This window comes from Schistocerca nitens, chromosome 6, assembly GCF_023898315.1.
Source record: "Schistocerca nitens isolate TAMUIC-IGC-003100 chromosome 6, iqSchNite1.1, whole genome shotgun sequence".
Taxonomy (NCBI): domain Eukaryota; kingdom Metazoa; phylum Arthropoda; class Insecta; order Orthoptera; family Acrididae; genus Schistocerca; species Schistocerca nitens.
The window spans coordinates 548,385,556-548,457,644 of NC_064619.1; positions in this window are offsets into that span (position 1 = coordinate 548,385,556).

A 72,089-nucleotide genomic window follows, 5' to 3' on the forward strand; every position below is an offset into this window, starting at 1 on the left:
TCTGGCCTCAACCTTCGTTAGTCATTGTCCCCACCCATCCAGCCTCCCTGTTCCTATTCCAGCGCAATACTGCCCTCATTCCACCATCGCACCCGGTCTTTTTACTTGTCTCCTTTTCTATTACTCCTCTCCCCACCTCTCCCCTGCCCTATCTAGCCTCCCGACTGCACATAGCTGCCCTACCCTCTCCACCCTTTACCTGTGCACTCCCTAGCAGCACTGTACTGCCTACCACTCCTACCCTACTATCCCTCCCCCTCTTCGCCCCAGCCTCCTCCTTACCCCCAAATAGTCGCCCCTTCCATCATGCATTGGAGCTGCTGCTCACAGTGTGGTTATAGTTGCCATAGATAGCAGTCATGTATGTGTTAGTTCCATTTGCGCATATGTGTGTGTGTGTGTGTGTGTGTGTGTGTGTGTGTGTGTGTGATTAATTATGAGGAAGGCTTTATGGACCAAAAGCTTTATTTGTAAGAGTCTTTTTGTTGTGCATATCTGTGACTCAGGATCTCTGCTATATGGTTAATGTTTTGCTTTACAATGCAAAGATTATCTTTAAGAGAACTTTGTGTATGCTGTCAGTGACAGTTATTAATAAAATAACTTAAAGCCATCTGATTGCACATTGTTAAGAACACATATGTGTACTCAGATTTACATATGCACATATTTGGGTATCACTACAGTTCATAAAATAAATAGAAAATCAAAAAGTTGGAGAATGGGATGAGAAGGACATATTTTTTCATTGTGGTAGTTTATACTTATGCAATTACTTCCTGGTATATCCAACTGCTGTGGATTCACTGTTAAGGCACCAATTTGTGTGATTTCTGCAAACAGAAAACGGAAATTGATTATTGGCAGCCTCCAGGTGTTCATTTATAATGTAGTGGGGTGGTCTGAAGGTGTGAATATATATTTCTAGACTCTGCAAGAGGTCCATTTTCTTGCCTTTGCTAGTGGCATGTAATGCCTGTAAGTTGCCATTAATGTTCAAAGCAATGGTTCATGTGACTGGCTTGTTTAGTGATCAAGAAAATTTGTACCTTCTTCTTTCTGATGCTTTACACTGAATTTGATGTGGGATGCATGTTACTTATGTAATTTGCAAATGATTCCATTTCATCCACTGTACCACAGTACAGATGATAGTGTCTTCAACATACCCTTAACAAAAATAAGTGTATCTTTTAAATAGGTGTTGGCCCTGAAGAAATTATTTTCAGATTGTTAATCTAAATGTGCAAGACTGCTTCCAATTGATACTCGATCTTGCTATACACAGATTTTCTTGTTGTTGAATGGGCAGGAGTTCTGTGCTACAATTACTTCTAACATCACTAATAGTTCATATATCTCTGCCTTCTAAAGCTGTTGATCTTTATTCGATTCTACTTAATTATTTCAGTATTTTCAAGTATATATGTGTACATGTTTACAATGTCCAGTGATTCAAGTTTTGGTACAATGTTAGGTCTGAGACCTTTGTTTAGTGAACCATATCCAGCTTTGTCAAGCCGATTGCTGGTGGAGTTTACTACGCTATCATTAAATTCCATTTCTGAGGTGTTAGGCGTTTCAGTAGGCTAATATGTTAATTTTGAAGTAAGTGACTGAATTTCTTTTATCAGTGTGTTCAGTTGCTTAAATTCCAATAGATGGTGGTTCGTTTTCTTGTGGTCGATATGGTTTTCTTGTTCGACACATATTTCCTTGCACGCAATACAACACACATACCATTAATGAACTACTGTGGCACAATTCACAACATTCTTAAAATGCATGTTGAGCACTGCACACGTGTTATAAACTTGATGTTCTCCTTTACAATGCAAGGATTATCACTAAGCAAAGATACAAAAATACCTTTAATTAATTAACGGACAACGATGAAAACAGAACAAAGATTATGTGTGATTTGGATGCATTCCCTTCCTAGGCACAATCTTTTACCAAACTGCCAACCTTTTCCAAAGGACAGGATGTCACATAAGCTCCACACCAATAATGCTGTCCAACAAAAAATACTTACAGCACCAAAACCAACAGCCTAGACCCAGAAGGTAAGGAGCTTACTAGATTACTTTTATCTTAGACAGACTTTTATCTTGGACAGCCTGGCAGAATCTTCAGTAATTAGAAGGAAGGTCAGCGTTTGCCATAATATTGATCCTTTATTGACAGCCAAATCGATTTTCATTCACATAGTGATCATATTAAGTGCTGTAGTGTACAAATTAAACTCATGTCAAGTTATTATCAGCAACCTAAGTTATGAAACGATCACAATAACTCAATGAGTAACAAAGCACTAGTGTTTAAGGCAGATAAAAGTAACACTACAGTAGGTGTGTATGAAGAAGAGCATATCAACAATACCTTACACTTCCATCTTCTAAATAATAAAAACAGCTAAAGACTAACCCCACACCCAAATGTCAAGATCCACTTAAGAAATTAATTAAAAATTCCGACTACCTTTGATCAGATGCTGATGTTCAACTTAGCATAGTCATGATTCCTGTATCTAATAAACAAAGATCTCAGCCAGAAATACATTAACCTCAGTTCCCATTATGTATGACTGTTGACCCAAGGGACAGTATAGTATATCGTATTTCTAAAAAATCAAAGATGTTTTTAGCAACGTCTACAGATTTGAAGACAAATTCTCTATGAGAGATCCTTAACGATTTATAAATGATGTGTACATATAAAGCAGTGCCGGATTTGCATTGTTGGATATTGTAAAAATGCACACAAATATACCTGTCCATGGAAATACTGAAATAATTAATTGCAATTGAACAAATTTCAACAGTTTTGGAAGGGAGAGGGATATGAACTCATTGAGATGTTAAAATTAATTTTACTGCATAGTAACTTCTCATTGAACCAAACAATGTATATGCAGACAGACCTAGCAATGGAAAACAGTCACATTTACATTAACGATCTAGAAAATAAAACATGTTCAGGGCCAACACCCATTTGAAAGATAATGTGATTTCTATAAAAGTATGTTGATGGCTCAATCATCTTGTTCAGTGGTACAGTAGACAAAACAGAAGCATTTGCAAATTACGTGAGTAACATGCACCCCAACATCAAATTCAGCGTTAAGCATCAGACAGAAGAAGATATTAGTTTTCTTTATGTAAGAATAAAAAAGCAGAACAAAACATGTACCTCTGAAGTTAATATAGAACCAACTTCCAACTACCAACTATTACAGATGTAATTATAAATAATTCTTCATGCCACCCTACGCAGCAAAAAATGGCCTATTTCAGATCCATATTTAACAGTATAAATAAAATTTCACTCTTTCCATTTGCCAAGGAGAACGATAATTATATTATCAGTACTGTAGCTGAAAATAATGGCTGTAAGTCACAACTAATGGACTGGCTGTACAATAAATTTGAAGATAGTAAAATACCTTCAGTAAATTCAAAACCAGCAACAGAAAAGAAAAGATTTGCATGCATTCCCTTCTTAGAGTCAAACCCATACCAAATAGCCAATCTTTTCTGAAGGTCACGATTTCAAATAAGTATCCTCACCAATAACACTGTGCAACATTGCATTATCGACAGCACCAAAACCACCAGCCTAGGCCTACAAAAATCAGAAGTTTACAAGATTATCTGTAACAACTGCATCGGTTTTTATACTGGACAGACCAGCAGAAGCTTCAGTATAAGAAACCGATAGGAGATCGATGTCTATAGACTAGAAGATTTAAATAAATTCGCAAAAGCCACTCACGCGAACCAACATTTTTAACATTAATGACAACTTACAGGTATTACACATCACTAACAAAGGTAAGAAAATGGACCTATTACAGAAGCTCGAAATATGTAATCAGACCTTCAGCCCAACCCACTCCGCTATATATGAACAGCTGGAGCTAGCTAATAGACATTTTCTAAATTATTTACTTGTGCTATTCACAGAAGTATAAAACAAATTGCACCCCTAACACTGCAGTTTCAGGTACCAGTGTGTAATTGTACAAACATAAACTACCATGATCAACAAAGTGTCCCTCGCATCCCACTCTCCAACTTTTTAATTTTGTATTTCCTGCAGCTAACTTATGAACTGCACTGATATCCAAATTGTAGATTTATCTCTTCTTTACAATAAACAGTCGTTTGGCTTTGAAGTATTTCTTTAATAATTGTTACTGACAGTACAAAACAAATCGTAGGGAATACAATTTACCCTACTGTCTTTTTATAATAAGTTAGTGCCTAAGGAACAAACACTTTTTTGTTATTAACAAGTTACATTTCACACATGCCACACATCATCTTTGCTCTGTTTACATCCTTGGTCGATATATATGAATGATAACTTTGTATCCTTGCTTAGTGACAATCTTTGCACTGTAAAGAAAACCATCAAATGTATGACACACGTACGATTCTCAACATGCATTTTAAGAATAAAGTGAAGTGTGCCGTAATAACTCAATTAAAATATGTGTGTTGTGGTAGTATTCAAGAACATATTTCATCGAGCTAGAAAACCTCATGGACCACAACGAAAAAGAACTAGCATCTACTGGAACATATGTAAGTGAACACGACTATTTTACATTATATATACATTGACGAACCAAAAAATTGGTGCATCTTCCCAGTATCGTGTAGGGCCCAGAGAGAACGCAGAAGAGCCACAATACGCTGTGGCATAGATTCGACTAATGTCTGAAGTAGTGCTAGCGGGAACTGACACCATGAATCCTGCAGAGCTGCCCATAAATCGGTAAGAGTATGAGGGGATGAAGTTCTCTTCTGAACAGCACGTTGCAAAGCATCCCAGATATGCTCAATAATGTTCAAGTCCAGGGAGTTTGGTGGTCAGTGGGAGTGTTTAAACTCAGAAGAGCGTTCCTGGAGCCACTCTGTAGCAATTATGGACGAATAGGGTGTCGCATTGTCCTGCAGGAAGTCCGTCGGAATGCTCAATGAATATGAATGGGTTCACGTGAACAGACAGGATGCTTACGTGTGTGTCACCTGTCACAGTCGTATCTACACGTATCATGGGTCACATATCTCTCCAACTCTAGACGCCCAACACAATTACAGAGCCTCCACCAGCTTAAGCTGTCCCCTTCTGACATGCAGTGTCCATGGATTCAAGAGGTTGTCTCCAGTCTCGTACACGTCCATCCGCTCGGTACAATTTGAAACGAGAATACTTAGCAATCATACACAACCGCTCGCTCGGCGATAGATCTGTACCTACAGATAGGAAAATTGCGCAGCTCGCACCAGTGTTTAAGAAGGGTAGTAGGAGTAATTCATCGAACTACAGACCTATATCATTGCCGTCGGTTTGCACTAGGGTTTTGGAGCATATACTGTATTCAAACATTATGAATCACCTCGAAGGGAACGATCTATTGATACGTAATCAGCATGGTTTCAGAAAACATCGTTCTTGTGCAACGCAGCTAGCTCTTTATCTGCACGAAGTAATGGTCGCTATCGACAGGGGATCTCTAGTTGATTCCGTATTTCTAGATTTCCGCAAGCTATTGACACCGTTACTCACAAGCGACTTCTAATCAAGCTGCGGGACTACGGGGTGTCGTCTAAGTTGTGCGACTGGATTCGTGATTTCCTGTCAGGAAGGTCGCAGTTCGTAGTAATAGACGGCAAATCATCGAGTAAAAGTGAAGTGATATCAGGTGTTCCCCAGGGAAGCGTCCTGGGACCTCTGCTGTTCCTAATCTATGTAAAAAACCTGGGCGACAATCTGAGCAGTTCTCTTAGGTTGTTCGCAGATGATGCTGTAATTTACCGTCTAGTAAGGTCATCCGAAGACCAGTATCAGTTGCAAAGCGATTTAGAAAAGATTGCAGTATGGTGTGGCAGGTGGCAGTTGACGATAAATAACGAAAAGTGTGAGGTGATTCACATGAGTTCCAAAAGAAATTCGTTGGAATTCGATTACTCGATAAACAGTACAATTCTCAAGGCTGTCAATTCAGCTAAGTACCTGGGTGTTAAAATTACGAACAACTTCAGTTGGAAAGACCACATAGAAAATATTGTGGGGAAGGCGAGCCAAAGGTTGCGTTTATTGGCAAGGCACTTAGAAGATGCAACAAGCCCACTAAAGGGACAGCTTACACTACACTCGTTCGTCCTCTGTTAGAATATTTCTGCGCGGTGTGGGATCCATACCAGGTGGGATTGACGGAGGACATCGAGAGGGTGCAAAAAAGGGCAGCTCGTTTTTATTATCATGTAATAGGGGAGAGAGTGTGGCAGATATGATACGCGAGTTGGGATGGAAGTCATTAAAGCAAAGACGTTTTTCGTCGCGGCGAGATCTATTTACGAAATTTCAGTCACCAACTTTCTCTTCCGAATGCGAAAATATTTTGTTGAGCCCAACCTACACAGGTAGGAATGATCATCAAAATAAGAGAAATCAGACCTCGAACAGAAAGGTTTAGGTGTTCGTTTTTCCCGCGCGCTTTTCGGGTGTAAATGGTAGAGAGATAGTATGAATGTGGTTCGATGAACCCTCTGCCAAGCACTTAAATGTGAATTGCAGAGTAATCATGTAGATGTAGATGTAGAGACTCTTCCGGCCAGGCAAACATGTTTCCAGTCAGCAACAGTCAAACGTCAGTATTGAGGGGCCCAGGAGAGGCGTAAAGCTTTTTGTTATGCAGTCACCGAGGGTAGACAAGTCGGCCTTCGACGCCTAAATCCCGTGTCGATTATGTTTCGTTGAATGGTTCGCACGTTGACACTTGTTGGTAGCCCAGCAATTTGCTGGTAAGTTGCACATCTGTCACGTTGAACGATTCTCTTCAGTCGCAATTGGTCCCGTTGTTGCAGGATATTTTCCCGGCTGCAGCGATGTCTGGGATGTGATGTTTTACCGGATTCCTGATAATCACGGTGTACTCGTGAAATGGTCGTACGTTAACATCCCCACTTCATCCCTACATCGAAGATGCTGTGTCCCATCGATCGGGCGCCGACTATAGAACCACGTTGAAACTGACTTAATTCTTGATAACCTGCCATTGTAGCAGTAGTAAGCGATCTAACAACAGCGCCAGACACTTGTTGTCTTATATATATGTTGCCGATCGCAGCACCGTATTCTGCCAGTTTGCATATCTCTGTATTTGAATACGCAGTTTCTTCGGCGCTTCAGTGTATATAAAATGCAAGCCCTTTAGCGGTTTTTAATTAATGAAACAACTGATAAAGTGGAAGTAAATACTCAAATATTCTTGTGGTGTGTGGAACAGACAACATATTGTTAACCAAACCATGAATGTAACGAGAAATATTAGCCACCTGTAGACGGGTATAGTAGCTCGAAACCGGTTATGGGGGTACAATAAAACATTCAAGAAGTATATGTGGTTGGTTGCTTCGTCCAGCAGCAATACATTTTTATATCTTAGTTAGGACGGTTGATGAGTGTATTTACTGTTAAAGCAAATATTAACATAGGTTATCTTAATTAAAAAACTATACTGCTTGTTTGCTCTTCATTAACACCTAGTGTAGATGTACGAGGTGCATTCAAGTTCTAAGGCCTCCGATTTTTTTTCTAATTAACTACTCACCCGAAATCGATGAAACTGGCGTTACTTCTCGACGTAATCGCCCTGCAGACGTACAAATTTTTCACAACGCTGACGCCATGATTCCATGGCAGCGGCGAAGGCTTCTTTAGGAGTCTGTTTTGGCCACTGGAAAATCGCTGAGGCAATAGCAGCACGGCTGGTGAATGTGCGGCCACGGAGATTCTCTTTCATTGTTGGAAAAAGCCAAAAGTCAGTAGGAGCCAGGTCAGGTGGGTAGGGAGCATGAGAAATCACTTCAAAGTTGTTATCAGGAAGAAACTGTTGCGTAACGTTAGCTCGATGTGCGGGTGTTGGCTTGGTGAAACAGCACACGCACAGCCCTTCCCGGACGTTTTTGTTGCAGTGCAGGAAGGAATTTGTTCTTCAAAACATTTTCGTAGGATGCACCTGTTACCGTAGTGCCCTTTGGAACGCAATGGGTAAGGATTACGCCCTCTCTGTCCCAGAACATGGACACCATAATTTTTTCAGCATTTGCGGTTACCCGAAATTTTTTTGGTGGCGGTGAATCTGTGTGCTTCCATTGAGCTGATTGGCGCTTTGTTTCTGGATTGAAAAATGGCATCCACGTCTCATCCATTGTCACAACCGACGAAAAGAAAGTCCCATTCATGCTGTCGTTGCGCATCAACATTGCTTGGCAACATGCCACACGGGCAGCCATGTGGTCGTCTGTCAGCATTCGTGGCATCCACCTGGATGACACTTTCCGCATTTTCAGGTCGTCATGCAGGATTGTGTGCACAGAACCCTCTGAAATGCCAACTCTGGAGGCGATCTGTTCAACAGTCATTCAGCGATCCCCCAAAACAATTCTCTCCACTTTCTCGATCATGTCGTCAGACCGGCTTGTGCGAGCCCGAGGTTGTTTCGGTTTGTTGTCACACGATGTTCTGCCTTCATTAAACTGTCCCACCCACGAACGCACTTTCGACACATCCATAACTCCATCACCACATGTCTCCTTCAACTGTCGATGAATTTCAGTTGGTTTCACACCACGCAAATTCAGAAAACGAATGATTGCACGCTGTTCAAGTAAGGAAAACGTCGCCATTTTAAGTGTTTAAAACAGTTCTCATTCTCGCCGCTGGCGGTAAAATTCCATCTGCCGTACGGTGCTGCCATATCTGGGACGTATTCACAATTAACGCGGCCTCATTTTAAAACAATGTGCATGTTTCTATCTCTTTCCAGTCCGGAGAAAAAAAGTCGGAGGCCTTAGAACTTGAATGCACCTCGTACAATTTGCTTGCTCATTGCAGAATATCGTTATATATTCGTGTAACACTGTATCATATTGATAATATCAAGCCATTTCCATATTACGTTTACAGAGGCCCATCCTGTACTCTACCATCAGGTGAACATATCTTACACTTTTCTCACTTCACCTTACCTCGTTCCTCTTCTCTAAAACTTATACCATATGTTGTTACTCCCTTTCTCAACTCTGAAAATGAAGAGAAATAAAAGCGATAGGTTTTAGTTTTGAATGAAAGAAGAGGAAAAACTGACAATATGAAAGGAAACTAGTATAATATTGCCAATTAACTCGGGCACTTGGTAAATGTCTGTTAGTTGGTATTACAAAGACTGTCTTCCGCTTCGGATTGTTACTCCCTTTCTGAATCCCAGTAGTAGAGAATACTGAAAAAATGGGTGTAGCTCTGATTGAAAGAAAAGGAAGAATTGACAGTATGAAACGAGACAGAAATAAATTCACAGAATGCGACTGACTTGGCGTCAGCAGTATTAGGAATAGATGTTCTTCCTATTGGTGACAAATTTTTGCTGGACTGGGATTCGAATCCGGATATCCGTTTACTGCGAGCGGCCGCCTTACCATTTTTTTTAATCTCATTTTGTTCGTGATTGTTCGTTGCATTTGTTCGGGGCGGACGTCCCCCGACACCCGTTGAAGTTCATTGTTGATCCATTCACTCAGTTTTTTTTTTATTGCAGAGGGCAGCTAACCCTCTGACAGAATACGCTGAGCTACCGTGCCGGCACCATTACGCTATCCGCTTACGCGTCCTGGACCGACCAAACCTTCATATATCACACTGTCTACATTCCTGTACCATACTTACTTTCATCACTGAATACTCGCATCTTAATTCTGTAATCCAGCGAGAACATGACTATGGGGAATCGAGACCTATCAAGCATCATTTAGTGGCCGCCTCAGCATGTAATATTTACAGTGATGGCGATTGAGAGCCGTTAGAAACTAGATCGAAATAAATTCGTTGAACACATTAACTTCGCGTCAGCTGCTTTAGGTACACATGTTCTACCTGTTGGTGACTTTGGAAGTTTGTGCCAGACTGGTACTCGACACCGGATTTCCGGCTTATCGCGAGCGGTTACGCTACCATTAGGCTACCAGTATGAAAGTGAGAGACTATGTTGTAGCGTTGTAGACAGTGCGACATATGAAGGTTCAGGTGGATTCCGGAGGCGTGCATGAATAACCTAATGCTATGGCTACTGTCGGCGATAAGCAGGAAATTCGGACCCGAATCCCGGTGCAGCACAATTTTCCGTAGGTGACCGACAAGTAGAACATCTGTACCTAATAAGGCTGACGCCAAGTTACTTCCATTCCGCGAATTTACTTCGCTCTAACTTCGAGTGGCAGTCGATCATCATCAGTGTGAATAACATGAGATGAGACTGAATTTATAGTTTGTGTAACTCGAGCATCTGGTAGTAATCAGTTACCTAATATTACATAGAGTGTACATGCAGCGAGTTGGTCCCTCGCTTTCTCTTCCCTGATATTGTAGAATAATAAAGGTGATAGACGGCGTTCTGGTAACAAGAGAAACAATTGACAATATGACACAAAGATGGAATAACGTTGTCTGTTAACTCTGCAAGAAGTTATTATTTGCTCTCTTACCCTGACAGTGAAGAATATTAATGGTGTTAGGTGTAGCTTTGAATGAGAGGAAAGGAAAAAATCACAATATGAAATGCCATTGAAATAAAATTGTGAATTAACCTGGGCACCTGGTAATTGTCAGTTAGCTGGAATAACAAAGAATGTATGCCTACTGAGGTTTTAGCTTTAATTTTCTTGTATACCACGATTTTTATCTCTTTAATCGGAGTGTTCCGAATTTTCACAATTCGTTCTCTGTTGCTTCCTTTATAACCTCCTTTATTTATACCCCCCCTGAAATGATTAGAAGAGCTTTGGCGGTGGTCTATTCTCTTGCCATGGGCCAGGTGAGGCATTTCTGCCACCGCTGCTACCTCTGCTTTTCTCATTCTCCTTGTCCTCCACCCGTCTTGCTCCTCTCGGCTCTTTGATAGTGTAACGGACTTCCTTGGTACAGGCACTACTTGGTTGATATAATGTTTGTAACCGTTAATGAATTTTTCCGGTGCTGACTTTGTAACTGCTACAACCACTACTATCAAATCTTCTACCTTCAAGTATGTTACTTCTGACATTTCTCTGCATTCTGGTAGACCATTACTGATTCAGAAATACGTGTGAAGCACCCACTAAGTGCTTTAAAGTGTTAATTACTCCCATTCCCTGCGATATATTGTCCTAGTCATAAATATAGCGGACCAGCATATTTTTATCTGTTCTCAGATATGTTAAGGAATAATAAATAGTATCAAACTGTTGAATGAATGCCACGGAGTGTATTTTACCTCTTACTGAGAAATGATGACATTTTCTTGCACTGAGATAACCAGCTGATCCACATATTCTGAAACTGCCATTCCTCTTCTATTCTTCGTATCACATTTCTTATCTTACTTAATTTCCCCCTCTATTTTAGTGACATGATTAGTTACTGCATCCATTTTGAGCAATTTTTCTGTCCTTTCTTCGATTTCTCTCATTTTACCTCATTGTTGTCAGTACATTTGATTTGTACATTTGAAATTCTACTGCTAGGTTTAGAGTGTTCATTGCTAACAGAGTTTAATTTTGAATATCGATTTCAGTGTTTTCCCTTACACGTGTTAAAAGCCTCAAAAAAAGTTCAAAAGTTTATGAATTCCTAAGGAACTAAACTGCTGAGGTCATCGGTCCTTAGACGTTAATAGCCTCAGTTTGTGAGTCAGCGGGTTTATTAATACACTTTATTAATAGAGGATTGGTGCAAACTGCACAAGCATTGGGCTGCTTACTATAGAGGGTTAATAGCCTCAGTTTGTGAGTCAGCGGTTTTATTAATACTCTCCTATCCTGGATTGGTGCAAACTACACAAGCATTAAGTTGCTTATTACAGTTTTTAATTTCTTTCCCAATCAATAAAATTTAGGTAAATGCAAGTTCTACTGTGTTCATATTATATTCATTTGGTAGCGCTCAAATGTTTCTCGACGTATGCTTTTTATGTTTCATTCATTGTTATTGGCTATGTGATTCTAAGTGGATGCTCTCCTATTTTCGTTAACATTCTTTGGAAACTAGCTTAATGCTGAAAAACGTAAGCTGTAAAGTAATATAATAAACAATTGTAATCAAGATGGATGTTTTATTATAAATTTCTGCAGTCTGTTCTGTAGGTCAAAAGTGAATGAGAGTTCTCTGAGGAGGTTCACTGTGACTGTATTTGATTTACATCGTAACAGTGATTGCAAAGCTACCGGCATAATGGCTGACATACAGAAATTAAATCTGTTTGTAGAACATCATATGTGTTGTTTTTTGGCAAAAGTGAAAATTAATAGTCTATGTTTGGGAATAACATTTTTTATCACTTGTTGGAACTCTGTGAGCATATGAATTTCAATACGGACTGAGTATGCAAGAATTATAAAATTTCAGGGAATGCATACACAATGTGAGGCGAAGCTTAAATTGAAAATTTGATTTATTGAAAATAGTTCACTTACTCCAATTGAGGATCACTAGGAAAATTGCTTAGTTGCCACGTTTAATCTACGTCAAATAAATTATACGCCTGAGGTTTTATTTTGTTTTTTCTGATGTTACACGAACTTTTTGTTGGATTAATTGACGTATCTCGTTGGATAGAGTCCGTTTCTTTTATTACATTGGCATGTTTTGATACACTAAACGAATTGGTTTCGTCTTAAATAAGTCGGTACATTACAGTGTTTACTTTTATGAAATAAAACTACAGCTAAGCACATCATTCTGCACATGATACATTGACAGAGAAATAAACGAGGTTTCAGTTCACCGTATACCGTTGGCCATGTGAATCGCAATATTGTTGACCTTTATCTCGCTGTATTGGCGTGAGAAGAAGCGTGCTGCGATACAGAAGGAATGAGAGAGGGAGAGAAATAGCATAGAGACAGAGAGGGAGGGGAGGGTGCAGGAAAGGGTGGGAGGGATACATGGACTGTTCGTATTTGCTGGGAGGTTATATAGGAAGATGAGAAAGCCGTATTGAATTAGGAATTATCCGCAGGCACAGAAATGGCTTTGTGTTGCTGTATCTGAGGAAAAAAAGCTATTAAAGGGAATCCAACGATGTAGGCTAATGAGCGATATCGCATCGCGTACGCTGTTTGCTTACATCACACAAGCTTCACTTAATGTTGCGCGTAACGAACGTCCACTCAGCGAATCGATAACTGTACGGAGAACTGTCGTAAACAACTTTCCAGAACGTTGCACGCAACAGTGCCTTCTCTGACAAACACGAGCCAAAACAGATTTCAAAATCAGAAGCAGAAACATTTATTTTTCTCGCGTAGATATAGCACTTTTGGCAGTATTTGCTTGTCCTGAAAAATACTGAAATAATTTTCCTTCTTTCTCTGAGAATAGTGAAGGTTTGAGATGTCCGATAACCGTCGTTGAAAGCCTTCGATTTCGTGTTATTCTTTCTTTGTTTTCCTTAATCCCTTTGGAAAGGTTATGGTAGGAATCATATAGACAAGTTGAGAACTCACTGAAAATTTATTTATTGTCCTTTGGAGTTAATCATTTGACCACTGATGTAAGTAATGACGAACTTGGTATGCAATGTCTCAGTATACAGATTAGGGACAGTAAATTACTTTAGTACCACACTTCCTGCAATCGTACATTCTCACGTGGGATACTTTGTGTCTGACTTATAACTGAATATCCGCTTCTTCCAGAAACAGAGTATACCGACAGGTCTGTTGTTGAGAGCTGCGGGAACAGGTCAGTCACATATGTGGGTTGGAGAATTCCTTGGTCTGATGGAAGTCTTATAGAAATTGCAGCCATGTCTGTCAGGGACGCGAACGCCTTGGTAGCACATGGTTGAGGACTGCAATCTGAGTTAGATGGACTTCGCAGTACGGCGATGGCTGAATATTCATTCTACAAAGATGTAAAGAACAACAACCGAGACCTAGCTGGATGCGCGTAACAGCATTGGTCTGACGTCTTGACAGCGTCACTTGGGAGCCAGAAAACTCGGTTGTATTGCGGCACAAGGTCTGCCTGTGATCTGTTGTGAGATTTTCGATGTCTATGGCCAATCTTGAAGAACATAAAAATAAACAATTTGAGGAATCTTGGTCAACGTTTAGCGATTCGTAACCAACAATCCCAGATGTTTCAGGACCGTACGATACTGGGAATAAAAAATCTCTACCAAATGGAATCATCAGGTGTTTACCGCCAATGACGGAAACCGAAATATCTATCTCGGGGAGAATTACAGATAACTAGTCGTCTTAGCTTTCCGGCAGGAGATAAGTATCGCCACCTACAAGTGTTGAAGTATTCCAATACTGAATGCTGCACAAATCAGATGCTCCTAAGCAAGAATAACATTTTTTTTTTTTCAGTTAAAAGGTCTGTCACTAACATCCTGCTTTCAAAAGGTCGTATTTACATCGAGTGCACTCAACTTACACCTGAAGTGTTCTCATACGGGCTATTCCCAAATTAGACTTCCTGTCCAGTTTCGAACATCTTCTTCCTCTGCCTTTCACATATTAGGCTTCTCGGTCTTTTCTGGTCTGTTTCATCTCTTAGCTGGCCTTCCTATGACTCTCTTTCTTTCGCATTTGAATTGAGAGAGCATCGTAGGAATACTCGAATCGTCCACATGTATCCACTAGTTCTATCAGTCATCTCTTATTTTATTATTTACCGCATAACTATTCATTTCTGGTCTAAGGTTTTCATTAGGAATACTGTCCAACGTAATGCAACAATTGACTTCTCTTAAAAATTTCAATTCAGCCTCCTATCTAATATTTTATAACACAATTACAATGCCTTACAATAGAGTAGGTAGAGCCATCCTGATCTAGTTTTATTTTTATGTCTCTTCGTGTATTTTTAATGTTATGCTTATAGTGACACATAATCAATAATATCTCTGTAATGTAATATTTACATCCTTATCTTCATTAAAAGCGATGTAGCTCCCTAGGTGACTGAAGTATTGAACTTGTTCCAAAGTCTGATCCTCAATTAAAAATTTGTTTCGTATTGGATATTTCCCATGGAATGCCATACTCTCAGCTTTATTTTCTGGTAGCTTAAAATAATAATCGTTTACAGTTGACTTTTGTTCTGCGTGTTTAGAATTTGTCATTAATACTTTTTTGTAACCATATAATAGTAGGCCTAGGTTAGTATAATTATTCCTGTTTATATGGATGCCTCCTGATGCTATCTATTCCGTTTTCGGAAGGCGTCGTCTGTATAAATACTGAAAAGAATATGCGATGAAGTACACAGCTTCAAACATACAGATGTAAAACTGTGCCTACTACCGTTTCGCCTCGTGTCGTTGAAACTGCGATACTAATTCTCAGGGTCATTGGTTGTTTCTACGTGTATGTTCCACTAAGTAATTGGGAACAATGTCCGTTGCAAACCACAGTAGAAGTTATGAAGTGGATTGTCAAACGTCAGCATCACAAGTGACACCCGATAAGTGAATTCTGTACATTTCGTGTGTGCCTTACTACTCACCATTACAATAACGTTACAAAGTAGTACAGATGTAGAGCCACAGCAAATTACTGTCGTCCTATCACCTCTTATGTCCAACGGAGCGGAACACAATTGTTTTGTCTCTTTCTACTGTTACCTTTAGAAACGCCCTATGTCAACACATGTTACATTTGTTCCTTCTTCAAACTCAAAATGCTTACTACTTTTTCGTGTCGATCTCCGTTTCTTCCTGTCGAGTACTGATGCTTTTCACTTCCGCGTAAGTATTTCATTTGACACCTTATTTAATCAAATTCTCGCAGTCTAGTCATAAATTTCCCCCTTTATTGGTTATTCGAAGTTCAGTATTCCAGGAGTGTGTATTTTTCTGTCCTCAAGTGTTGTCATGCAGATCTTTCCTGCTTACTCGAAGAATGATCACTTAATTATTAGCTTTCTTCAATAGAGCCATACTTCATTTGCTATTAGTTTCTTTACCTCTATATCTCCATATATTAAACGATACATGCTATCCTTACATGCCACACTACGATATTCTGGGATACCTTGGGACAACCTTTTAGGAATTTCTTCCCCTGTTCCTTATGAGCAATTGTCACCAGTAAGACTCCTTACTCGAGCGATATTTTTTCACTAGCAACCTTCAATATATAATACCTTCCTTGGTTCAGCAATGCCGAGTTGTTTTATTTCCAATATGTAATCATTAAATATTTCTGTTACTGTGAGATTCTTAAATAACATGGTAAAAATGTTTGTATATCCTTTCTACTTGTCACATGATCTTCGTCTTAATATTTTAACAAGTATTTTGCGTAAGGTAAAGTATCCATACTATATATCTTTAGTACAGATTATTGGCTATATTAGTTGCATTTTTTCGTAGAGTCTTCAGTTCATGAACTAGTTTCTTTATGTATGCTTAGGTCATCAGCACTTAGTATTTATGTCGCAAATCTTTCCCTACTGGCCTGATGTTCTATTTGCAAACTTTAATAAAATGGCGCAGATAAGTGAACTGCTTTGGAACTAAGTACATTAAGGAATGTATTCATTATTTATCACAAAGCAACTAAAGAAAACTACTTACGCGTATAATTTATGTACAAGTGAATAAAGATTAGCTTGAAAGAAAATGCTAAATACAGACGACATACAGTAATTAAGCATCACCGATCGCAGCTGTGCAGTAGACGATAACACATGTAGTAAATGTTTTGCTTGTTTCTGGCAAAGTTAACGTTACAGTTCTCTACTTTGTTCCAATTACAAACAAACTATGGAAACAACATCTTTGACTTCATAAATGACCACAGTATACTTGATTAATATAGCAGTGTGTACTGATATGCTCAACAGATCGTCCGGAAGTACACGTCGTCTACAGTATCTGGGTTATCGTTCGTCTGTGCGTTATTAGCATCCCGTTTTGGAAGCTCTAACAGCCGGCTGCAGTGACCGAGCTGTTCTAGGCGCTTCAGTCTGGAACCGCGCGACCGCTAGGGTCGCTGGTTCGAATCCTGCCTCGGGCATGGATGTGTGTGATGTCCTTAGGTTGGTTAGGTTTAAGTAGTTCTAAGTTCTAGGGGACTGATGACCTCAGATGGTAAGTACCATAGTGCTAAGAGCCATTTGAACCATTTTTGAAGCTCTAACAGTATCCTCGCTAGACAAACACAGTCACACTGCAACAACCACTGGAAACGTCCACCATATAGCGGAAGAAAGCAGATGGATGCCAATCGACATCGGATACGTGTACCCGAAGATAGGGCGCTGAGACATGTAAGACGCTATGAAAAATCATCAGGTTCCACTGTGGTTGGTGACTTTCCTCGTATAGATATTTACTTCTTTCTGGAAGTAGGTGACCGCTTGTTGTTGGCGTTTCAATGCCGGTTTTACCATTTGGTCTAACTCTTAAACATGCTTCGGTATTCTTCTCTTTTGAATTCTGTTTAGGTGAGGAGGCCATCTTTTGTTTCTTTTACCAATTCTCTCTGTAAACTGCCATTTTTAAACTCCATCCAGTATTATGCACCCTTTCACAGTTCTAAGGAGTATCTTATTAGTCTCTTAGCCATAAAACAAAACTGGCACAACGATCTGTCTACAAAATTCGACTAGAGAACTATAACATCCGAAACCAGTCTTCAACATTCGGAAGTATACGCAAAACCTTCAGAGCCATATGAGAAAGCTAGAACCTTTTCCCTTTAAAATTACGTGGATGGAAAAAAGGCAGAATATGTCTTGTTTATGAGGACGATGCGATCAGTTCATACACAGTGCATAATGGAGGAACAAACGGTAACAATAGATACCAAAACCACTGACTGCCGGTGGGTGGTTTTGTAACCACAACGGCTATGCAATGTGTCCCATTTACCTTTGCTATCCCAAATAACTTTTGTATAGAAATAAACAAAAACTCTTCCAAGAAGAGGTTGTTGGCTCCCAGGGGTGTATCAATCGGCATGATAGCCTTGCCTGTAACTTTGTTCTTTACGAAGATATGAAAGTCTTATTTAAATTGCCTCACATATATTTTTATTCGGTAATTCACTTGCTTTTCTCTAGAACAATTCAAATACGTGGCACGCTGACCATTCCCGTAAACATGACGCCATTAGAAACTCAACACTAAATAAACTTTGTCCTGTACTACCACACAACGGGGGTACGCTGGGTTGCGTCAACTTGTTGGAGGTGACAGTAAACAAATGCAAAAACAAGGAGAATGCACATCGGCCATTCAGCCAAGCGTCTTCTGTTGAAGATCTTAGTGAGTGCAACATACACCAACGAAAAGAACGTACTAATGCTATTCACGTATGCAGAATGAGATCAGAATATCAAATGCTTACTGTCTTCCGGTCTACGATACAGAGACATTTGTTGTAGTTTTAAACGATATGTGAGGTGTGGCTATAAAATAACGGCACTGAAGCTGTCCCAGGATAAATACGCATGCGCCAAAGATGGACGACCAATGGCTGATATGTGTGAAGTCTTCTCAGTCGAATGCGGCATCTCTGGTGTCTCTAGACAAATCACTGTGACCGTGGCCTTCGTTTGTATAACAGCTGTTATTTTGTTTTCCCAGGAAAATGATAAGTGGAATAACGGAGGCAACGAATTGTAGTGAACTTTCAAATGACACTTGGAAAAACTGCTACTGAAACCATGAAGGCTGGTTATCACTTACGGTAGTTTTCGACTGATTCAAGCACTTCCATGATCGACAAGAATACGATGAAGATGACTAACGACAGGACACCCTTCATCAAAAACTGTTGGAAATATTGAAGAAGTGGGTTATCTGATTCGATTTGACCGTCGGTTGAGTATTGGAACTGCAGGAATTTACAAAGACCGTGTAAGGCAAATTTTACATGACCAGTTTAACATGAGGAAAGTGTCTGCGAAAATGGTGCTGAAAATTCTAACAACGAAAAGGAGCTCGTTAAAATGTTTGTACTGACACTTTGAATACCACTGAAACTGATTCTAATTTTTGGAAAGAGAGATAACATGTGAAGATTTTTCACTTATGATCCTCAGATACTAAGCGTCAATCGATACATTCGAAGGGACCACTAAGAACTCAAAAGGCTTGAATGAGCAAATCAAGATTCAAAGAGAAGATGAATGTTTTTACGACATTCATGTCACTGTGTATCTACACCGGGATCCTGGAGGTGATAATATGCATCAACATCATCGCCTTGAGATTCTTACTCAACTGAATGAGAAAGTGAGAATGAAATGACCCGAATTATAGCAGAAAAAGTCATGGGTTCTGCATCAAGACAACGCACCGGCTCATATCAAATGGCTCTGAGCACTATGGGACTTAACATCTATGGTCATCAGTCCCATAGAACTCAGAACTACTTAAACCTAACTAACCTAAGGACATCACACAACACCCAGTCATCACGAGGCAGAGAAAATCCCTGACCCCGCCGGGAATCGAACCCGGGAACCCGGGCGCGGGAAGCGAGAAAGCTACCGCACGACCACGAGCTGCAGACGGCTCATATCGCATTGTCTGTTAAGTACGTCATCTTCGTATGAGACTACCTACCTTATTCTCCTGACCACCATGGACTTCTGTCATCTTCGTATGAGACTACCTACCTTATTCGCCTGACCACCATGGACTTCTGTCTGTTTCCGAAGCTCACATCTCTATTAAAAGGCAGAAGATTTCAGTTCGTTAAAACAGCTAAAGAAAAATGCGCTTCTCATTAAGGAGCTCACTGAGAAAGACTTCCAGCACTGTTTCCAGCAATCGAAAATTCACATGCAGCGTTGTAAGGGTAGAAGAGGGGAGTATATTAAGGGTGAGAATAAATATGTGCGTTTTTGAAGTAAAGTGTTTTACAGTAACAGTCCCGTTGTTTTATAGCCACACCTCGTATTGTGTGCTGTAAACGCAGTCGTTGATTAAAAACTGAATCATTATTAAATTCTGCTATTGTATTTATTGGTGTGCTCACGCAGAGCAGCTCTGCAGCAGGCAGAATCTTGATAACAACCCACTTTCCCGAGCGATGTTTTCTCATCGAATGTAACGTGCAGGGAAACTATGTGTTTCAACGCAAGACAACGTACATCCGAAGTCACCAAAGTTACTGTTCGCGTTCCTGTTTCAATTTGTATGTTTCATTTTTTTTTATTATTATTTTTTTTTCATCAGTCTTCTGACTGGTTTGACGTGGCTCGCCACGAATTCCTCTCCTATGCCAACATCTACATCTCAGAGTAGCACTTTCAACCTACGTCCTCAACTACTTGCTGGATGTATTCCAATTTCTGTCTTCCTCTACGGTTTTTGCCCTTTACAGCTCCCTCCAGTACCACGGAAGTCATCCCCTAATCTCTTAACAGATGCCCTATCATCCTGTCCCTTCTCATTAGCAGTGTTTTCCACATATTCCTTACCTCTTCTATTCTGCGCAGAAACTCCTCATTCCTTACCTTATCAGTCCACCTAATTCTCATCATTTGTCTGTAGCACTCCTGCTCAAATGCTTCGATTCTCTTCTGTTCCGGTTTTCCCACAGTCCATGTTTCACTACCATATAATGCTGTACTCCCGACGTACATTCTCAGAAATTTCTTCCTCAAATTAAGGCAGATATTTCGTAGTGGTAGACTTCTTTGGCCAGGAATGCCTTTTTTGCCATTGCTAGTCTGCTTTTGATATCTTCCTTGCTCCGTATGTCATTGGTTATTTTACTGCAACGCAGCAGAATTCCTTAACTTCATCTACTTCGTGACCATCAATCCTAATGTTAAGTCTCTCGCTGTTCTCATTTCTACTACCTCTCATTACCTTAGTCTTTCTTCGATTTACTCTAAATCCATATTCTGTACTCATTAGACCGTTCATTCCGTTCAACAGATCACGCAATTAGTCTTCGCTTTTACTCAGGATAGCAATGCCATCAGTGAATCGTTTCATTGATATCTTTTCACCTTGAATTTTAATTCCACTCCTGAAACTTTCCTTTATTTCCATCATTGCTTCCTCGATTTACTGATTGAACAGTTGGGGCCAAATACTAAGTCATTGACTTACACCCTTTTCATTCTTGGTCAACAACTCTTATTATTCCCTCTTGGCTGTTGTACATATGGTATATGACCCGTCTCGCCGTCTATGTGACCGTAGAACAGTTTTAACAGGAGAAACTTACACAGACAGCACTGTAACGCATCACCAGCTATTCTTTTCATGTACACGTAACACCAAGGACTGGACAGGAATGATTTCCAGACTCGTGTACAGTTCTGTCAGTGATCATAGTATCAAATCCTCTCAAACATTCTTCTCCATTGTTCATTTTACTGACAAATTTATCAAACGACGAATCGGTGAATGCATAGAGCTAGAACACACGACAACCTAGAGAGATGGGACATCAGGCTCGATTGGGCGTTAATATCTGACGTGGGATGCTTGATAATTGAATTATTCTAATTTTATTCCCGAACAACTATATGCTGTAAAACAGCATGACCACATTGAAAATTTGTGCTGGAATGGCACTCGAACCAGGATTTCCCGATTTACGTAAGCGCCTCGTCTTCGGGATGCAACAGACAACGGCATCGTCAGCGAACAGTATCATAGTCTTCTAAGAACCAGAATGTTTATATGGTATCAACACTATGTCCAGAATATTATGCCTAGCATGTATCTCGTGTTCTGAATAGAGTACCTATCCAAATAGATTGGTCCTGGAGGAAGAGTTGTCTGGGCTGCCTGATCTCCCGATTTAACTCCTCTGGACATTTTCCATAGAGTATGCATAAAATAAACCTTTCATGATTTTCCTACAACTCCAGAGAATATGCAGAAACCTATCATTCTTGTTTTTAATTCTCTTCAGCTGACAAGACTGGAAGCAGCGACGAATTCATTCATCCAACGCGTAGACAAATGTACTGGTGTCATAGTGAACACTTTAAGCACCGTACAAGCTGTATCCCTTTTTGTTCCGACAATGGGTTACAGTAACAGAAAATGGTGGTGAAGATAACCATTTTTTTTTTCGTATGAAGCTGACTGTTAAATTTACATAAATACCCGATACGGTTTCGAACACCGCCTGAGGAGAAACAGTGCATTACCAAATATCCATATAGGGTGCCATTTTAAAAAGAGTGCGTTTGTTCGTATCATTATGAGGCACAAATAGACAAGAAAGGCAATTGTGATCTTTGATCCCCCTCTGGTAGCTAAACAACGTTTCATTTATTGGTTAGTACATTGTCATTCCAGACCTAAGCTCCAAATTACTAATTTAAAATAGAGATTAAATAGTAATCACATGAAATAATAAACAGTCTTAGTTGCTAAACTGACTTAATTATTTATTCCCCAGACGTGTTTCGGCTTGTACAAAGCATATTCAGTTTGGCGAGAGTGAAGAAAAGAAAGTCTTTCACGTAAATGGCATGACCTCGATTTAGCAAAATTGGACTAGCAAGAAGAGAAACAACTTGCTGGAAAAGCAAGAAATACATTCAAACAAAATTTAAAAATTAATGAAAAACAACTTACTGGTATAGAAGACGTTATATACACTGGAAGTCACGCTTAGAACGCACTAAGGAGCCAGCAGGTAGTTTCCCCAGGCAATTTTTTTTTTTTATGAACCCGCCTGTGACGTCCTGTAAAACGTATCACCTCTATGCAGCTTCGTCCACATCCGCTACAATGGGATCAAAGTCTACATAGGTGCGCCACCAGTAAATACATAGGAGGTGAGTTTGGTCTTTTTCCCACCTGTGCATATAGTATTGGACTTCGAAAGGTGTATGGCTAGTATACACAGCTCACAACAGCTGGCTCATGTAGGCGATGCGTTGGTATAGGTGTTAGGTTTGCGGATATAATCACAAAGAGAAACACGAAAAACAAGAAGGCCATATAAATATATCTTGCTTTAAATTGCAGGTAAATTTACGAGACGAAATAAATTAAAATAAAAAACAGAAAATATAAAATTATATGTGCTGTGGCGAAAATGAATGAAAACTTTATGAGGCAACATAGATAACTAATTTCTCAGGCTGAAAATCACTTCGCACGCTTTCATCACCTTCTATGAAAATTAAGTTACAGACGCGCTAAATAGTCACATTGTAATCAGCAACCTCAAAGAGTAAGCCTGAATGAGTAATATGCTAGTAACTGAGACAAAGTGTAATCCATTAGAACAATGACTTATAAAAATCTAAAGCAGAAAAAACATAAAATTACTGGAAAGTAAGGGATCAAATGTAACGTTGCATGAAACAGTAGCTCACACATAAAATGCAAATTAGTAACCGCCTCACAGTTCTACTATGTGGGATAAGATCGTCGGATGATTGCACCCAATTCTTGCACTGGTTTTGCTACACTAATACCTTAGAGTCCGAGAAAGATAAAGACCACCCATGCTTATCTCGCTTTACACAGAGATTAAATGCTCAAGGGCAGGCTGTCCCCTGCGAATGAAATAGTAATGCAGGAAACCTGTCACGTTCCACTGTGGGAATGACAATGCCAGTTTTCAGCTCGAAGTCCCAGCGGGAATGTCAGCGACCGGGTTTCAATTATTCAGCCCGCCCTGACACCCCCTCCCAGTCCCCAGGGGCGCATTCCTCAGGCCACCCCTAGGCCTGGCGCAGCGGCCGGATAAAACGGGCCGCCACCCTGAGCCCTGGCGGGCGGTTGCCCTGGGGAGTAATTAGCGGCCACCACAAAGGGACGGCCGGTCCACTCTAATTCCGCATATCGGTCGTAATCGCCGCTTGCCGTACCGCCTCTCGTTTCTCCAAGGCAGTCCCTGCTGTAACGAGCGCCAATGCAAAGAACTTTGCTGTCTCAGGATCCCTGTATAAGCTTAACATATAACGATCGATTCACACTTGACGGAACGGACCGTAACGTCGAACCATTCCACAGTGCATCTCAAATGGCGGCATTCTCACCGGACATCAATGGAACGGAGGGAGCGTCAAAGTTTCCGCGAAGAAAATTTCGGCGGTAGGAGGAGAGTGGCGCCGTCTACTAAGACTCATGTTCTGGTAGTGAATTTTCAGCTTTTCAAACTTCTTAGTAGTCCTTTCGTTGCTTGCTTTTTTTCGTGACACAATGGCAATTTGGGTTGTGTACGACTTCGTACACAAGAGAAAGAAGAGGCGCGGCATAGAATGTTGTAGCAACTGTCGTCGTAGGAAAGCTGGACAGGAGTAGAAATGGTTAGCGAAAAAGTTAACACAGTACATCTGCATCTACATCTACAGCCATACTCCGCAATCCACCATACGGTGCGTGGCGGAGGGTACTTCGTACCACAACTAGCATCTTCTCTCCCTGTTCCACTCCCAAACAGAATGAGGGAAAAATGACTGCCTATATGTCTCTGTAATAGCCCTAATCTCTCTTGTCTTATCTTTGTGGTCTTTCCGCGAAATGTAAGTTGGCGGCAGTAAAATTGTACTGCAGTCAGCCTCAAATGCTGGTTCTATAAATTTCATCAGTAGCGATTCACGAAAAGAACGCCTTCTTTCCTCTAGAGACTCCCACCCTAGTATCTGAAACATTTCCGTAACACTCGCGTGATGATCAAACCTACCAGTAACAAATCTAGCTGCCCGCCTCTGTATTGCTTCTATGTCCTCCCTCAATCCGACCTGGTAGGGATCCCAAACGCTCGATCAGTACTCAAGAATAGGTCGTATTAGTGTTTTATAAGCAGTCTCCTTTAGAGATGAACCCCATCTTCCGAAAATTCTACCAATGAACCCAAGACGACTATCCGCCTTCCCCACAACTACCATTACATGCTTGTCCCACTTCATATCGCTCTACAATGTTGTGCCCAAATATTTAATCGACGTGACTGTCAAGCGCTACAGTAAACCGAAAATTTACTTAACTTTTATTTCTCCCAGTGTATGCAGACTATTACAAATAATGCTCCGAGAAATAGAGTCCAGCTATCAGTGTCAACAAAGATGAAGCTCTTTGAACTAAGCACCAAAGATGACGTCAGGATCCACGACTAGGCGGCATCAGTGTAGCGAAGTGGCTCCAAACACAAGCGGATGTCTGGCTGCCGCCGGCGGTCCTACAAGGTTTGTTCAAAAAGTAATGAGACTGATTTTTTGTTGACAGGACTGTTCTTCACAACGCGCTCTCGCCCGGGGGGCTCTTGCCTCGGCAGCATCGTGTGTTGAGTGGACTTGTCGCAAAGTCGTCGATCGTGGCGCAACATGCTGCAAACGATCGAGCAACTTTACGCCATCAAGTTTTCTTCGAAACTAGGAAAATCTGGGACAGAAACGTTGGACATGTGTCGGCAATCCCACGACGATGATTGCCTGTCAAAAGCCCAGGTTTTCAGGTGGTTGAAGAGCTTTGAAGAGGGCTGGGACAGCGCTCAGGACGATCGCCACTCCGGACGCTCTTCAACCAGGAAGCCGTGTGCGTGTTGTATTGAACACCGACCGTCGGATGATTGTCAGGATGAATGCAGAAAAACTCGGCCTTGATAAAATTACAGTGCCTAACATCATCACCAACGAATTGTCGGTGGTGAAGATCTGTGCCATGTTGGTCCCAAATATTTTGTCAGAAGTTCTAATGCAAACACGTGTGGACGCCTGTCAAGACAATCTCAAGAGCCTTGAAGCTGATGTGGAATTTTTGGATAACTTCGTCACCAGAGACGAGACCTGGGTGTTTCAGTACGACCTGGAGACAAAGCGCATGAATGCCGAATAGCACACCGCAGCATCCCCACGTCCAAAAACGGCTCGCATGAGCAAATCGATGGTAAATGCAATGTTGATTGTGTTTTTCCACGTCAGGGGCGTGGTTAATCATGAGTTTGCGCTCAAGGCCAATTTATTCCGAAGTTCTCAAGAGAAAGGCAGGGTCCAATGCGTGAGGCCAGCCATCGCCGATGAATGGAAGCTGCATCATGACGACGCGCCAAGTAACACCTGCTACATTGAGGCCAGCTACCTGGCCAAGAAAAGACCCCAACAATTCCTCAGCCCCCCTACTGTCCTGATGTGGCCCCACCAGACTTTTTTTTGTTCCCCAAAATAAAAACTTCTATGAAAGGACACTGTCGTGGGTCCGTGGGTGGTCCAAGCTGCCACGACGAGGGCTTTGAAGGCCATCCCACACAGAATGTTTGCGGCAGCGTTTGAAGCGCGGACATTTCGCATGCAGCGGGTTGTTGACTCTCAAGGGTCATACAATGAAAAGTAGTAAGTGGTTGCAGCGACATCTACAATAAATTTTGATTCACAAGCTCAGTCTCATTACTTTTTATACAAACCCTGTATATTGTGGCAACAGGGAGCGTTCGTGGTAGCTGGCTGCTGGAGGCATGGGTCAGCGGGCGTGCTCCATTGGGTCCGCTTGACTCCGTCTGACCGCTATCAGCGTCTATCGGAAACTTGCAGTTTTATTGACAACTTTGACGCCTGTGGGGATGTATCGATACGTGATATCACAAGTTTCAAGACGTCTTGGATATATTTTCCACGAGTATACTTTTACAAAAATTATCAGATGTCGGACAGCTAAAAATTGTATTTTGTTACAAAGTCTGGACAAGGGAGAGCTGTACACTGTGCGTAACTAGTTGCTTAATTCAGATACTATATTCCGACTTGTTGTCTGATGGGTGGTATCTGATGAACACGCATTCACTGTTTCGTGCTGGACTAAGCGAAGTAGCGTATTGTCGTTAATGTGAGTAGACCACTATGTGATGGTGACATCAACTTTCATTCCTTTAACGACCAATGTGAATAGAACAAAATTGGCAGCGTTCACGTAGACCTTCAACAGGAGGGAATGGGACGCCAACATGAAGGATTCTCAGTGTAAATACATCTACGTCTTATCTCACATTCTACTGGTTAGGTTTTGAAATATCATTAGGTTAAATATGCAATGTTTAGATTACGTGGGCTGGTTTATGGCTACAAACTGTGAAGATAAATAAGATTCAGTTTGAGGTAAGAGATTGAATTTTGGATGCAATAATTGAGTTTGTCAAAATGTATGACATACAACAGGAAGTGGGGCATGACATGACTCATTATAATGTTTCTAATGGTTGGTGCAAAGATTCCTCGCTCAGGTACTGTACAAGTGTCATTCCCATGCCCGTGTGGTTTGCATTTATCTTACTGTGGTACTGCTGGGAGAAGATGACACTGTACAGTGTCAGGTTTGACACTCTCCGAAAATAGATGTCTCATTGTTTTTGGCATTTAGTGTCAGCCAAGAATTCTAAATTCACCTCTAAAATAACCGAGGATTAAGAATAAATGTTTTTTCGAGAAAAGAAATACCTCAGCAAACGCTGACGAAGGTGAGTTTGCCTATAGTCTGATTACTGAGGTTGGATGAAAGAAAATTTCACCTCCAGAATTGCCTAAGGGGAAGAGTAATAGAGGCGTAAGGTTCCTAACCACCTTACTTTTGTGCCAATGTACCGTGTTAGCTCAGATTTATCAAAATATCTTGAGCAGCGAATATCCCTGATGACCGAAGGCGCAGATTTACGGACCATAACATCAGTCCGTTGCAGAATCACAGACCATACACTAACTATAAATTCAATTATTTTGGGCGTTCCTCGAGAGAAATAAGCTTATGTCCGATAACTGGTACCTGTGAAACACAGTTTGCTTTATTCATACTCATCTTGCAAACAGTAGTTACAAGTGAAAAGACAAGTTCCACGCACTCATGATTTTCCAAAGGCATTAGACGGTGGAACACGTCATCAGATACGAAACATGGGGAGGGGGTCTATATTACATCTCGACAAATATTTCGTTATGGAACGTGGGCGCTACAACGGACGCCAAGTGTTCTACTGAAGTGAAAGGAGCATAGATTTTGCTCCAAGAAGGCGTCGTAAGGCGTCTCGTGTTTCGAATATACACTGATGATTAGTCATATGGGACTAGCAGGACTATAACACTGTTCACAGATGAAGCTGTTGTCTACAGGAATCTTAAGGAAATGAAGGAAAACTTGAAGCAATTTCAATTTGCTGCAATATATGTTAGCTTTCCGTAAATGTTGAGAAATTTGAGATAATACAACAAAGAGAAAGCACCTGGGAAGATCAGGTTACAACCTTACAGGTGACATTCTTGAGCACGCCACACTAAAAACCGATATGAAATGGAACTATCATGCTGGTACGATTATAAAAATTCTTTGCAGCCCTTCCGAACGCGTAACGGACATACTCGGGGAACTTGAATCGGAATTCTTGGAAAAATGGCGACGCAGTTCTTGAGACAGCCAGAGGAAGTTTAGAGCTTTGGCGTTCCAAAGCGGCAGGGATCATTATGCAACCACCTTTGTGTACCTCGTGTAGGGATTTCGAAAATAAGGCAACAAAGAATAGGGTTCGCACAGACAAATATTTTGGCCTAGTTCTATTGGCGTATGGGATAAGACGAAAGTCATATAGGTACAACACACAATCCGCCAAGTACTGTACAGTGGTTCAAGGAGAATATACACTACCTGACAAAAAAAAGGGAAGCACCCAGAAGGGGGGAAAGAAGCGATATGAAACTTCATGTGATGGTATGTTATTTCAGTGGTTACAATATCGACTCATATTTACAAAAAATTTGGCAGTGCTACACCACTTACCTGTACGACGTTACACTCTATCTGGCCTGGATGCTTGCACTGATTCAGTTAGAGAGTTTGTAATAAGGTCGTTGTATCTTCTCCAGGAGCAAGGTAAACCACGACCGTTGTAACTGGTCTCTGATGTCCTGGATGCTGGCACTGGGACAGAACTGACGTCCGAGCTGGTCTCAAACATGTTCCCACGGGGATAGATTTGGGGATATCGCTGGCCACCACAAACCCGTAGACATACATGCCTCAGGCGAATGGATATGGTTCTCTTGAAAAATAGCGATACAACACTGTCACAGCCGGCCGGTATGGCCGTGCGGTTCTAGGCGCTTCAGTCTGGAACCGCGTGACCGCTACGATCGCAGGTTCGAATCTTGCCTCTGGCATGGATGTGTGTGGTGTCCTTAGATTAGTTAGGTTTAATTAGTCCTAAGTTATAGGTGACTGATGACCTCAGAAGTTAAGTCGCATAGTGCTCAGAGCCATTTGAACCAACACTGTCACATGAGATGTAACGCGTGAGGAGGCATGATGTCCGTGACGTACCGCTGTGCCGTCAGAGGAGCCTCCTTCATTACAAACCGTGACGTGAAGTCATACCTGACAGCCCCTAGACTGTGACAACTGAAGCAACGTCGCTGAGTCCCTCCAAAACGCTGGAAGAATTGGACTTCTCCCACGGTTCCCGCAATATTCATCAGCAGTCCACCCTTCCCAGTCACGGCACCACTCCAAACTGAGCCGTCTGCGTTGTGGTGTTATCTACAGTTTATACACGGGCTACTGATAGTCTCCGACCAATGGTGCGGAATAACACAGATCGTTGTAGGGAGTCCATTACTTGTTCTCGGACGGCGGGCGCAGATGTGAAGGGTTTCCGATGTCCTTGGTGCACAGTACGATGATCCTCCCTTGTGATTATCAGACGTGGTCGACCGAACCTTCACGGCTGTCACATCCGAATGCCCAGCAAATCAGGATATTTCATGATTCGACAAGCCGGTCAGAAGGTGACCCACTATAAGACCTGTTTCAAAATATCAGCGGTGCTGAAAACGCTGTTCATACGAGAACGCGGCATCTACGTGTTTATCACAAAGATAATTCAACTTCTGAAGCCGTTCAAACCCGTCAAATATTGTACCAGGCCTAGTAACAACATTAAACTTCAACAGCAAAAGTCTACTGTGGTGGCAGTTCTACTTGTCACAGAGAATTGCAACTCTATTAATTTACGTACCAGTTTACATTGACATCCGACTATGTACCCCTGGGAACTTTACTTTTTTTGTCAATCAGAGTATGTAGATGTGCATCCGAGAGTAGAAAGCCATGTGATAGCCTCGGATTTAACTCTCTCCTCTGTGTTATCGTACCACTCTAACGTGACTTCATACTACAGACGCAGCCTTTGCAGTCACTTACACTTAACAGATTCGATTAAGAACCAACGTCTACAAATCACCCTGACAGAGGAGATTTTACGCGTATAAAGGAAACCCATTCAGGTTAGGTAGCTAAACAAAGACTTTGGCAGTTTGGTTTATGCAGGTCAGCAATTTGTTTAATGCCTCTTTCTTCATTATTTTACCAGTAACCCATTATAAATGATTGACAATGATATTTGTTTCGTAAAGTGTACATTCGAGAGTGCTTTGAGCTGTTGATTTCAGGTAACGTACTTAAAACGTCCAGTCACTCACAGTTTAGACACAAAATTACAGCTTCAGTAAGGTGAGCCAAATGTTGCTCTTTCGTCGTGATAATAGCACAAGGATTGTTTTGTGTTGTTTTGTGAGGCGTTGTAACGGAACCTGCTAGAAAAATAGGTTTAATTTTATAGTCTGTTTACACGTTTCGATGATGGTGTGATGTTGGGTCATATACGTTTGGTTTACATATCACTTTTCATGAAAACTCTATAAACTAGTGACAAATCGATTGGTGCCTGCTTTTGCGAATTCGATGGCTTCAAAGGATTACATTAACTTTACTGACCACTTCTGAGAGAGCTGTGATGAATTTGTAGCGAAAGAGCAGCAGCGGACAATCGCAGACATTGTCAGACAAGTATATTTTGTGGTCTTCGGCCGAAAGGTTGGGGCTCGCTACAAGTTATGGACCACACGTGGCGTGTGAGGGAGAACTGCTGGCCCCTATGCGAATGGGCCAGTCGTGTAAAAGACAAGCGCGTCTCAAAATATGTGGCCAATTAGACCCTCAAATGTTGTAGGGGAAAACGTACTATTGGATTAAAAGCTGTACGAAAAAAAAGGAAAAGGAACTCTGGCATCCACTTCGTATGAAACTTGGCATTATGAAATAATTTGTTGAAGTCCTACCAAAAGATGATGACACTTTCAAATATGTTGTTAGTAAGCCTCAAAAGGAATTTCGTTTTCGGCAGATGGCGTGGTATCTCGTGCTTGAAAATATAATTATATTATAAAAAATCGTTATTGTTTCTAATCCAGAGTCAACGCCACGCAATCTGTCTTACATATCAGTTTTTCCTCAAGGTACTCTTCAGGAAACTAGGAAATCCTGACTCCATGAGAAGAGTACAAAACGAACGTACAGTTAACATATAACGGAAACCTACTGAGATGTTTGCTGTTAAAATGTTTTGCTAGCACTCGAGATTCACCACGGAGTTTGTGGAAAATTAATATAAATTCATGCTGCAGCGATGACATTGCTGTATTTGTGTAATTCATCACACTCATATCACTTTTACATCAATTTGACATTTTGTTTGCGTATGATATGCAACCAGTCCTTTTTTTGAATTTCTGATGCTGTTTATTTTCTGCACCATTAGTACTGAAGCTGCAGTAGACTGTTCATCAGATGGCGTTAGAGGAACATTAACTTCACCATGTGCATTTAGACTCTATGGTCTTGGTGTTGTCAGCAGTAACGGATATTTATTTAACTGTACCGAACATTTGTGAGACGAAATGTTTCTTATATTTTAGGAGACTTTCATTGCACTGCGTCGTGGTATCCATGGCATATTCGTATATGCACATTTTACAGGTTTCAGATACGCATATACATAGTATTTCTCTCTACTTTTTTCACACTCATTCACGGTAAGTAAACAAAGACGTGCAAAGGAAGGAAATGTTTTACATATCACACTTTGTCACATCGTGATTTTTGACTTGAGATCAATTTCGTTAAAGAATAAATAATTACAAGCATTGATATGCTTGTGTATGTCTGTGTGTGTGTGTGTGTGTGTGTGTGTGTGTGTGTGTGTGTGTGTGTGTGTGTGTGTGTGTGTGTGTTTGTGCCAGAGATTACGGTGTTGGTCGATCTACTTGAACTAGCACTATCCCACAACTACTTCTCTTTTAAAGATAATAGCTACCAACACAAAGAAGCCTTGGTTGTGGGTAACAACATGTCAAAATTATTGACTGACATATTCATCAACCACCTACGAAATAATTTTTTGAATGGAAAGCTAAACTTGCTGAAAAAATTGTCTATTAGAGAAGATATGTGGATGACACTCCGCTGCTTTTTGATGGCACAGAAGATAAATTTAGTGAGCTTCTCACATTATTTAGATCACACTAGGATTAATTAAAATGAAACAAGTTTATTTCTTAGACCTTGCAACTGTTAATGAACAACCAGAACCTAACTTCTACATTTACAGGAAACAAACCTCCACTGATGTCATAATACATGAATCTTCACACCATCTGAACACACACTCATGTATGCTGAATGTAGATCCATGATGATGATGGTACGCACACTACCTTCGAAACCCAAAGCATTAGCACCAGAAATTGATGTGATCAAAGCAATGGAAATAAATAACTGATATTCAGAATAGCCAACTGACAAAGTATCCAACAAAATACAGGCCAACAAAAGCAACAGAAGTCCTACAGGAATAACAACAGACACAACAAATTTATTCACAAACGTTCCCAATTTAGGTACAGCATAATACAAAAATTGTTAACTTATTTAGAAGCACCAATATTAAAATATCATTATCCACAAACTACAAACTGTGATACCACTTGCCTCACACAGTAAACATCGATACCACACTAACAGAACTTACTAAAATTACATCCTGCAGTGGAAATGCATAAAACAATCGTGCCTAAGGCGTCGTCAGTAGTTAAAATTAAAATATCACCTCAATCTGTACAGTATGATTACGAAGAGATGGTCGATGCGAACATGGCATATTGTCAGTGCTTAGCCTGTGAACTAGCGTGAATAGGGTGTGTATTTCCACTGCAGAATGTGATTTTAGTAAGTGACGAAAAGTTTATGTGCTTGTAATACTTTAGTAATTATCATGGTTACTTAAAGATATAAGTGATTGTTTTCTTCTTTTATCTTAAGTATGGTGCTAAGGTTTTTGCTAATGAAGGTGTTTTCGTGTTTAGGTGTATTTTTGATTGTGATGAAGGTATATTTAGATATACAGAAAATGTGGTCAAGGATTTCAATAAATCTTTATCCTTTAACTGTTTCACTGTTATGATTTACCGTAAAGATTTTGAAAAATTGCTGCTTCAGCCATGGTTAAAATTTTGAAACAGCTAGAAATAGTGTTACTCAATGAAAAATCTTCTGAACATATGTTGAGTGAACAAAGAGAGTTTAGGAGCCAACGGGCTTTCATTAATTTTAAAAGGTTACTTTTTCCTAAAGAAAGAAATATTTAGTAGTGGAACCATTTGATAATTATAATCTACGTTTGACATAGTCACAAATAGTGGTTTTGTAAATGATGTCCTGTATAATTAATAATGCAATAACTTTTTATCTTCTCTGAAATAATAACACTTGCGAGTTTGTAGAAATGCTGCATCTTTACTTCTTAAATTATTTTACTTGTATTCACACCATGTACTGTAAAATGAAAAGTGAATATATGTGCATGAACATGTTTATTCATATTGTGCTTGAAAACCATGTATTTACCATCGGGAACAATAAGTTACCTTTCAGTTTATGTTAGTTTGGTAAACTTATATTTATAATGTAACACGTTGTAATGTACCATTGTAACCTTGCCAGGACAAGAATTCACCTAAATCTGAAAACAAAGCAGCGAGATTGACTGTTAAATAAGTTGAAGACGAGTCCTCAGGGCTCGAAATACATCAAGTATTGAAATAATATCACGATTGTTACGGGAGACGGTTGTTCCTTATTTTACATTTGCTAATGCGACTGCAGTGAGTTGAAAAGTAGTTAACAGTACAGCAAAGAAGTCTTATAAAAAATTTAAGAAAAGCGACTGGTTGCATATTATATCAACATTATTTGCTAAATTATATCAAAGTTGCTCTGCGTCATTCACAAGAGATATTGTGAACTTATACATAATTTTAAGATTGTGTTCAGCGCCTAGAGAGATAACAGTATGTATCAGAGCCTAGGCTGCTATTAGTCTAAGGTTATAATCCCTCATTTAAATCATATCCCATGGTGCTGGAAATGTGGTATCAAATTAGAATCCTGATATTACTTGTCGCTATATTAACTACCTCACGAGCATTAAAATCTTAGCCACTTATTCTGTTTTGAGTTAGTTTTGTCACACAGCTGTGTCTGCTTGCGGGAGATACGATGTTTGGAATGAGTTGAATGGGATAAGGGTGGATTGTGGACGGTTAGGACCTGTCAAGTACACGTGGCATACAAAACACGGTTCCTGCGACGGGAAGTAGGGGAGTGGCCAGCGCCTGTGAAGTTTCCAGGTGTAATATTTCGCCGAGAACTGGCCGCTGCGAGTAAAGCTCTCACGGACAAAAGCTGCAGGCACATAAATCAGAGGATTAAATTTCTCGACCGCGGCTTACCTAATGAACTTGCGGTGCTTAATCAGGTGAATCAACTTTACCTGGCCGAGTCCAACTGCCCATGTTTTGGCTAGGTCATGCTCCACTGGAATACAGAGCCACAGCGTATCTTCTGAGGCTATGCAGCGTTAGTTGGTCGCGCATAATGTCCACTAACGAAGCGTTGTTCGTTGCAAAATATGCATACGTTGCTGGTAAGATAAGAATCTACAATAATGGGCTATATAATAAAACTTTAAACATAGGAAAATCTAACATTTCTAAGGTAAAAAGAAGTGATGGAAATACAGGGAATAAACCGTTAGACGCAGCTTTTCAGGCCATTTTCCAATTTAAATTGTGGGACAACTGGTTTCCTCACTCGTGCTGACAGTTTCTTGTCGCAGTATGTGTCAGATCTATGTTATCTCCTTACCTTGATTTGCAGACGATTCTTTCTACTGTTTCTTTCGGATGCGACAAGAACATTTTTCAAAATATGTGTCTGGAATGCATTCCCTTATGAAAGTGAATAGTCGAAGATAAACAATATGCGCAAGAGTAGAATAGAGTCTTGCGAAATGTGATATCATAAGATAATATTGAAGACTAGATTAGTGGATCGTGAAACGCAGAGATGATTGTACCGAATGGAGGCGAAGAAAGCTTTATGACCTACCTTGACTAGAAGAAGGAATATGTTGATAAGGCACATCCTGAAGCATCGAAGAACACACAATGTGTGATTCAGGGATGTGTTTGGGTGAGAGCAGCAGGGGGAATCAAGGCTTATTTACAGTGAACACATTAAAAGGAGTATTGGCTATAGCTGAGCTGAAGAAACTTCTCCAGGATGTACTTGCGTAGATAGATACATCGAACCAGTCTAAGGACTGAAAACTACATTAGCAAAAACATACTAGCACGAAACAAGCTCGATCTTACCGTACACCTAACAGTAAGTTGGTAGCAGCAGTACTGTCGTCATCGCTCAATTACAACAGTGCGTTAGATTGTCAAACGAGGGAAGGCATAGCTTTGTGTTTCCTTGTTAGAGAAAATAAAATTTGCCCCCTCAAGATATTTTGTTCTATGCTCCAAGACAATTCTCTCGGTATATAAGCAAGTACAACGATTAAAATCAATAAGTTAAGTAATATTTTGACATTGTATACTGCAATACATGTTTCAACCGTTTTCGTAAAAGAAACTAAGATAATTCCAATAGTATGATGGGGCACAATGTCCCAATTAAACAAGAACGTTTCGGTCCATATGGCCAAGTTGTCCCGCTTTCTTTATGTAAGTACTCTTATGTAATGGTTCTACACGTAATCGAACCAGTCACATCTATTCGACGTTTAAATTTTTTCTGTTTGATTTTATGTTTTTCACCGACTCCTCCGTACATAACAGACTTCATCCTAATGCTGTTGGTCGTGCTTCAACTGCTGAAGCGGGCCCTTCAACTGCTTCAGAACAAAAAGCGAGACCTCTACTGTCGAAACAACGCCTGTGAGTGAAACGTTCCTCGCCCGACCAACTGTGCTTCCCAATCCCTGAAGAAGTCAGATCACTTGAAAAATGACAACCAAGAAAAAAGACATCCAACTAACGATAAAGAACTTCATTAATACAGTCACTGCAGTGAAAGATGCGTCGCAATGTGAACAACAAGCTTCCACGCACATAAAAGAAGACACTTCAAAAGGACATATAGATGTTATGCGTACAAGACCTAATTTCTTAAAAATGATGGCCTTGGTGATGCTAAATCAAATGATAAAACTCCTGAAATAAAACACAAAAATATAGCTGGTTAAGGATGCTCTGAGTCTTAAGTGTCTCAGTATATTTTCTCACAGTAATGTTGAAAGGTACATATACAGGGCAAAATTTTGTAAGAAAATATTATATTGAACCAGAAAAGGTCAAATTTAGATCGACTGTGTAGTAACAGCGATCGCCGGTTCAACGTGTTATGGGTAATGTTTTAAAGTAACTTTAGATAAGGAGACGTATGGAGGACTCAAGTGTAAAGACGTGTTGTATCTGATGTGTGCTAGATATATACTTACTCACTACGGGCAGTAATAATTTCTGTATTTTCGAGGTACCATACTGGAAATAATTCAGGTACTGAAAGTTGTTTTATTAACAACGTATGCCGGCCGCGGTGGTCTCGCGGTTAAGGCGCTCAGTCCGGAACCGCGCGACTGCTACGGTCGCAGGTTCGAATCCTGCCTCGGGCATGGACGTGTGTGATATCCTTAGGTTAGTTAAGTTTAAGTAGTTCTAAGTTCTAGGGGACTGATGTCCACAGAAGTTAAGTCCCACAGTGCTCAGAGCCATTTCTTTTAACAATGTATTGTGCTTATTCATAAGTGACGATTGAGACTATTTATAGCACTCACATCCAATGATTGCGTAAAGCTAATTGTTAATGCATAATCAGTTTATTGTGTGTGTTAATTTTGAGCGTTATTAATTTCCAAAGAGTCAAAATACAAGTTTTAAACTTAGTGCCAGATTGTTACTTACAACAAGTAAACACGAGCTCACAGATCCATGTCGTTTTTAATTAACTGTTTTGCTCAAGAAGTTATTGCATCAGTCATATTCGATTTGATTAAAATTTAAAGTAAGCAACAGCTTGCACAATAGCTGTATTTGAACTCTACAATTTAAAATACTAACAGAGAGCAGTGCAAAGAGCGTTACCATTGCGCAGATTGAAACCTCTCCTTAGAAAAATTATTGAATTACTGTGCTGGTAAACCCCTTACGTTATTTGATTTTCATACAGCTGAGCAAAACTCAACGTACTCAGACATTTCTTTCTTCACTTATTCTGATCACTAAACTGACACACAATATTTTTAGCGCAACGCAATCTGACTTTCAATAATCCCTGCAAAAGGATGGCCCTGACTAACAATAACCTATACCTTTCATGAATCACTTACCACACAAAAATCTTCGTTACTCGAACTACTGCAACACAGCGAGCGCCAATACTTCCAGCTAAATAAATGATTCTAAGTACTGAAGGCACTAACTACTGATAGGTATAGTTAGCAAATGAAAGATTTTGATAGAGAACAAACAATGTATTTACCTTAATAGTGTTAAAAAGTCATAATATAAATATCAATTTATGGCATCCAGTATTACAAATTTCGTTTTTCTGACAGACACGTCCAGATCGTCCGCTCTGAAAACTCTGCCATCTCTCTTCCCACATCTACCACTGCTGGTGGCTCACCTCCAACTGCGCAACGCTACACGCTGTTCACATCCAACTGCCCAACACTACAATAGCGAATATTCCAACAATGTCAACCAGCCACAGACTGCACAGAGCACAGCCAGTAATTTTCATACAGAGCGCTACGTGACGTTACCAACATAAAAACCTAAACAGCCTACTTACAAGATGAAGGTAAGAAATTTTACTGTCTCAGTGATATTATTCATTAAGCACAGGGACCATTATTTTCAAATTGATCAAGTTTTATTACCAGGGCCAATTTTAAATCGATACTGTTACATCAGATTCAGTTTTTGTGTTATGTAAATTTATGCAGTTTTGGTTTGGTTTAAAGTTATTGACAGTTCACATTCTCACAGTCAGAAAAGTTTAGTACAGTGCAAAGCGCATATAATACTGGTTGGCATGCATTTCCTTTTTCAAACTTACATGTTTCAGTGTAAGTGATAAATTGATTCAATGGAAACGTTGTGAGAGGTGGGCACATCTGTCATGTGTTAAAAGTGACGGGAAAGGACTTTTTTATGTATGATTGAACTGTGAAGATCCAGTCGAGCACTGAGGCGAAAACTGATAAATATTTTGGACATACCTTTCCGTCAAATTTATTCTAATAAGAATGAAACAATAAAATTTTTTGTCATAAATCTTTAGGAATTCGTATTGAAATAATATGTATCATATTCGCCATATTTTCAAATAAATAACCAATTACGAAACTAAACTGAAAGTTAAAGTCCCATTCAAAATGTTTTTATAAATAAAAAACAGTGGAACGCCTTAATTATTCAGATATAAGGGTGCTGAGTTAATGTACAAATGTTTCCGCATCAAAAAATCAAAGGAAGCATTTAAAATACAAACTGAAAGATATCAAAGAAAAAACTTTGCTAGATTGCCTCGGGGGCCCCTATCTCTCTCTGTCTTTTTCTCTCTGTATATTTCTGCCTCTCTCTTACACACTCACATTCTCTGACTCTCCCTCTCTTTGTCACATTCTGGCTCTTTTGTTACATCGTATGCAATTTAGAGGCCACTATAGCTTACGTACAATTCGTGAGTCTAGAGGAAATGAACATCGACATTTACTGTAAAAGTTGAAGACTGACAAACGATACTAATTCATTGCACACTTTCTTTCGTGGTAGTAACAGTTATAACAACAGTCATTCAGTGCAATTGAAAAGAATTCTCTGCACCCCCTCTGTTTCTTCAAAAATGATGCACCTCGCATGTATTTACTGTCATCGTCATGTAAACGTAGTAAGTAATATTACAACGTTTTTCAATGTATTTTGGAAGATATCCAGATTTTCTCGTCTGAGATTCTGCATTCAAACGTGATCGATTCTTACGACAGAGATAACAAAGGCGAGCCACCGGTACCGAAAACGGACATGCTCAACGTCTTTGTAGCAAGGAAACACATAATATTTTTTCTAAATTTTATGCTTAAATAAGACAGGCAGTTCTTTAAGGAACTCAGATACACCGTGCAGTGTAGACAACTGAATGAAGAAAACAATATGATATTGGCAAGAGCGTGAGTTTTTGTAAAGTAATGAATATCTAAAAGGTTTTTAAATGTCACTTTTACAAATATTTACCTAAAAGCATCGGCCACGCGAAATAAGATTTTAGTGTAAAATTTCAGTATAAAATTTAATTTACAAATGGAAATAAAAAAGGTTGTATTCCAGCTGATTTTTCTATCAGAAAATCTGTGCAAATTAATTTAGAATTTTTTAAACAGTTATAATGATGTAATGTGATATATCAGATGCGTGTCCGAACGTCTCTTATGCGGATCAGATTCATTATATTTCGCTCCTGCCTTTAGTGCCACTCTATTGTCATTTATTTGTCCGTTTTTGTCCCTTGTATCATGTTTTTGTTCACTTGACTGGCCTTATTCCTGCGACTCTTTCTTTCCTCCTGCCTTTTCCCTCTATATTTGTCCCGAAGGCGAACTGAAACACACTCGCGGGCTCACACACACACTTGGAACGAAACGAAAGCGAAGCGCGAGTGATAAGAGGAAAGCTAGGGAGCCAGCTTTCATTCGGCCTGTCGCAACAACGAATACACACACCGTGAGAATAGTGATTGACTCCTTCCTGCCCTGGCAGTGATCCTTGCCCTCCGGCTAGCATTGCGTAAGCAGATCCCTTATGGTTCGGCAGCAGCAGTGGAACCCCAAGCCGAGCTTCTTCCATTTAAGCAGTGGAGATAGAGCTGTTATCTGGCATCTCCTTCAGCTGAGACCTTGTTTCCTTTCGGGTCCCTCTTTACTATTGAACGACATTCTTATCGTTCACTTCCACTGTTCTGGTTGACGGATATTACATACTACTGAATCACTACCTTTACGCATTTATTTTCCAAGATCCAATGCTTATGTGTCTCTGCACACAAGCAAACACTCACTTGTATACGGGTGTTTGTAATCTGTCGGATTGCGTTCGTAAATGCGTCTGTTAAGGAATGAAGTGGCACCAATCATAACTTGTTTGGAATCCTTCACATGCGTGAATCTGGAGGAGTCACTGCACCTATTGCTAAAATAACAAGTATTTACGAATTCCATTCATTCACTTTTACTGACCCTCCATACGCTTAACACGAGCATTCCGTGTGTCATCCGACAAAGGTTAGAAGCTTGTCCTTATTTTGCCATATTCCTCATTCACTCAGTTTCAAATATTCAGATATTTGATTTCCTCCTAATTACTATGGAATTTCCTTTAGTTTTTAACTTGTACCCAGTTGCTTGCCACATAACATTCAAACGTGTGTCAGATTAATTTCTGTCAGTTTGCTGTCGTTCATGCAGAACACAAGGGCGACAACGAAATCATTTTCTCGGTGCTGTCTTTATTCTCTCTCACATCTTTATACTACTCATCACTCTTCCAACTCTTCCCCACTCCTCTTATTTTTACAGCTATAATATATTTTTTACCGAATTTTTGTTCCCATTCTCAAGTAATCTTCGAAATCTTTTGCAACAAGTTCAAAATTTCAGCTATACGCAGATTTGCTTGTCTTATAATGATTAAACGAATTATCATGGCATTCCATTGTGTTAGTGTTTTCCAGGTGAATGATTTCAGATTAATTACTTCCTCAGTGACTAATTTTGCACTAGCTTTAATTCTTTTCCAGACAAACAGCCGGCAAAGGGCGGCCTAGCGGTTCTAGGCGCTACAGTCTGGAACCGCGAGACCGCTACGGTCGCAGGTTCGAATCCTGCCTCGGGCATGGATGTGTGTGATGTCCTTAGGTTAGTTAGGTTTAAGTAGTTCTAAGTTCTAGGGGACTGATGACCTCAGAAGTTAAGTCCCATAGTGCTCAGAGCCATTTGAACCAGACAAACAGACTTCTTGTGTTTTCGACGGTTTGAATGTCAAATTACATAGTTTTTATTTTCTTCAGTAAACCCTTGAAGTTAGTTGTAAGTTTTGTTTTCTTTCCGAATAAATCTGTAAGTCTTAATTTTACTAGTTGTTCGTAGAGCTGTTCTAGCTTTAGTGATGTTTCTTGTGTAGAATAAATCAATTAATTCTTTCAATGATCGTGTTCCGTAGATCCTACTAAGCAGCAGAAACTTCAGGCAGTGAGTTAAGGCATATATTAACAGAAGAGAAATAGAAACACCACAAGCTCTTTAGGCGTTAGCCTATCCGCTTGGCTTAACCGGCTTTTTAAAATCAAAGGGTTCACGTAAAAATTTCATCTTTGCATCACTGTTAGAGTATCTTTGATAGTGTTTCTTGTGTCAATTTTTACCTCAAAATGTCTCAGATATTTATGAAACCTTGCCATCAAACTAGAAACTTTCTTGAGGCCAGAGAGAAGAAGCTGTCTTGCTTCAGCTGTTAAATTCGGTTCATATATCCAGATTTAAGACCTATTCCGTGCATTGTAAAACATTTCTGAAACTACTGTGATATTGCATGTCGGCTGACAAGTGCTTTCTCTCTAACCAGGTGTGACCTGAAAAGACTTTTACAATTTACGTACAGAACTAACATCCTTTGTGGTTATCAAGTGCTTTCCCTCTGACCAGGTGTGGCCTGAAAAGACTTTTACGTTTTACGTACAGAACTAACATCCTTTGTATTTATCAAGTTAATTTTTAAAACTTTACTTCATTAACTGCAAGACAGGTTGTTTCCTGATTGTTGAATCTCGTCCTACAGTGACTTAGATTTGTGTCATCAGAAACAGCACCCAACGCGACTACTCCCTTCTTCTGTCAGTTCCATGTTCCACAGATCATTTGAGCGATTCTGTTATCTACATGATATGGAACGGACCCGTTTACACGATATGACAGACATTTAGTTTTAACATTAATGATCATATCACTTTCTAATACTACTCAACTGACTACACTTAGAATAAGTTTTGTTTACAAGATACCATTTTTAAGTACAAATTCGTCGATGGAATATAAGAAGTTCTCCAGGAAAATTAATATGATGTTAGATTCAAAGCCGGCCAGTGTGGCCGAGTGGTTCTAGGCGCTTCAGTCGCCTGCGGTCGCAGGTTCGAATCCTGCGTCGGGCATGGATGTGTATGATGTCCTTAGGTAAGTTAGGTTTAAGTAGTTCTAAGTTCTAGCGGACTGATGACCTCAGAAGTTAGGTCCCATAGTGCTCAGAGACATTCGAACCATTTTCAGATTTAAAACTTGTTTGCTACCGGTTTGAAATTTTATGTTATAGGGCGAAAGATCAAAATTTTTCGTTGCTGCATATTGAACTCCTTCCTGAGTGACTGATACCGTTAATCATTTGCAATAAAGGTCATTTTTCCTCTAATATTGCAGGCGTGGACATCACTATTCTTCTCAAAGTGTGGTAAATTCTTTAGGACAGATATCCTTATCAAAGGCATCTAAAGACTAGGCTACTCGTTGTCTACGGGTGGCGGCTTTGATTAGCAGTCCAAATATCCCGGGTTCGGAAACCGACACCGCTTAAATTTTGATTAATAATCATCATTGCCGGCCGAAGACCTCCGGCATAAGAAGTCATCCTCAATCTGTCAATGGCAGTGTCAAAGGGGGTGGAGGAGCGGGCAGAGGATCAGTGCACTCTGTAGTCCTTGGGGTGGGAAGCTGCGCCTGAGGGCGGTAGAATCAGCAAAGATCAAAGGCATGAGGATTCGGAAGACAATGGAAACAACTGCTTTAAAGACATATTAAAGCGTATCCACAGGATATGTGTCCTGTAATCGACAACGTGTTATGATGGTCTCCCCATTGGCAAAAGATTCCAGGATAGTTCCTCGTTCGTATCTCCGGCAGGGGACAGCCAAGAGGGAGATTAGCATAGGAAAAAGATTGAATAAACTGCGAAAGGATGACGTTGTACGAGTTGGGGCATGGAATGTCAGACGCTTGAACGTGGTAGGTAAACTAGAAAATCTGAAAAGAAAAATACAGAATCTCAGTCTAGATATGGTAGGGGTCAGTGAAGTGAAATGAATAGAAGACAAGGATCTCTGGTCAGATGAGTATACCGTAATATCGACAGAATCAGAAAATGGTATAAAGGGAGTAGGATTCCTTATGAATACAAGGATGACGCAGAGAGTCTGTTACTGTGAACATTTCAGTGTTAAGGTTGTTCTTATCAGAATCGACAGCAAACCAACGCCGACAACAATGTGGTTCGGGTACACCTGCTGACACTGCAGGCTGAAGATGACGAAACAGAGATAATATATCAGGATGTTGAAAGTTTAATACAGTATGTAAAGGGATATGAAAATCACATAGTCATGAGGGACTGGAATGCAGTTGTAGGAAAAGGAATAGAAGAAACAGTTACAGGAGAATAGGGACTTGGGACAAATGGTTCAGAGAGTAGAAACACTAATTGAACCTGTAGTAAATTTCAGCTAGTAATAGCGAATACTCTGTTCAAGAATCGCTAGAGGAGGAGGTATACTTGGAAAAGGCCAGGCGATATGGGAAGATTTCCGTAGGTTGCATCATGTTCAGTCAGAGATACCGAAAACAGATATTGGATCGTAAAGCGTACCCGGGAATAGATATAGACTCAGATCACAATTTAGCAGTGATGAAAAGGAGGCTGTAATTTAAAAGATTAGTCCACAAGAATCAATATGCAAAGAAGTGCGATACGGAAGTACTAAGGTATGACAAGGTAGCTTATTAGGCAGTACAGTTGAAGAGGAATGGACGTCTCAAATGAGGGTAATCACAGAAGTTGGAAAGAAAAACATAGGTACAAAGAAGGGAATTGAGAAGAAACAATAGGTAACGGAAGGAATACTTCAGATGTTTGATGAAAGACGGAATTACAAAAATAGGAAAATTCAGGAATACGTACATACAGTACAAGTCGCTAAGGAATGAAATAAATAGCAAGTGTAGGGAAGCTAAGTCGAAATGGCTACATGAATTAAGAGTTCAACGGGAATTCCACAGCCCAATACAGAGGAAAGAGAGAACAGGTGGAAAGAATACATTGAAGGTCACTATGAGGGGAAAGTTTTTGCTGATGTGACAGAAGAAAGACGGAAGTGGATTTACAGGAGATAGTATTAGAATCAGAATTTTAATGAACTTTGGAGGACTTAAAACCGAATTAGATAGAAGGGATAGATTACAAACCATCATAATTTCTAAATTAATTTGTGGTGCTGACAACAACACGACTATTCGCTTTGGTATGTAGAATATCTAAGTCCGGCAACATACCATCTGACTTTCAGAAAAACATCTTGTCCATAATTTCAAAGATTGCAAGAGCTGAAAAGTGCGAGAATTAACGCACAATCTGCTTAACAGCTTATGCATCCAAGTTGCTGACAAGAATAATATACAGAATCATGGAAAAGAAAATTGGGGATATGTTAGACGACGATCAATTTTCATTTAGGAAACGTGAAGGCACCAAAGAGGCAATTCTGACGTTGCGGCTGATCATGGAAGTAAGACTAAAAAAAGAATCACGACACGTTCACAGGATTTATCGACCTGGAAAAAGTATTCGGTTATGTAAAATGATATAAGATGTTCGTGATTCTGAGAAGAATAGGATAAGCTATAGGGAGAAACGTGTGACATACAATATGTACAACAGTGGACGACCAAGAACGAAATGCTCGGATTGAAAAGCGTGTAAGACAGATATGTAGCCTTTCGCCATTGCTGTTCAAACTGTACATCGAAGAAACAATATTGGAAACAAAACGAACATTCAGGAGTGGGATTTAAATTTTCGGTGAAAAGATATCAATGATGTGATTCGCTGATGAGTGAAGAGAATATGGATCGAGAGTAAATCGAAGAAACACGAAAGTAACGAGAAGTAGCAGAAATCAGAACTGCGAGAAACTTAACATCAGGATTGATGGTGACGAAGTACACTCCTGGAAATTGAAATAAGAACACCGTGAATTCATTGTCCCAGGAAGGGGAAACTTTATTGACACATTCCTGGGGTCAGATACATCACATGATCACACTGACAGAACCACAGGCACATAGACACAGGCAACAGAGCATGCACAATGTCGGCACTAGTACAGTGTATATCCACCTTTCGCAGCAATGCAGGCTGCTATTCTCCCATGGAGACGATCGTAGAGATGCTGGATGTAGTCCTGTGAAACGGCTTGCCATGCCATTTCCACCTGGCGCCTCAGTTGGACCAGCGTTCGTGCTGGACGTGCAGACCGCGTGAGACGACGCTTCATCCAGTCCCAAACATGCTCGATGGGGGACATATCCGGAGATCTTGCTGGCCAGGGTAGTTGACTTACACCTTCTAGAGCACGTTGGGTGGTACGGGATACATGCGGACGTGCATTGTCCTGTTGGAACAGCAAGTTCCCTTGCCGGTCTAGGAATGGTAGAACGATGGGTTCGATGACGGTTTGGATGTACCGTGCACTATTCAGTGTCCCCTCGACGATCACCAGTGGTGTACGGCCAGTGTAGGAGATCGCTCCCCACACCATGATGCCGGGTGTTGGCCCTGTGTGCCTCGGTCGTATGCAGTCCTGATTGTGGCGCTCACCTGCACGGCGCTAAACACGCATACGACCATCATTGGCACCAAGGCAGAAGCAACTCTCATCGCTGAAGACGACACGTCTCCATTCGTCCCTCCATTCACGCCTGTCGCGACACCACTGGAGGCGGGCTGCACGATGTTGGGGCGTGAGCGGAAGACGACCTAACGGTGTGTGGGACCGTAGCCCAGCTTCATGGAGACGGTTGCGAATGGTCCTCGCCGATACCCCAGGAGCAACAGTGTCCCTAATTTGCTGGGAAGTGGCGGTGCGGTCCCCTACGGCACTGCGTAGGATCCTACGGTCTTGGCGTGCATCCGTGCGTCGCTGCGGTCCGGTCCCAGGTCGACGGGCACGTGCACCTTCCGCCGACCACTGGCGACAACATCGATGTACTGTGGAGACCTCACGCCCCACGTGTTGAGCAATTCGGCGGTACGTCCACCCGGCCTCCCGCATGCCCACTATACGCCCTCGCTCAAAGTCCGTCAACTGCACATACGGTTCACGTCCACGCTGTCGCGGCATGCTACCAGTGTTAAAGACTGCGATGGAGCTCCGTATGCCACGGCAAACTGGCTGACACTGACGGCGGCGGTGCACAAATGCTGCGCAGCTAGCGCCATTCGACGGCCAACACCGCGGTTCCTGGTGTGTCCGCTGTGCCGTGCGTGTGATCATTGCTTGTACAGCCCTCTCGCAGTGTCCGGAGCAAGTATGGTGGGTCTGACACACCGGTGTCAATGTGTTCTTTTTTCCATTTCCAGGAGTGTATATGAAGGGATTCTACTACATAGGCAACAAAAGAACCACTGACGGACGGAGCAAGGAGGACATCAAAAGCAGAGTAGCACTGGCAAAAAGGGCATTCCTGGCATTTAAGACGCTAGTTACATGTTGACTGCAGGTGAACACGAGCATTATTCTTTCAGCTCGCTCAGTATTCTCTTTCTAAGTAATGAGTAACTCCAGAAATTTATCCCGTGAGGCAAAATTGATTTGAAATATGTATGGGAGGAGGGCAATTTGTCTGTCTCAGAGGCTAGCGATTATACGAAGAGTAGAACTACCTTAAGTCAGTTGTCTTAGAAGATCAGTAATGTGCTTCTTCCAGTTCAGGTTGTCATCAATACATACACCCAAAAAATTAGTTGAGTCCTGCACATATGCCACTTCAGTTTTTTGCATGACTTTTCTATGAAACTGAGTACACTGAGTTTTCTCAAAATCATGGGAGAGTCAATTGTTCAAAGAACCACTTCATCATTCGTTCATTATAAAACTTGTGTCGTGTGTACAAAGTACCATTTCTGCTGAGACTGCATTTTAGTACATTACTTTTTAGAATATTTCTGGGAACGATTTGAATAAGGAAAATGGATGATACACTACTGGCCATTAAAATTGCTACACCAAGAAGAATTGCAGATTATAAACGGGTATTCATTGAACAAATATATTACTCTAAAACTAACATGTGATTACATTTTCACGCAATTTGGGTGCATAGATCCTGAGAAATCAGTACCCACAACAACCACCCTGTGGCCGTAATAACGGCCTTGATACGCCTGGGCATTGAGTCAAACAGAGCTTGGATGGCGTGTACAGATACAGCTGCCCATGCAGCTTCAGCACGATACCACAGTTCATCAAGAGTAGTGACTGCCGTAATGTGATAAGCCAGTTGCTCGGCCACCATTGACCAGACGTTTTCAATTGGTGAGAGATCTGGAGAATGTCTTGGCCAAGGCAGCAGTCGAACATTTTCTGTATCCAGAAAGGCCCGTACAGGACCTGCAACATGCGGTCGTGCATTATCCTGCTGAAATGTAGGGTTTCGCAGGGATTGAATGAAGGGTAGAGCTACAAGTCGTAACATATCTGAAATGTAATGTCCACTGTTCAAAGTGCCGTCAATGCCAACAAGAGGTGACCGAGACGTGTAACCAATGACACCCCATACCATCACGCCGGGTGATACGCCAGTATGGCGATGACGAATACACGCTACCAATGTGCGTTCACCGCGACGTCGCCAAACACGGATACGAACATCATGATGCTGTAAACAGAACCTGGATTCATAAAAAAAAATGACGTTTTGCCATTTGTGCACCCAGGTTTGTCGTTGAGTACACCATCGCAGGCGCTCCTGTCTGTGATGCAGCGTCAAAGGTAACCGCAGCCATGGTCTCCGAGCTGATAGTCCAAGGTGCTGCAAACGTCGTCGAACTGTTCGTGCAGATGGTTGTTGTCTTGCAAACGTCCCCATCTGTTGACTCAGGGATCGAGACCTGGGTGCATGATCCGTTACAGCGATGCGGATAAGATGCCTGTCATCTCGACTGCTAGTGACATGAGGCCGTTGGGATCCAGCACGGCGTTCCGTATTATCCACCTGAACCCACCAATTCCATATTCTGCTAACAGTCATTGGATTTCGACCAACGCGAGCAGCAATGGCGCGATACCACAAACCGCAATCGCGATAGGCTACAATCCGACCCTTATCAAAGTCGGAAACGTGATGGTACGCATTTCTCTTCCTTACACGAGGCATCACAACAACGTTTCACCAGGCAACGCCGGTCAACTGCTGTTTGTGTATGAGAAATCGGTCGGAAACTTTCGGCATGTCAGCAAGTTGTAGGTGTCGCGACCGGTGACAACCTTGTGTGAATGCTCTGAAAAGCTAATCATTTGTATATCACAGCATCTTCTTCCTGACGGTTAAATTTCGCGTCTGTAGCACGTCATCTTCGTGGTGTATCAATTTTAATGGCCAGTAGTGTATTTATTTCAGTCACTCTTGCCAATTTTCTTACAAAGGGACTTAACAATTATATATTTTAATCAGTCTGGGAAAGTTCCCAGTGGCAGTGACGCAATATAGATATACATCACCAAATACATTACTTATTAAGTCCCCTATGATCTTACGTTTTTTAGAATTTTTATAACTGTATCAATTTCAGTGAACGATTTAGACGCTACATTTAGCTGCTTAATTTTTTATTGATACTGATTGTTGTTTTTATTGATATCCAGTATACATTCCAGGATAGGCACCGTACTTAACCAGAGAATATCTTTTATTTATCTTAGCAAATGAACATTTAAAATTAATCCTACCCTCTGTTTCTCTGTCAAACGTGCGTTACGAAACAGTAACTGAGTGTAGTTCCTAATACTTCCGGGTCTTCTAACTTAGATAAATAGTTGAAAAAACTTTGAACTCATAAAAAAATGCAAATTGAGACACGCAACAAAGGGATGGTAAAGTTTTAACTGCTAATCTTCAGCATAGTTATCAGTAGACGGTTTGGAGCGTTCACCGCGTGAGTCTTGACGATCTTCCCTGTAACTGCTCTCATTTTCTTATGCAGTGTCAAAAGAGTCAGAACTGTAGAACATGAAACTCGGTTATACTGCGATATTCCTGGTTTACTCTAACTACTTAAGCACTTCACAGCCGCAAGGGAGAGAAGTTAACCCAAACGAGACATTTATCACGTAGGCAACTGGATAGGCAGGAGTACCAAAACAAACGTTACTTCATGCGCAGCAGCGAAACACACTAGCACCAGAAGCACGCTACGGCAGTACATCTACCCCTTAACGCGCTATAACTTCGAGAATTTGGCAGACAGAGGTGTAGCGATGATACCTGGCTGGAAATGAGGCCGGCCAGTAACAGGGACGTAAAGTCCTTACTCGAACGTGAGGAGCCACGAGTAATGGATACACGTAACGTACCATGCCTCATTTGTACTGAATTTCGTTTCCATGCAAACAAGAGGACCGTTGTGAAGGTACCATGCCTCATTTGTACTGAATTTAGTTTCCATGCAAACAAGAGGACCGTTGTGAAGGTACCATGCCTCAGTTGTGCTGAATTTCGTTTCCATGCAAACAAGAGGACCGTTGTGAAGGTACCATGACTCATTTGTACTGAATTTCGTTTCCATGCAAACAAAAGGACCGTTGTGAAGGTACCATGCCTCATTTGTACTGAATTTCGTTTCCATGCAAACAAGAGGACCGTTGTGAAGGTACCATGTCTCATTTGTACTGAATTTCGTTTCCATGCAAACAAGAGGACCGTTGTGAAGGTACCATGCCTCACTTGTACTGAATTTCGTTTCCATGCAAACAAGAGGACCGTTGTGAAGGTACCATGCCTCATTTGTACTGAATTTCGTTTCCATGCAAACAAGAGGACCGTTGTGAAGGTACCATGCCTCATTTGTACTGAATTTCGTTTCCATGCAAACAAGAGGACCGTTGTGAAGGTACCATGCCTCATTTGTATTGAATTTCGTTTCCATGCAAACAAGAGGACCGTTGTGAAGGTACCATGCCTCATTTGTACTGAATTTCGTTTCCATGCAAACAAGAGGACCGTTGTGAAGGTGCCTGGTTACATTTTCTCCATTTTACTTTTATAGGCATTTATTCATACTATTCGGAAGTTATAAGTCAACGGTACTTCTGTGATTTACTATTCTAGTGCTATGTAGTGTAATTAAAACATACATTTTTATCAAAGTTAAAAATTAAATTGTAACAAATAAGCCTCGGTCACAAATATTATCTAAAGTGGGCATCTCAGTCTTGTTGCAACCCTTGTTCACAGTACGAGCAGCCCTTAGCGGCTCGCCATCTCACAAGTGTTCATGACGTCGCCTTTCCGGCTGAGATCTTTTTTAATATGTGACTTGTAAGTACTGCATCTTTTCGAGTCAGTACAAACTTTAATTCTATTAATGTACTATATACCTAATGTTTTAGTACAGTTAGTCTAATTCTGAAGACGACGCTCATAGTAGCGTCGAAACCAGGTCAATTTTGACTCAATATTTGTGACCGAGGGCTTATTTGTTACAATATAATTCTGACAAGGTCACTGAAACTTAGCAGTTACGTTCAAAGTAAAAAATTAAAGTTTGACATTGCACATATTTTAGAATTAAAAAATAACATAAAGACCGAACCAGTAATTAAAATTGGAGCTATTGAAACGTGTTGGAATAAATTACGTAAACCAATGTAGCGTAATGCGCTGAAATTGATCGAAAGACCCTTTATTGTAAGATTACACGATGGCAGTAAAGCCAGTGCAAACAGTAACATCCGTAACATATATATAGGAGTATGCGTATGGGGAGATTTAAGGTGGAACGACTACGTAAAAAGAATCGTAGGTAAGACAGTTTCCGGACTGAAATTCTTTGGAAGAATTCTCAGGAACTGTAGTCTACACACAGAGAATACAGCTTACAAAACCGTCGTTTCAAAAATACATGATAGAAACGATAGAAGAAAGACAAAAGATTCAAAGAAGAGCAGCACGTTTCGTTACAGGATCAACTACTAAGCGCGAAAACGTCACGTAGGCGCTCAGCCGATTCTATTGGCAGACGCTGCGAAAGTGATGTTGTGCACCGCGGTGTAGTTTACTGTTGAAAGTCCGAGAGCGTCTGATCCTAGAAGACTCAACCAATATCTAGCTTCCTCGTACGTAGTCGATATCTTCAGAAAATACCATTAGTGACTTCAGCATCAAGGGAGGAAGTACCCTATCCCACTCACAGTGATATAGCTTGCGAAGTATAGATGTAAATACAGTCATAGACGTAACTTACGGAAAAGCAGAGTGGTACTCTAGTCGACAATCACCGCCATGTCTACAGATGAAGACCTCGTCACTGAGAAGCTTTCCACGTCGAAATATCGGCGGTAGTATAGTACGCTGGTCTACTGTATTCTCAGAAGTTATTTGAACTTTCATGATCAGTATGCTGTGGACACTCACGTCCGTCAGGGTGACAATATGATCTGAGAACTCTACACATACGTTTCTGGTTTAACGTCATTCAGGCACCTTATCGTGCCCCAATTGGGCAGGTAAATCATGCGATTGTAAACCCGTAGAATATATCTGGAACCGTCCCAGATATAGAGTGAAAACTAGCAACAACGTAACTCCCTGTCTGGTAGTTCTGCGGGATCCAGTCAGTCTTAAGCAGCTCCAGTTGGACATGGCAATACCTGAAGAAACCGCTGGACGCTCCTCCTGGCCAGACTGAGGCTGTTATCAAGGTTAAAGGTGGTGTCACACGGCATATATGCGTCTTGGGAGTGACTTCTCGATTTCTTTATTCGGATTTTCTACGAACTGTAGTTTCCACTTCCGACGAGACTCGAGCTTTGTTCATTAAAATGAACTTCATTCTCAATAAACTTTAAAAACAGGTAGTGACAACAGAAAGACAGAGATTTAGGAAGCAGTTTTGAAATTGTAAGACACTTCCAGAGGCAGGTGTGGACCCCTATTGGTTACTTTACTGGTTACGACCTGTACGTTAAAACCAACGAAATTGCAAATAGGAAGAAAATTAAGGAGATTGGGCCTGGGTAAGTAGAAAGAACCAGAGGTTTTACAGAGTTTCTGCGAGAGCATTAGACAATGATTGACAAGAACAGGAGAAAGGAATACAGTACGAGACGAAAGGGTAGCTTTGAATGATGAAATAGTGAAGGCAGCAAAGGATCATATAAATACAAAGACAAGGCCTACTAGAAATTCTTGGATAACAGAGGATAATTTAAGTGACGAAAGAATAAAATTTAAAAATGCAGTTAATGAAGCAGGCGAAGGGTATTGCAGTCGTCTAAAACATGAGACTGACAGGAAGTGCAAAATGGTTAAGCAGAAATGATTATGGGACAAACTTAAATATTTAGAAGCGTAGATCACTGAGGGAATACTGCCCACAGGAAAATTGAAGAGGGCTTTGGAAAAAAGAGAGGCAGCTTTATGAATATCAAAAACTAAACAATGAAGGGAAAACTGAAAGGTGGAAGGTGTTTGCAGACGGTCACTAAAGGAGATGAACTTAAAGGCAATATTATAGAAAAGGAAGAGGACGTAAATGGAGATGAAATAAGAGATGTCATACTCAGAGGAGAATTTGGCAGAGGACTGAAAGACCTAAGTGGGAAATAGGTTTCACGAATAGACGATTTTCCGTCAGAACTACTGAGAGCTTTGCAACTGACAGCGATTATAAACTGTTCCACCTATAGCATAAGATGTATGAGACATGCGGCATACCCTCACACTTCAAAAAGAATTAAAAATTTCCAGTTCCAAAGAAAGCTGGTGCTCACGGGTGTGAATATTACCGAACTATCAGTTTAGTAAGTTATGGTTACAAAGTACTAACATGAATTCCTTACAGAAGGAACCGCTCACGGGGAAGATCAGCTTGGATTCCAGAGAAATGTAGGAACACGAGAGGCAATACTGACCCTACCGCTTCTCTTAGGAGGTAGTTTAAGGAAAGGCAAACCTACGTTTATAGAGTTTGTAAACTTAGAGAAAGTTTTGTCAATGTTGGCTAGAATTGTCACGTTGAAATTCTGAAGATAGCAAGAGCAAAATGCATGGAAAAAAAGGCTGTTTACAACTTGTACATAAACAAGAAGGCATTTATAAATCAGAGATGACGTCGTGCTCGTTCTTGAAATTCAATGTAGTAAAATATGTCTCTGGTGAAACAGAGGAATGATAAATGACTTCTATGCGCGCAGTCAATGAAAATTATCCGCTATCTTGTCATACATTCACATGTAATATATTTCCAACAATCTTAAAAACTAAGATAAAAAGAAATTAAAAAAAATGCATGCTTCCCAGTGAGTGTCCAAAAAATGCATTTCTATACCTCATTTACGATGAACCAAAAGCGTAGTAGTGCTGTTGCTCTTACCTTACGTATTTTCTTTTGCCGGTCGGTTTTCTTGTAGTCGGTTTAAAGTTAAACGTCCCAAACCTTCCTTTTTCTACAAATTTTTGGGTGAAACTTTTGTGAATTTTATGGACTGGTTTCGGTAATAATTCTCTTATCTGATACGCAGTTGGCGTAACATGTAACAGAAACAATCGGTTTTGTCACAGTAATGTCTGAAAACAAATTATTTAAATATTTCTACTTAAAATTTTTACTAGTGTTTTGTGGAAAAAAGGTCATGGCACATTGTAACCGCCCTGTTAAATTGTTAGAAACTTAGTCAGCCGGTGTCGTAATTTAGAAATAAGAGTTCGCATGAATGTCGCGTAATAAATATTTCACGTGAAGCGTCATTGCGACACAGGTAAAAGTCAATTGTGGAAACTAAGCCACTGAACGTTAAAAGTAACGTTATTAAAGAATACAACGGACTGACTACAAAATAAGAGGGCACGTTCATTCGCGAGTGAGTGGTTCAAAATTAGAATTAATACTGTAAGGGGAATGGGTCATAAGTATAGTTACATCGGTACACACTCAGTTATAATCGAACGTACGATCGGCACAGAGGCACGTACTTTCTAAGTACTATCATTCCCTGTGGCCTGGGTAAAAAGAATTGTGGTTAAAAGGCATTTTTTCATCGAAGAAAGAAATTAGACGGAGTTCGTAATTAAATGATAACAAAGACTGCAGGTTCTGAATGTCGCGGCAAATATGACATAAATATTGCAATGAGGCAGTCGTTTGGTTTCAGAAGTAGCTTTCATTATTTAGCACAATTTCACTAGTCATTACGCAGCTCTTCTTATCACCAGGACATGAGAACAACGAAAGGTAACTAAAACAAATAAACGAAGACCGTAAATCTTCTTTTGTCCCTCAGTGTTCAATAGTTTTCAAATTAATCTTTGGTATGAGAATCGAATAATCATTATACAATTGTCAATAAGAAAAAAATTATTAAGTTCCTTTATATGCCACAGAAAAATGCGAAGGTTGGATGGGTAGATCAACTGACTAATGAGGAGGTTCTAAATAAAAGATGGAGAGAACAGAAATCTGTGGCACAACCAGACTAGACACAGGTTGACAGGACACATTCTGAGACATCAAGCGATCACCAATTTAGTATTTTAGGAAAGATTAAGGGGTAAAAGAAGTAGAGGGAGACCAAGAGATGAATACAGTAAGCAGATCCAGAAGGATGTAGGTTGCATGAGTTGTTCGGGGATGCAGTGCTCCTCCACTGCCCCTAACTGTAGAAGTTAATCGTTGTAGGGAATTCTAACTGAAAACTAAACTAACTCACATCTAACAACAAAGAGCTGCTCTTCCTACAGTATTACGTACTGTCTGTGTGCGCACTTGAGCGGTGATCTTGGATTTGAGTTAGTCCAGATTCGATCTAGTGTTCTTTGTAACATTAAACCTCTATCGTTAGGAGCAGTGTGGTATATTCACGAGTGAACTTCCTGCTACTGTTTTACTTAGATTCAGACGTAACAGAACTTGTTCCGTAGTTTGATATGCCTCACCACATTCATTGTGCGTCAAGTTAACTCTCATGATTTTTTTTTTTTTTTTTTTGACTGCGAGTCACAAGTCGGAATTTTGCTTTCACTTCTCCGTCAGTTCTATTTTGTGTGTGTGTGTGTGTGTGTGTGTGTGTGTGTGTGTGTGTATGCAATTGGGCGTCCCCATTGCGCTCCCTAGTCACATTAATCCTTGCTGAATTATGATGATCAGTAAGTTGTTACAGTTTGTTTGGTTGTTTGGAAGGAACGAAAAAGTAAAAAACATAGAGTTCGGCTGGCATATGCATTACACCTCAAAAGACTTCAGAGTACACTCCACCCTTGTGTTCGTTAAACTTGGCAAGAATGAGCATACCAACCGATCTCCCATCCGGCTGCGATCCCTAACGTCACGTACCAACCGGGACGGAATTACTAGGAAATATTAGGTTGGTGCCGAACAACCATGAGTTTTAGTTTTGTTTGCTGGTATTCGGCTGGTTGCTATGATTTTAATAATGATGGTCATTTTTTATCTGTAGTTCATTATTGCTGTTTGAGTTTGCATGTTCTAATTTTTCAATTTGGAGGCAGTGAGTGGAACTGTGGATGCTAGAAAATAGAGTTTCAAGTGGAGATATCTGAACGTGTCCGATATATTCTTCTGTTTTGACGAAAATTGTTTAAAGACGTAAATGGACAATGATCCACGTCAGTGTACTCGAGAACTTGCAAATGAGATGAAGTGTAATCAGTGCACCACCGTGACACGTTTTCATACAGTGAGGAAGGCTCAAAAATCAGATGTACGCATACGACATCCTCTAATCCAAAATCACAAAAATAAGCAGGTGGTCAAAATTGTATTTATGCTTGCTCGTCATCAACTGGCTGGTGAACAACACCGAACATTCCTATACTGTATTATTACTGGCGAGAGATGTGATGTTTTTATGCCAACATAAGGTTCAAATGTTTCAAATGGCTCGAAGCACAATGGGACTTAGCATCTGAGGTCATCAGTCCCCTAGACTTAGAGCTACTTAAACCTAACTAACCTAAGGACATCACACACAACCATGTCCGAGGCAGGATTCGAACCTGTGACCGTAGCAGCAGCACGGTTCCGGACTGAAGCCCCTAAAACCGCTCGGTCACGTCGGCCGACTCGAACATAAGGAAAAGAAAGGAATAGTGCAGTCCGAACAGAGCAGCGACTTCCTGTACAAAGCCATGCGCGCATCCACAAACGTAATGTTACGCATCTGATGGAACAGCGTGGGTATGGTGTACCACCAATTGCTTCCCCGAGCTGTAACCATCTGTGCTGACATTTATCGTCAACAACTGAGACGTCTAACGCTCGCACTTATTTGCTAGACTTACAAAAATACTATACGGGAGTTGGGCTGTGGAGTCACTCCGCTCCTACCTTATTCACCTGATCTCAATCCCACAGATTTTCACCATTTCCACTCTCTATCGAACAACCTTCCAGAAATATCCCTTCTGGATGAAAAAGCTCTCTGAACATTGCTGGACGAGTTCTTCGCTTCATAATCATGTGATTTCTGCAGTAGCGGAATCGAAAAGATATGCAAGGCTTGGCAGACTGTTGCAAACAGTGAAGGGGAATATATTAATGGTGACTAAATTCAATATTATGCCTATGTGTTGTGTTGATTACACTTACGAAAAAACGCTGTGAACTTACGTACCAACCTAATATATAGTGAAGCGCAGAGCCTAGTCGGTCGATCTGTAGTTCTATAGCCAGATTTCCATTGTGCGTTTTTCTTTGTTGTAGAAACTAGGGCTAACATTCAATTCAGACTTGTGGAACTTCATATGATTTGCAACTTAAGGGCAGCCAGACAACATTAAACACTGTACTTGCTCAAAAATAAGCTTGCAGATACGAAACGTTCCTACTACAGGGTGCAAGTGCGACCCACCATACAATTACAAAAAGTGGGGATGCTAATACCTATTCCTTGATATCAGACAGTTAAGAGGGCTACGTTTTTATTTTTACTCTACCACTGGTCATACAAAACAGTAGTTGAAAGACGGTACATCACGTTGTCTGTTTTCTTGGCAATCTTACAACAATGATTTTTGCCGGAACAACACACACAAACAGCCACCATGCATTCTCTAGTGTCCCCCTATGTAATTCCGTGAAACACCACGTACTTTTTTGATCAACCGTTTGCCGAGGCTGCCGTGTTTGCATTTCCTCTTGCGCATGAACGATGACGCGCACGGCGTCCGCAGATTGCGTAATTAAAACGCAGGTGAGCGTGAATCGCATTCTCGTTCTGACTGCAGCCCTCGACGCGCTCGTACACATCTTTCACAATTTATGACCCATGGAACGCGACCTACCCGTGAAATTGCAACACCAGCTGCTCTCGCTGCAGTTCAACTGCTTGCCTGGCAACAGACGATGTTTCAGCCACTGTAACAGATAGAGGGGAAGGGAGACGTTGACGAGGACGCTTTAGTTTGGCTTCAGTGCTCGGACTATAATAATTTCCTTTCTCCTTATTTAACCTGACAACACAGGAGCCAACATCTAGCACACTTCAGAGAGCCTTTAGTTCTACAGCAGTCTCGACTTTCCTCTTAAATGGCATGCTGACAGGATCAGCCATATCTTCTAGATGGCATAGTACCACGGTATTTTTCTTTTCCTTTATGTTAATAAACTGTCAGAGTCTACGTCGATTTATTGGCAATTAAGGTTGCAGAATTTTCACTTAACTCGTTTTTTTTATTACATTACTAGCTGACGAACTGGAATTGTCTGGATAATCTTTTTCCTAATTTTCTGTTAGAAAAGAGACTTACATGTACTCTTACAGTAGAATTGCTGCGGGATGATCCCTGACTTTCTACGCGCTGTGGTCAACTGCTTCTCGTTTCTGCAACATGACTTTTTAACGTCTTTATGGCAGCACCCCTTCATAGCTCTGTAGACGGCTATTATTTTAGCTTACAGCCATTTCCGCTTCTCAGTTGAAAGCTGTCAAAGCCCTGGCTGCAACCAGGAATGTCAGTAAGTCGACTCTACTGTAGAAGTGTCTTCGCAGCAAAGAATAAATATATTAAAACTCCCAGCATGATGCGTCATTTTTTCACGCATCTTAGTGCTTATGACGCCATTTCTACTAACTATGTGTGGTACCATGACACGATTGTGCAGGTAAATTTAGCAATATTTGTGGATACTCTCTGCGAAATGTAAAGCGAATAGAATTATGAGCACAAAAGTATTGTAGTAAATTTATACATCTTGCATGATGTGGCAGCTACTCACGCATCTTATGACGTCATAAGTGGTTCTTAACCACACGGCGATTGTTGGTGGCAACAACGGATATATGCACCAAGCTAGGTTGAAATCGGTCCAGTGGTTTGAGAAGAGATGCGTAACGTACACACATATACAGGGTGGTCAATTGATAGTGACCGAGCCAAATATCTCACGAAAGAAGCATCAAACGAAAAAACTACAAAGAACGAAACTGGTCTAGCTTGAAGGGGGAAAGCAGATGGCGCTATGGTTGGCCCGTTATATGGCGCTGCCATACGTCAAACGGATATCAACTGCGTATTTTTAAATAGGAACCCCCATTCCTTGTCACATATTCGTGTAGTACGTAAATAAATATGAATGTTTTAGTTGGACCACTTTTTTCGCTATGTGATAGATGGCGCTGTAATAGTCACAAACGTATAAGTACGTGGTTTCACGTAACATTCCGCCAGTGCGGACGGTATGTGCTTAGTGATACATTACCCGTGTTAAAATGGACCGTTTACCAATTGCCGAAAAGGTCGATACCGTGTTGATGTATGGCTATTGCGATCAAAGCGCCCGACGGGCGTGTGCATTGCATGCTGCTCGGTATCCTGGACGACATCATCCAAGTGTCCGGACCCTTCGCCGAATAGTTACGTTATTCAAGGAAACAGGAAGTGTTCAGCCACACGTGAAACGTCAACTACGACCTGCAACAAACGATGATGCCCAAGTAGGTGTTTTAGCTGCTGTCGCGGTTAATCCGCACATCAATAGCAGACAAATTGCGCGAGAATCGCGAATCTCAAAAACATCGATTGCACCTGTACGATATTTCTATGCATCAAGAGTTGCATGGCGACGACTTTGAACGTCGTGTACTGTTCTGCCACTGGGCACAAGAGAAATTACGTGACGATGACAAATTTTTTGCACGCGTTCTATATAGCGACGAAGCGTCATTCACCAACAGCGGTAACGTAAACCGGCATAATATGCACTATTGAGCAACGGAAAATCCACGATGGCTGCGACAAGTGGACAACGACCTTGGCGGGTTAATGTAAGGTGCGGCATTATTGGAGGAAGGACAATTGGCCCCCATTTTATCGATGGCAATCTAAATGGTGCAATGTATGCTGATTTCCTACGTAATGTTCTACCGATGTTACCCACAAGATGTTTCACTGCATGACAGAATGGCGATGTACTTCCAACATGATGGATGTCCGGCACATAGCTCGCGTGTGATAGAAGCGGTATTGAATAGCATATATTATGACAGGTGGATTGGTCGTCGAAGCACCATACCATCGCCCGCACGTTCACCGGATCGGACATCCCCGGATTGGTTTCCGTGGGGAAAGCTGAAGGATATTTCGCATCGTGATCCACCAACAACGCCTGACAACATGCGTCACAAAGGTACATGTATCACATTGGAACAACCGAAATAAAATGTTCAAACGTACCTACATTCTGTATTTTAATTTTAAAACCAACCTTTTACCAACTGTTCGTCTAAAATTGTGAGCCATATGTTTGTGACTATTACAGCGCAATCTATAAAAACATTCATATTTCTTTACGTACTACACGAATATGTAATTAAAAATGGGGGTTCCTATTTTAAAAAACGCAGTTGATATCCGTTTAACCTATGGCAGTGCCATCTAGCGAGACAACCATAGTGCCATCTGGTTTCCCCCTTCAAGCTAGACAAGTTTCGTTCTTTGTAGTTTTTTCGTTTGATGCTTATTTCGTGAGATACTTGGCCCGGTCACGAGCAATGGACCACCCTGTATACTGTATATACATTTTTACTGTACGTATGTATTACATTAACTGTATAGATAGTTCTTGAATTCGGAAATAAATATATAATTAAATTTTCTATGAGACATATGTGTTTTAACTTATTCTATAATAATGATAGAATTTCTTCTGCTTCTGTTCAAATGGCTGTAAGCACTATGGGACTTAACTTCTGAGGTCATCAGTCCCCTAGAACTTAGAACTACTTAAACCTAACTAACCTAAAGACATCACACACATCCATGCCCGAGGCAGGATTCGAACCTGCGACCGTAGCTGTCGCGCGGTTCCAGACAGTAGCGCCTAGAGCCGCTCGGCCACTCCGGCCGGCCTCAGCTTCTGTCACTATCATAAGTACGGAGTAGTAAAAACAAATAACACCCAGAGCGGCCTGGAGCTGATGAATTTCTCGTTGGTTGCGTGCAGGTAATGTAGAAATTACGCAGGTCGCCTGTTTACTATTTACTAAACAGCCGTTCAGAACTAAAACTGGTCACGTAGATGTTTGAAACTCTTTGAAAACTAACTGTGAACGCATGGTTATTAGTAATCCAAGGCTCATTATTATTTCTGTGAGCAATCGTATATTTTTTTTCCCTGAAACTCAATCTGGTGGACCAGGATTTCGTTCTTCGGGGGCGTCCTTCCCCTAGGCAGTCTTCCTCTCAGAGCCCCATCTCCCCTGGAGACAGTGAAGACGAAAATGAAAGACACTCTGGGTCCCCAAGCCTTGCGTTCCAAAAAACAAGTCAGCTACGTCAGGGCTATAGAAAATAGTAAAAAGTGGAGGAAGTAATGTCAGAAGGTAAAAATAAATAAATAAAACAATGGAGCATCGTGGTATGATATATGCAACAGAAAACACAGCAAAAACGGAAAATATGAAACGATAATTAACGGGAGTGGAAATGAAGGTACTAAGACAGAGCCAAAAGAAACCATGTGGGACAAAAGCACAAGTGAATCGTTAAGGTAGCGGTGTGGAATACAAGATACAGATAAATGGATGAAGACAAGAAAACAAAACCGAAGGATCATATGGAAAGGATGAATCCCAGAAGAATAGCGGAAATCTGTAAATTCGAACGACGACATGGGAAAACATTACCCGAACGATAATCCAGGAGGTAGAGACTCACTTGTTCCAGAATATCCACGGAATGAGGCAGACGTCAGGGGCAACGTCAGCATGAGAAGAAGAAGAAAAAGAATAAACTTATTAGTGATATAATAATACCTTAGATGGATACTGAGACACGTAACTATGATCCAAATCTCTGTTGTCAATATCGGAGTGCAACGGAGATGTTAATCTACATAAATTAGGTTTCTAACAGAAGTACTGTAGCCACCGCCCCTTAACTCGCTTAGGAAAGATGCGAGTAAGGTAAGAGAGATTAGATGGTTGCATATCATCAGTCGTCTCTCAATTAATTCGTGAATGAATTAAGACAGAAAATCATTAGCACAGTACACTGGCTTGCAGCTAATACTCTGACGAGCCAAAACAATATGATTACCAGCTTAATAGCTTGTGCCGGCCGGTGTGGCCGAGCGGTTCTAGGCGCTTCGGTCAGGAACCGCGCGAACGCTACGGTCGCAGGTTCGAATCCTGCCTCCGGCATGTATGTGTGTGACGTCCTTAGGTTAGGTAGGTTTAAGTACTTCTAAGTTCTAGGGGACTGATGACCTCAGATGTTAAGTCCCGTAGTGCTCAGAGCCATTTGAGCCATTTTTAATAGCTTGTTTGCCCCTTCAAAAAATGGTTCAAATGGCTCCAAGCACTGTGGGACTTAACATTTGAGGTCATCAGCCCCCTAGACTTAGAACTACTTATAACTAACCAACCTAAGGACATCACACACATTCATGCCCGAGGCATGATTCGAGCCTGCGACTGTAGCAGCAGCGCGGTTCCAGACAATCAGAGCAGTGTCTGAGTTAACAGGAGTTGATAAGGAAAGTGTTAGACAGATTCTTCATGAAAGTTTCAACATGAACAAAGTGTGTTCAAAAATGGTTCCAAAGTGTCTCACAATTGAACAGAAGGAACGCCGAAGAATGATTTGTTCTGACATTCTGGAAAACATTGAAAGTGATCCCACCTTCTTACAAAATGTTATTACTTGCGATGAATCGTGGTTTTTTACTTACGATCCCGAAACTAAACGCCAATCGATGCATTGGAAAACTCCTGGTTCTCCACGACAAAAAAAGCACGAATGTCAAAATCGAAATTCAAGGCAATGATGATTTTTTTTTTTGACATCAAAGGGATTGTGAACATTGATTGGGTACCAGAGGGACAAACAGTGAATCAGCATTACTACATTAGCGTCCTGGCTACCCTGTGTGAGCGAGTACGGAGAAAACGGAACGATTTGTGGAGAAAAAAGTCATGGATCCTTCACCAAGACAATGCCCCAGCTCACAGTGCGTTGTCAGTGAAGACGTTTTTGGCAAAACACAACATTCCCATCTTAAATCATCCACCCTACTCACCTGATTTGGCCCCCTGTGACTTTTTTCTTTTCCCTAAAGTCAAGTCAGCTTTGAAAGGAACTAGATTTGAGACTGTTGAAGCAGTAAAAGAAAAAGCGACGGAAGTAATGTATGGACTTACCGAAAATGATCTGCAGCATTGCTATGAACAGTGGAAAATTCGTATGGAGCGGTGTAGAGACCGAGGAGGAGAGTAGATTGAAGGAGATAACATGAAATTGTAAATAATTGTAAATAAATGTTTTTCCCAGCATCAGTCCGGTTTTTTTCTAGCCGCACCTCGTATATCGTACTTCACAGAGCAGACATGCCTCCGAGCCCCTCGAGCTGTATAGAGTCGTGAACGTACAACCGTTTCCCGCCTAGTGGTATTTTCACTGTCCTTATACCTCTTTCCATAGATACTCACGACAGTAGAAAGCGAAGTTACGGCCAGTTTCGCCGTTTCCGAGATACTCGTTCACAGACCCTGCGTAATAATAATCTGGTCCTTGACAATGTAGCTTATTTTAGTTGGTTTCCCCACTTGCAGCCAATATCTTCGTTAAGGTGATCCCTCGTCCTTCTCTGCTAGGCCTACACGCTTTTCATAGTGGGTCATGTGCCCACAGCGTCAACAGGCGGCATCCAAAGTCGCGGTGGGCAGTGGTCAAAATGTTTAATCTTATCAGTGTTTGTTTAAAATATAGGTATCGCAAAGACGTTGTCTTTTTTCTTAGAAATTCACTGTTCAATGTAGAACGTTGCAACAGTTCTACTGCCTCGCGGAGGGATATGTGAAAGTAAGAGAAATTAGTACAAACTCGCAGTCTGACAGTCATTTTATCTCGCTCCACTAGGGACTATATTGGTGCAGGAAGCGTATAATATGAGACAAATAATTTGCTAGTTATTTATTTAAATTTTTTGGCTCATCAGCCTTATCAGTGGTTTTGATGCGGCCTGCCACAAATTCGTCTCTTGTGCAATCTCTTAACCTCGGAGTGGCATCTTTGTCCAACTCTCTCAGTTATTTGCTCGATTTATTGCTATCTGTACTACTCCATAAGGTTTATAGCCTCTACAGTTCACCCTAGTACCAAGTAAGTTATTCACTGACGCCTTAACACATGTTCAACCATACAGTGCCTTCTTATTGTGACTTTTCTCCACATGTTCCATTCTTCACCCATTCTGCGGGGTACCTCCTCATTCATTATTTGATCAGCCTACAAAATTTTCAACGTAATTCTATAGTACGATATCTCAAACCCTTTGAGTCCCTTCTTATCCAGTTTTCCCACAGTCCTACACTCACTGCTATACTATGCTGTGTTTCAAACGTACATTGTCGTATTTTTTTCTCAGACTAAGGCCTACATTAGATACTGGTAGACTTCTCTTGCCCAGAAATACCCTCTTTGCATGTGCTAGTCTGGTCCTTCAATCCTCTATTCTACGTTCGTCATGCTTCCAGGGGAGCAAAATACTACTATCTCAAGGTTGCATGTTTGATATTCAGTGTCTCGCAGTTCACATTTCTGTATCTGTGTCAACAGGTCCACTAATTCTTCCTCACTTTCACCGAGGGTTGCAATGTCATCAGCGAATGTAAGTATTGAAATGCTTTCATAATGCGTTTTAATCCCACTCTAGAACCTTTCCTACATGTCTGTCGTTTGTTCTTTATAATGGGTAGTAAGGGTGATAGACAGCATCCCAGGTTTGCCCCCTCCTTAATCCAAGCAGTTGCTTTCTTGGTCTACCATTCCTATTGTTTTTTGTTACCTAGAAGCAATTAAAATTCCAAAACATCTTTTGCTTGTAGCGTGAAACCAAACAGTCACCAAGAAATTGACTGTAACTGTCTACTACACTCTAATAAATCACTACTTATGAACTGCATTATGAGATACTAGGTATGTCAGAGAATTTGGGATCAACCCCTACACATATTTATTCATAGCAAGTTTATCTCTTTAGAAACAGCAAACGTGTTAAGTAACGTTTTGTTGTATAAGGACTTTCACGTTACTAAGATGTATGTTGTATATAATATCGGCACTAACATGAAAAACTAAATATTTTCAACATATTATTCTTAATTCAACACGGTGTATAATCTTTCTTGATCTTATAACTGACACACACATGTAAAACTTTTAGCAGTTTTTTTTATTATTTTTGATGTGGATAGATTCTATACCGTCCTATAACCAACTTAAAGAAAACTCATTACAACTAGTACTGCCGAAAATATGCGAGACACAATTAGTACAAGACTTATTACTCTTCACGAACAAATGAACGAACGGACCGAGAGATAAACGAAAGTCCAGTGGAAGGGAGTTCTATCACTTTACCGTAACTCATAATTGTTTTTAGGAATTAGGAGTTATAACTTTTGATTCCTCAATTTATGGTTCTATAGTCTAAGCTAGTTATATCTGTTGACACCTCAAGTGATTGTTATGTAGTCCCTTTTCTTCAAAATCGGCATGTATCGTGAACTACTTGTTCACAGAGCGCTAATAATGTGCCATTAATCCTACCAGTTTGAGCAATGTGAGCTTTAGTCATGATTTAAGCAAAGTGATTTCATTTTGTAAGTACCGCTAAAATGTTTCCGTTATGTTTTCATGCGGATGTTTTCGTGTCACATTCCGTGTGCAACTGATCAGATTAACACGCAGATAGTACCTGAGTAGCTTTGCGGAGTTCCAGTGATCACCCATGTACGTTAAAACACACAAGCAGAACTTGTTAATGGAGACTACACGGCGTACGACAAAACGATGACACGTAAACATCTGTTAACATGCTATCTCTCCCCATCTACCCTGAACATTATAACAAATGTAATCCATTTGCGAACAATGCTAACAGCTTGCGATGAAAAGCTCAAAGTCGATACATGTGTGAGGGTTTTACATACACAACTAGGCCTTTAAACCAGTACGTTCCTGTCACCTTCATCGCACGAGGGAATAAGGGAAATATTCAGTACATGCTGGTGACATTAACAGTTATAATACTTTACGAATTTCATTCAAATGGTTCAAATGGCTCTGAGCATTATGAGACTTAACATCTGAGGTCATCAGTCCCCCAGACTTAGAACTACTTACACCTAACTAACCTAAGGACATCACACACGGTCATGCCCGAGGTAGGATTCGAACCTGTGACCGTAGCAGTAGCGCGGTTTCGGACTGAAGTGCCTAGAATAGCTCGGCCACAGCGGCCAGCTACGAATTTCATTCGTCTTGATTAGCTATGTGTGTGGACCAGAGCTGAGTGTGAATTCCTCTCTATGCCAAAATTACAGCGGAATGAACATGAAGTTACAATGCTCATTCAACAACATCGATCGAAAACCGTTTTTTGTAGTGCAAGATGTTCACCTGCTCTTCAACCCAAACCAGCATGGAGTTAAAAAAAGGAATTCTGTTAAAAAATGAAACAGTATTAATTAATTGTGTAGCGAAGCGTAAGGGTAAGCAAAGAGAGGAGTAAAGATTACCCTCAGTATCAAAATAAATGTGATGTTCTGTGAGTGATGGATTTGTTTCAAAGAGTTAAATTTTCAAATTTAATGACTTGTTTCAAGTATACATGAGCCTAATTATCGTTACTGAGATACATTTCCGCTTGCATATGCAGCGCACTAGAGGCAAAGAATAGTATTTATACGTAGCCTAATGTGAAAAGGTGAAACCGCGTTCCCAGGCGTATGGTATGGGACGGAAAATCACTACACTACTTTATCTACATCTACATACGTACTCCGGAAGCCTCCATATGTGGCGCATCGGATGGTAGCCTGTACCACGACTTGTCATGCCCTTTCCTGTTCCACTAGCAAGTAGAGCGACTGAAATACGTCTGTATACACACCTCCGTACGAGCCCTAATTTCCGTATCTTCGTGGTTCTTACGCGAAATGTATGTTGACGCCAGTAGAATCGTTGTGCTGTCAGCCTCAGATGTCGGTTCTGTCAACATTCTCAGTAGACTAGTGTTGCTTGAGAAGATTGTAACCTTCACTGCAGGGAATGCTATTTGAGTTCCCGAAACATCTCCGTAATTTATTTATTTATTTATTTAACCTGGCACGATTAGGGCCATCAGGCCCTCTCTTACATCTAACCAGGCATTCTACTTATTTTACATTCAAATGTTTTAGTAGGCATGTTAAACTACATCTAGTACAAAAAGTGAAATAAACAATTAGAAAGGTACACCTGGAAAAATACATACATATAGAGTTTATATTCGTAGATCATAAGTACTGTTATAATTAGACATTATTGAAGAGACAGATTTTATATAGGAGTGCTGGCAGCACAGAGTATGAGGGAGACTCATGGTGAAGGGAGGAGAAGAATAGAGAGACATGATGAAACATAATCAAGGAAATATAAATGGAAAGAAGATTGCGTGGCTAATAGAGATAGATGAAGAGGAAGGCATCTCAGGAGCAAGATAGGAGACGCTAGCTTTGATATTTGACAGATGAGGGGATTGCCCTTGTACATTAATTTTGTGGAGAACTTTATGAGGATGATAGTAGGAAATGCTTCAACTTCTTCTTAAAAGCAGCTGGAGATTGAATTTTTCGCAAGGTAAGGGGCAGTTTGTTCCAGAGGCGGACAGCGGCAACTGAGAAGGATTTTGCAAAAGTTTTTGTTTTGTGAGTGGGCACAGTTAGGATACCAAATAAGAGTGACCTCGTGTTTCGATTATGATGGCATGACAGGTTTTTAATCTCTGAAGCAAGGTACTGGGGTGCTTGCGCGACGAGGAGTCGGTGAAGTAGACATAGAGTGTGGTAGTCACGCAATTTGTCCGGCCGCAGCCACCCTAGCCCGGAGTAATAGATGCGGGATGGTAGAATCTGACGGTAAAAAACCTAACAGCCCGCCTCTGAATTGCTACGATGTCTTCCTCTGCCGTAACTTAATTTTTATATGTTTAGAGCTAGCTGCCATTCATTACACAAACTAGAAATTTAGTCCAAGTCATCTTGTATCCTCCTATCATCTTGTGTCCACCTTGAGTCACCCAATGATGACACCTTCACGTGTACAACAGCGTCATCAGCAGACTGCCCCATATTGTTGCTCATCCGGTCCGTCTGATTGTTTCTGTATGCAGAGAATAGCAGTGGTCGTGTCGCACTTCCATGGGGCACTTCTGACGATATCCTTGCCTCTATCCTGACTGTACTTGAAGCTTCGAGTTGGTCTCCTCGTACAGGCGTGATTAGACATAGTCTCCACAGTTGCAGTGGAGAGATTAAGGCTGGGAGGGGCTACCACGTCCCCTCTTATATAAGAGCCGATCACAGACCTTCATAAAGACCCACAAATACGTAATCGATTAAGCTCACAGATCGAATAAGATAAAAATACACTCAAATAGGTGTCAAAAGCATCTGGATACCAGAAAGTTATTATTCGACCGACAGAATACGCTCGTAAGTAATCAGAGGCTGCAAAATAGAGACATAGAACACGTAGTTGAGACCGAGCGAGCAAGATATCAATGATGTTGCATGGCAGTACAACATTCCAGATTACCACTGCGGCGGATTGGAGAGGTCTTTAGTAGAGTTTCAGTATTAATTACAAGCTGGCTTCGTAATTCCGGATGATGAAATGATTGTCGCAAATACGGAGCAGCAAGATCGCATACTATTTACAAGTTACAGCCAGTTAAGGAACCTTCTGGTTCTTGTAGCACTCACTTAAATTATCTGAACGTGGTGCCTGAAAGGCTGAACTACGTGGTCTGGATACTGTACCAGCCACTCAAAGGCAACGATTCTTGACGGTGTGAGAACTCTAATCTTAGAGAGGCAGATGTCTGGCTATGGCGCTATTTAACATCTCGGGTGTCGAAGAGAACGGCCGTCTGTGCAGGGGTACATTCATTTCACAGCGAACCTGAGTTCATTTGCGCAGTTTAGGGAAAGTTACTTTCTTGAGTTAGGATGCAGACTCTGATTTCTACTAATGCGCAGAACTGCTTCTCTCTCTCCCCTCTGTAACAGGCCCTTCGTGCGTGAAGGACCGTTCAAACCCAGCACAAAGACTCCTTCACAACAGAAAACATCTTTTGCCGAAAATGACTAAGTTTCGAATGCATTACCTTTGCGACCAGTCAAAATTATAGACAATAGGTTTACATCATTTCTCTTTGGTTCGAACTCGCGACATACGTAGAATCTCCAATTAAATTATAGCCAAAAATGAATAATATCGGTGTTGGCCCCATAGGCTTGTTAATCTCTAATCAGCCTAATTCTGATGTGAGTACAATATCTGGGTCGTTCAATAAGTAATGTAAAAAATTTTTATATGTCGGCAGGTTGGTTTTGTTCAAGCTTCCAGTACACCACTCTTCCGACTAGAAAACCCTGTTTTTCAACATAATCTCTGGTCAATGCGACGCCCTTATCCCACCTTACTGGGAGGGCCTCTATGCCCTCATGGTACCATTCTGCCGGTCGAAGTCGGATCCAACGTCTTGCTGCATCAATAACCTCCTCATCATCCACGCACTGTTTCCTGTGGAGTGCAAACTTGATTGGACCACACAGATCGAAATCAGGATGTGGGAATGTGCGAGATACGGGCTCTAGAAAGGATAATGAAGAACAGTCCAGTGAAGTTCAGTGAGCTCCTCTCGGGAGCCCAGACTTGTGTGAGGCCTTGCGTTGTCTTGGAGAGGGAGGAGCTCGTTTGTGATTCTGTGGAGATGGACACATTGAAGACATTTACTCATTTTCCTCGGGGTGGCATAAAATACGTTAGAGTTGTCGTTGCATCGCGAGGGGCATCGAACAGAACAACAACTTCAGAGTTACAAGACTGTCTTCATGACTGCATCGACTGAGGCTTTGAACTGTTTGACTTTGTACTTATAGTAAGTACCTCACAATATTTTTTCTTCATCTACATCATATTGTAAGTACCTCACAATATTTTTTCTTCATCTACATCATATTGCTACACCTGTGTTATAACTTCCACGTAAAAGTTCGTAGCAATATCTTTTCTTCCTTAGGTTACAATCCTGATTTGCAACGGCTCGTTATTAGGTGCACAGTCTTGCTTTAACGAATATTGTTTAATAGGATCAAAAATCTTCTGTCGCTCATAGATGAAACTTGATTGGAGTACAAAGAATATCGTTACACTGGCACCTTCCATTTCTGTTGTTTTACTACAGCTTCCGGTAAAAGTCAACTGTACCGAAAATCCTTTTAGTTTGTCACATTTCCTCTGTCTGTTATTTAATATGCTGTCATTTACAGGTTGAGAGTATGGAATAACATCAAAGTTAAGTTTTAACAATTTTGATTTATTTTACATTAGGCCATATCTCCCTTCGACTAGGATATTTTAACGTGTTAAGGAGAAACTTGTCTGCATTTATAATTACAGATTTTTTGTATTGTGTTTTGACATCTGTGGATTTCTCTATGCTGGTTTCTCAGTTTTTAGTTTCGTAAATAACTACACGTATTTTCCGTTATTTCTGCATCACAACCAGTGCTGGTCAGAGTATTTTTGAAATTAGGTTCTTCAGAACATTTAAAATAAGGAACGACATACAGTATTTCGCAAACATTAGTAGCTAAGTAATTTCTCAGTCGACTAGAAGTTGACGCGTAACAAAAGTTCCACGTTTTTTATATACAACTCACTAAGTCTCAAAGTAGAACCAATAAAATACGTGTACACGTTGTAAATGAGAGCAGTGACAGTTTCCAAATTTTTGACTATACATACCGCAGTTTGAATAAAATGAGCTTTATCCAGATGATAAATTGCAGGATTTCCATTACTCATTTTCTAGGGAGACGCCTGCTACCGAAATCATCATTTCCGTGTTGAGTAAGTTGAATTATGAAACTGTTGTAGGTGGAAAATCGATCAGTAGAAATGTTTAACATTAGACGATCGTTATACTGAGAAATTAAGTGACAAATAATTTGTTATGACAACCATACAGTAATACTGCTGTAGTACCGTCCACGTACGAGCAGCAGAAGAATAATCCTAATGGCCCGCGGCTGCGTAATATTTCACTTAGCACTGTTCGTGTGCATGGAACAACGCCCCTGTTATTGTTCAACCGTAATAACTGGAAGCTTTTATTTTTGGAATGCGCAACGTCAGTTTTGCGTGCTTTATAATGAAAGCACGTTTTGTGGCCAAGTCCCGGCAGATAGACTTCATACGGGAAAACAGGCGTATTGTCCGTAGTTAGTGGTGCATTGCTACTTGTGAGTGGGACCATTATTCATACGTACGTATGCGAGCATGTATCAGTGCGTGAACGCAAGCAGGTTGCTCACTGTGAATGAGAATGCTTCAAAGTATTTTCTTGGTTGTAGTAGGGAATTTCTCTATACATAGTCTGACAGATTTTAAGGACAGCTGTTCGATAAGCTGTATCTTTATCGTGTACTGAAAATGCGCCATGCATTCTAAGCAGATTCTGCATAAGAGTCACTCCAACTGCATAAAAGCGATTTAGATGAAGAATTACAGTAAATTTTACGAAGGTCAGTGCGTACAGTTGTTAAACCGGTGACATCAAATTCTGTGATCTACTTACCGTTCAGACAGAACGTTATGACTATCTATCTAACAGCCGGTATGTCCACCTTTCGCACGAATAACAGCGGTGACGGATCGTGGCATGGAAGCTGTGAGACGTTGGTAGGTCGCTGGAGGGAGTTGACACCACATCGGCACACAAAACTCAATTTAATCCCGAAGATTCCGGGGAGGGGGCCATGAGCTCTGGCGCCACGTAAAATCAAATTCCAGATGTGTTCTATGGAGTTCAGATCTGACGAGTTGGATGGCCAGCACATCAATAAGAAGTAGCCACTGTGTTCCTCGAACCACTCCCTCACATACCTGGCCTTGTGACATGGAGCATTATCTTGTTGAAAAATACAACTGCCGTCGGGAAACATACAACCAGTGTATGACACGGTTTGGCCCTAGTGATGTTCTCCACGAGCTAACCTGGATCCATGGATGGAGCCATATTGTCTCTGTTCCACTGTAAAGATGTCATGGACTTGATCCCCTGGAAAACGACGAATTGGCGCCCTCCCATCGCCGTGATGAAGGTATCGGCATACATCACACCATGCAACGTTCTGCCACTGTGGAAGCGTCCAGTGCCGATGGTCAAGTGCCCATTTCAGTCGTACTTGACACATGTATGAGTCGTCT